General features: G+C 39.3%; 1 protein-coding gene across 1 annotated transcript; it reads right to left on the bottom strand.

The window, feature by feature from the left end:
- Positions 1-25316: 25316 nt before the first annotated feature.
- LOC138079728 (hyaluronidase PH-20-like) lies at positions 25317-71299 on the bottom strand. The gene is made up of 4 exons (XM_068972420.1): positions 71035-71299; positions 32509-33461; positions 31730-31819; positions 25317-25928 (listed from the first exon to the last, which is right to left on the bottom strand). The coding sequence occupies exons 1-4, from the start codon at positions 71297-71299 to the stop codon at positions 25317-25319; spliced, it is 1920 nt and encodes a 639-aa protein (XP_068828521.1).
- Positions 71300-72089: the final 790 nt, after the last annotated feature.

Genomic DNA, 72089 nt, shown 5'->3' with positions numbered 1-72089 from the left:
CCATTCACCATTGCAACGAAAAGAATAAAATACTTAGGAATATATCTACCCAAAGAAACTAAAGACCTATATATAGAAAACTATAAAACACTGATGAAAGAAATCAAAGAGGACACTAATAGATGGAGAAATATACCATGTTCATGGATCGGAAGAATCAATATAGTGAAAATGAGTATACTACCCAAAGCAATTTACAAATTCAATTCAATCCCTATCAAGCTACCAGCCATATTTTTCACAGAACTAGAACAAATAATTTCACGGTTTGTATGGAAATACAAAAAACCTCGAATTGCCAAAGCGATCTTGAGAAAGAAGAAAGGAACTGGAGGAATCAACTTGCCTGACTTCAGGCTCTACTACAAAGCCACAGTCATCAAAACAGTATGGTACTGGCACAAAGACAGACATATAGATCAATGGAACAAAATAGAAAGCCCAGAGATAAATCCACACACATATGGACACCTTATCTTTGACAAAGGAGGCAAGAATATACAATGGAGTAAAGACCATCTCTTTAACAAGTGGTGCTGGGAAAACTGGTCAACCACTTGTAAAAGAATGAAACTAGATCACTTTCTAACACCGCACACAAAAATAAACTCAAAATGGATTAAAGATCCTAATGTAAGACCAGAAACCATAAAACTCCTAGAGGAGAACATAGGCAAAACACTCTCTGACATAAATCACAGCAGGATCCTCTATGATCCACCTCCCAGAATTCTGGAAATAAAAGCAAAAATAAACAAATGGGATCTAATTAAAATTAAAAGCTTCTGTACAACAAAGGAAACTATAAGCAAGGTGAAAAGACAGCCTTCTGAATGGGAGAAAATAATAGCAAATGAAGCAACTGACAAACAACTAATCTCAAAAATATACAAGCAACACCTGCAGCCCAATTCCAGAAAAATAAACGACCCAATCAAAAAATGGGCCAAAGAACTAAATAGACATTTCTCCAAAGAAGACATACAGATGGCTAACAAACACATGAAAAGATGCTCAGCATCACTCATTATCAGAGAAATGCAAATCAAAACCACAATGAGGTACCACTTCACACCAGTCAGAATGGCAGCGATCCAAAAATCTGCAAGCAATAAATGCTGGAGAGGGTGTGGAGAAAAGGGAACCCTCCTACACTGTTGGTGGGAATGCAAACTAGTACAGCCACTATGGAGAACAGTGTGGAGATTCCTTAAAAAATTGCAAGTAGAACTACCTTATGACCCAGCAATCCCACTGCTGGGCATACACACCAAGGAAACCAGAATTGAAAGAGACACATGTACCCCAATGTTCATTGCAGCACTGTTTATAATAGCCAGGACATGGAAACAACCTAGATGTCCATCAGCAGATGAATGGATAAGAAAGCTGTGGTACATATACACAATGGAGTATTACTCAGCCGTTAAAAAGAATTCATTTGAATCAGTTCTGTTGAGATGGATGAAACTGGAGCCAATTATACAGAGTGAAGTAAGCCAGAAAGAAAAACACCAATACAGTATACTAACACATATATATGGAATCTAGAAAGATGGCAATGACGACCCTGTATGCAAGACAGGAAAAAAGACACAGCTGTGTATAATGGACTTTTGGACTCAGAGGGAGAGGGAGAGGGTGGGATGATTTTGGAGAATGGCATTCTATCATGTATACTATCATGTAAGAATTGAATCGCCAGTCCATGTCTGACGCAGGATACAGCATGCTTGGGGTTGGTGCATGGGATGACCCACTGAGATGTTATGGGGAGGGAGGTGGGAGGGGGGTTCATGTTTGGGAATGCATGTAAGAATTAAAGATTTTAAAATTAAAAAAAAAAACATAAAAAAAAAAAAGAAAGAAAATGTGAAGTTTTTCATTTTGTTGTGAATGAGGCCAGGGACAGGTCAAGGTGATGCAAAATTCTAGTAGCTTTTCTTAAGCTTTCTTCCTTTGAATGTCATTTTCTTTAGTCTGCACAAGCTGCACTTTGAAAGTATATATAAAAAATTAAGTGTCTCCTGATCACCTATGCCCTAGGGTCAGAGAAGTCTCAGCAGTTGGCAGACATCCATGGTCAGGTATTGCTGTTGAGTAGAAAGAAAGAATTGGAAGTAGTTTTAAGTTCGATGTGCTGTGATGTTACTTCTTATAACTTTATGGGAGAGCATCGTTGTGTGATGGTGCAGAGCACAGGCTTACAGTCAAAGCCGCTCACATCTTCATTTCAGCTCTGCCACCTATGGGACCTATTTTAAAGCTCAGTTTCCTCACCTGGAAGAAAAAATAATCAAATAGAAGTTGTCATGAACATTAAGAGTACATGCATCTTTTTCAGTTATGCTTTCCTCAGGATATATGCCCAGGAGTGGGACTGCTGGGTCTTACGGTAGTTCTATTTCCAGTTGTTTAAGGAATCTTCATACTGTTCTCCATAGTGGCTGTGCCAGTTTACATTTTCACCAACAGTGCAGGAGGGTTCCCTTTTTTCCACACCCTCTCCAGCATTTATTGTTTGTAGATTTTTTGATGATGGCCATCCTCATTGTGAGGTGATACCTCATTGTAGTTTTGATTTGCATTTCTCTAACAGTGAGTAATGTTGAGTATCTTTTCATGTGTTTATTAGCCATCTGTAGGTCTTCTTTGGAGAAATGTCTGTTTAGGTCTTCTGACTATTTTTTTTTTTTGATTGGGCTATTTATTTTCCTGGTGTTGAGTTATATGAGTGGCTTATATAGTCTGGAGATTAATCCTTTGTCAGTTGTTTCATTTGCATTTTATCCCATTCTGTAGGTTGTCTTTTAATCTGGTTTATTGTTTCCTTTGCTGTGCAAAAGCTTTTAAGCTTAATTAAGCCCCATTTGTTTATTTCTGTTTTTATTTCTGTTACTCTAGTTGGTGGGTCCAAGAGGATCTTGCTGTGATGTATGTCAAAGAGTGTACTACCCATGTTTTCTTCTAAGAGCTTTATAGTTTCTGGCCTTACATTTAAGTCTTTAATCTATTTTGAGTTTATTTTTGTGTATGATATTAGGAAGTGTTCTAGTTTCATCCTTTTATATGTAGCTGTCCAGTTTTCCCACTATTGTAAATAGTGTACAACAGATGAATGGATAAGCAGGTTGTGGTACATATATATTCACTCATAAAATGAACACATTTGAGTCAGTCCTAATGAGGTGGATGAACCTAGAACTTGTTATACATAGTGAAGTAAGTCAGAAAGAGAAAAACAAATATCATATATTAGCACGTCTATATGGAACCTAAAAGGATGGGACTGATGAGTCTATCTGCAGGGCAGCAGTGGAGACGCAGACACAGACAGTAGACTTGTGGACGCAGTGGTGGAAGGAGAGGGTGGGACAAGTTCAGAGAGTAACATGGAAACATATGAGTTACCATATGTGAAATAGATGATCAGTGGAAATTTGCTGCATGGCACAGGGAGCTCAGATCAGGTGCTCTGTGACAACGTAGAGGGGTGGGATGGTCAAACATATTTAGGTCTTTTAAATAAAGAACAACTCTGCATATATTTTAGTTATCCTATTCCTCAAACTGAAAATTTTATGATCAGTTTAGATTTCAAATTTAAACTCACCTCTCAGAGGGAATACTCCGGAAAGTATATCAAGGCTTCAGATAAATGATGATCACTATCGAGTGCCTACCATTTTTATGACAAACACTCTGCTGATTCCTGTATGTTTTCTCTAATCTTCTCAACAACTGGCCCTTCAGGTTGAGGGAATAGACTCAGAATTTAACTATCTAGCCCAAGGTCAACAACTTGGAGATGACTAAACTGGGATTAGTTGGTTCTTTCCCTATATCCTTCAGCCAAAGATTGGGTTTCTCATGAAAAACTACCAGATTTTCTTTAAAAGATATCTTATAAAATGATTATTTGCCAATTTTATTAGGTTTTATGGCTACATGAATGCAAAGAGATTCATTAGATAGATTAGTAGCTCCTAGTGACTGATATCCCTGATGACTCAGATGATAAAGAATCTGCCTGCAATACAGGATACTTCAGTTTGACCCCTGGATCAGGACGATCCCTTGGAGAAGGGAATGGAAACTCTGTCCAGTATTCTTGCCTAGAGAATCCCATGGACATAGCAGTCTGGCAAGCTACAGTCCACAGAGTCACAAAGAGTCAGACACTACCAAGCAACTAATCACGCACACACACACACACACACACACACACACACACACACACACACAGGGTGACTGATGGCTTCCCTGGTGGCTCAACAGTGAAGAATCCACCTGCAATGCAGGAAACTGCTTGCAATTCTGGAGACTCGGGGTTCAGTCCCTGGGTCAGGAAGATCCCCTGGAGGAGGAAATGGCAACCCACTCCAGTACTCTTGCCTGGGGAGTCCCATGGACAGAGGAGCCTGGCAGGCTACAGTCCATGGGGTCCGAAGTGTATGGCATGACTTAGCAACTAAGCCACCACCACCAGCAGTGAATGATGTGGTTTAAAAACACAGCAATGAAAATCAAAGCTGATGCCACATGAGAAGTAATAGACAGAGGAAATAAAATGTTGTTTTTAAACCTGGCCTTTGATTTCCTGTTTCATATTGTAATCTGTTGATATCTGAAAAAGGTATACCTTACTTTTCAGAAATGGCAACATCTCCTAAAAATAGACTTTGAGCAATATGAGAAACAAAACAAGCTTTACTCTTATGAAAAAAAAAATTGTGGCAAGAAAAACAGAATACCCTTAACAAAGTATGAAAAAAATGTGTACTTTAAACTGGGATGCCATTTTTACTTATGGATAACAATACAGAATTTGGTAGTCCCCAGTGCTGGTAAGGAAAATTGGCCCTCCCATTCACTATTGGTGAGACCCTTAATAGGAACAAACTTTCAGAAGAAAATTTGGCAATAACTCTCTAAGTTAAAATATACACATCCGTTGCCTTAGCCCTTCCATTTCATCCTGGCAAGAACATGTATCATCTAAATACAAATACAAATTTGTTCTAAATACAGATCTATCAAATCTGCATTTTTGATACAGGGGGGAAAATTCTCCAGAATGTGGAATGTCCATCAATGAGAACTTTCAAAAACTTTTTCATGTGATATAGTGGAATATAGCATGGTCACTACGAAATGTCCTGATGTGGACAGACACCTAAAATATATAGTCATGTGGGAGATGTAGATATAGACAACTATGGACCATAGCCTTATTTGTGTTAAATATGTTGTTTAATTAATTAAACAAAGAGCCCATTAAAGTAAGGTGGTTCTTAGCAAACATAAGCAAACCGAAAATCTAAGCCTGTAAGTGCCTCAGTGTTACACAATCAAGACACTAAGGACCACCAATCACAAATAGCCATCTAGGTGTTAAGCTCCAACTTTAAAAGAATAAAAAAGCTTTTAAACCAACATAATATAAAAGACTATATGTGTTTCTGGGTTTCCATTTAAATATTGGAGCTTAATATTTAAAACGGATGAACATCAAAGTCCTACTATATAGGAATTCTGCTCAATGGAATTCTGCTCAGTGTTATATGGCAGTCTGGATGGGAGGGAAGCTTGAAGTATGTATGGCTGAGTTTCTTCTCTGCTCACCTGAAACTATCCCAGTATTGTTAATTGGCTATATCCCAATACACAATAAAAAGTTCAAATTTTAAAAAAAATTATTGGAGATTAAAAATGTAAAATAAGACTTTGAATCATCTTGATTGCTCCATCTCAACTCAAATATTAAACAAAGTTTAGACATAAAGAGACAAGTTCTGTAGTAAAACTTTTTCCTCACAGGAAGTATGATGCCTCGAAGAGTTGAGTTTTTAAATTTTTATTGGAATATAGTTGTTTTGCAACTTTGTGTTAGTTTCTGCTGTGCAGCAAAGTGAACCAGCTACATGTATCCTCTCTTTTTTAGATTTCCTTCCCATTTAGATCACCACTGAGTAGAGTGCCTTCTTCTATATAGCAGATTATTATTAGTTATCTATTTTATACATAGTACTGTATACATATCAATCCCAATCTCCCAGTTCTTATTAGTTATCCCAATCTCCCAATTCATCCTCTTCCCCCCTTGGCATTCATAATTTTTTCTCCACATCTGTGTCTCTATTTCTGACTTGCAAACAAGTTCATCTGTACCAGTTTTCTAGATACCAGATTCCACATTTGTAAGTGATATTATACAATATTTGTTTTTCTCTGTCTGACTTCACTCTGTCTCTAGGTCTATCCATGCCTCTGGAAATGGCACTCTTTCTATGACTGAATAATGTTCCACTGTGTATAGGTAACTTTTTTTTAATTAACTTTTAAAAAATATTTTATTTGACTATAAATCTTAGTTTAGGCATACAGGGTCTTAGTTGAGGCCTGTGTGGGATCTTAGTTCCCCTGCATTGCCAGGCGGATTCTTAACCACTGGACGACCCAGGAAGTCCCCATGTGGACCAATATTCTTTATCCTTTCCTCTGTTGATGGACATTCAGGTTGCTTCCATGGCCTGGCTATTGTAAATAGTGCTGCAATGAACATTACAGTGCATGCATCTTTTTGAATTATGGTTTTCTCCAGGTATATGCCCAGGAGTAGGATTTCCGGGTTTTACAGGAGTTCTATTTTTAGTTTTTTTGAGAAACTTCCATATTATTCCCCAGTATGGAGATTGTGCTAATTTACATTTCCATCAACAGTGTAGAAGGGCTCCCTCTTCTCCACATCCTCTTCAGCATTTATTGTTTGTAGATTTTTTGATAATGCCATTCTTACCGATGTAAAGTGGTACTTAATTGTAGTTTTGATTTGCATTTCTCTAACAATTAGTGGACCTGACATTCCAGCTTCCTATGAAATATAGCTCTTTACAGCATTGGACCTTGCTTCTATCACCAGTCACATCCACAACTGTATTGTTTTTGCTTTGGCTCCATCCATGGCATCTGGTCCCATCACTTCATGGGAAATGGATGAGGAACAGTGGAAACAGTGTCAGACTTTATTTTGGGGGGCTCCAAAATCACTGCAGATGGTGACTGCAGCCATGAAATTAAAAGACACTTACTCCTTGGAAGAAAAGTTATGACCAACTGCCAGGAGCCAGCACATGAGATCCCACCCATGACTAGGTCATGAGGAGAAGACCTGACAAGCAAAGCAGATCAGGACTCCAGGGATTTTGAAAAGCTGCCCTGGCACTCACCTTAAAGATGATATCTAGCTTTCTGATGCTTGCTATACTAGACTGCTCCCTAATTTCTGTGACACAGGCAGAAGGCCTTCCCCAATCTCTTTCCAAACAAAATCAACTTAAAACTTTAATCAATATATCCCCTGGACAATGGCATCCTATAAGATTATCTGGGATGAAAAGAGTATTTCAATCTAAATCCCTTTTGCTAGCATTTTAGTTCGCTTGACAAATGTGTTTATGCCCTGGGTACTAATACACATGACTGTTCACAACAATTTAATCATAAACAGCGTAAAGAACCTGAGCACACAAAAGGCCCTAATAGGCACAGAGCCCTTCAGGGGGTGAGGAAGCCCTATTAGAAAACATAAAAAATATTATTCTATAAAGTTGTTACTGGATCAATGTTTGCTTGCTGTGTTTTTGCTCTTAATGTGTTAAGGTTGTACAATAAAAACTATTGTTAACATAGTTCAGGTCAGTTCAGTCGCTCAGTCGTGTCCGACTCTTTGCAACCCCATGAATCGCAGCACGTCAGGCCTCCCTGTCCATCACCATCTCCCGGAGTTCACTCAGACTCACATCCATTGAGTCCGTGATGCCATCCAGCCATCTCATCCTCAGTAGTCCCCTTCTCCTCCTGCCCCCAATCCCTCCCAGCATCAGAGTCTTTTCCAATGAGTCACCTCTTCTCATGAGGTGGTCAAAGTACTGGAGCTTCAGCTTTAGCATCATTCCTTCCAAAGAAAGCCAAGGGTTAATCTCCTTCAGAATGGACTGGTTGGATCTCCTTGCAGTCAAAGGGACTCTCAAGAGTCTTCTCCAACACCACAGTTCAAAAGCATCAATTCTTCAGCGCTCAGCCTTCTTCACAGTCCAACTCTCACATCCATACATGACCACTGGAAAAACCATACCCTTGACTAGATGGACCTTAGTCGGCAAAGTAATGTCTCTGCTTTTGAATATACTATCCAGGTTGGCTGTAACTTTTCTTCCAAGGAGTAAGCGTCTTTTAAGTTCATGGCTGCAGTCACCATCTACAGTGATTCTGGAGCCCCAAAAAATAAAGTCTGACACTGTTTGCACTGTTTCCCCATCTATTTCCCATGAAGTGATGGGACCAGATGCCATGATCTTCGTTTTCTGAACGTTGAGCTTTAAGCCAACTTTTCCACTCTCCTGTTTCACTTTCATCAAGAGGCTTTTTAGTTCCTCTTCACTTTCTGCCATAAGGGTGGTGTCATCTGGATATCTGAGGTTATTGATATTTCTCCTGGCAATCTTGATTCCAGCTTGTGTTTCTTCCAGTCCAGCATTTCTCATGATGTACTCTGCATGGAAGTTAAATAAACAGGGTGACAATATACAGCCTTGACGTACTTCTTTTCCTATTTGGAACCAGTCTGTTGTTCCATGTCCAGTTCTAACTGTTGCTTCCTTACCTGCATACAGATTTCTCAGGAGGCAGGTCAGGTGGTCTGGTATTCCCATCTCTTGAAGAATTGTCCACAGTTTCTTGTGATCCACACAGTCAAAGGATTTGGCATAGTCAATAAAGCAGAAATAGATGTTTCTCTGGAACTCTCTTGCTTTTTCCATGATCCAGCAGATGTTGGCAATTTGATCTCTGGTTCCTCTGCCTTTTCCAAAACCAGTTTGAACATCAGGAAGTTCATGGTTCATGTATTGCTTAAGCCTGGCTTGGAGAATTTTGAGCATCACTTTACTAGCATGTGAGATGAGTACAGTTGTGCGGTAATTTGAGCATTCTTTGGCATTGCCTTTCTTTGGGATTGGAATGAAAACTGACCTTTTCCAGTCCTGTGGCCACTGCTGAGTTTTCCAAATTTGCTGGCATATTGAGTGCAGCACTTTCACAGCATCATCTTTCAGGATTTAAAGCAGCTCAACTGGAATTCCATCACCTCCACTAGCTTTGTTCGTAGTGATGCTTTCTAAGGCCCACTTGACTTCACATTCCAAGATGTCTGGCTCTAGATTAGTCATCACATCATGATCATCTGGCTCATGAAGATCTTTTTTGTACAGTTCTTCTGTGTATTCTTGCCACCTCTTCTTAATATCTTCTTCTTCTGCTAGGTCAAGACCATTTCTGTCCTTTATCGAGCCCATCTTTGCATGAAATGTTCCCTTGGTATCTCTAATTTTCTTGAAGAGATCTCTAGTCTTTCCCATTCTGTTGTTTTCCTCTATTTCTTTGCATTGATTGCTGAAGAAGGCTTTCTTATCTCTCTTCTTGCTATTCTTTGGAACTCTGCATTCAGATGCTTATATCTTTTCTTTTCTACTTTGCTTTTTGCCTCTCTTCTTTTCACAGCTCTTTCTAAGGCCTTCCCGGACAGCGATTTCTTTTTTTGCATTTCATTCCCATGGGGATGGTCTTGATCCCTGTCTCCTGTACAATGTCACGAACCTCATTCCGTAGTTCATCAGGCACTGTCTCTATCAGATCTAGACCTTTAAATCTATTTTTCACTTCCACTGTATAATCATAAGGGATTTGATTTAGGTCATACCTGAATGGTCTAGTGGTTTCCCCTACTTTCTTCAATTTAAGTCTGAATTTGGTAATAAGGAATTCATGATCTGAGCCACAGTCAGCTCTTGGTCTTGTTTTTATTGACTGTATAGAGCTTCTCCATCTTTGGCTGCAAAGAATATAATCAATCTGATTTTGGTGTTGACCACCCGGTGATGTCCATGTGTAGAGTCTTCTCTTGTGTTGTTGGAAGATGGTGTTTGCTATGACCAGTACATTTTCTTGGCAAAACTCTAATAGTCTTTGCCCTGCTTCATTCCGCATTCCAAGGCCAAATTTGCCTGTTACTCCAGGTGTTTCTTGACTTCCTACTTTTGCATTCCAGTCCCCTATAATGAAAAGGACATCTTTTTTGGGTGTTAGTTCTAAAAGGTCTTGTAGATCTTCATAAAACCATTCAACTTCAGTTTCTTCAGTGTTACTGGTTGGGGCATAGACTTGGATAACTGTGATATTGAATGTTTTGCCATGGAGATGAACAGAGATCATTCTGTCTTTTTGAGATTGTATCCAGTACTGCATTTCGGACTCTTTTGTTGACCATGATGGCTACTCCATTTCTTCGAAGGGATTCCTGCCCACAGTAGTAGATACAATGGCCATCTGAGTTATATTCACCCACTCCAGTCCAATTTAGTTCGCTGATTCCTAGAAGGTCGATGTCACTCTTGCCATCTCTCGTTTGACCACTTCCAATTTGCTTTGATTCATGGACCTGACATTCCAGGTTCCTATGCAATATTGCTCTTTATAGCATCAGACCTTGCTTCTAACACCAGGTGCATCCACAGCTGGGTATTGTTTTTGCTTTGCCTCCATCCCTTCATTCTTTCTGGAGTTATTTCTTCACTGATCTCCAGTAGCATATTGGGCTCCTAATGATCTGGGGAGTTCCTCTTTCAGTATCCTGTCATTTTGCCTTTTCATACTGTTCATGGGGTTCTCAAGGCAAGAATATTGAAGTGGTTTGCCATTCCCTTCTCCAGTGGACCACATTCTGTCAGACCTCTCCACCATGACCCGCCCGTCTTGGGTTGCCCCGCAGGCATGGCTTAGTTTCATTGAGTTAGACAAGGCTGTGGTCCTAGTATGATTAGATTGACTAGTTTTCTGTGAGTATGGTTTCAGTGTTAATATAGTTAGGGATTTGAAAAATAAGAGTTTAGCCCTAGTGTGAAAACAATAAGACAATTGTATAAATTTAGTTGGTGACTTCTGCAAAAGAGCTGACCATTATGTTACATTTCTACTATGTTGCAACCAGCTGTGCCTTTACCCTATGAGACTGCAACTTTTCTGTTAAGCTCAAGGCAAAGAATAGATTACGGAAAACAGGTTTTACATTCATCTAGCCTGCAGGAAAAAGTCATAAAATGTCGATAGGCCCCAAGGCCAGAAGACAATGCACAAAAATCTACTATGGAAAAGACTTTCATAAACAAAAAAGAATGCAGATAACATCCTGGGTGTCATGAAGGACAAACTGATGTAATGTTAAACTAACTTTTGCTTAGTCATTCTTAATGTGCAAATTCAGGGTATAAAAACTCCCTGAGAAAATAAAGTAGCAGACCCTGCTTCATATCCGAGCTTGGTCTCTCTGTCTCTCTGTCTCTCTGTCTCTCTGTCTCTCTCTCTCTTTCGCCAATGCCGTCTATTATTAGGATATCCCTGGATCCTGCTGAGGCTGGACCCCAGCAATCAACCTAGATAGCATATTGAAAAGCAGAGACATTACTTTGCCAACAAAGGTCCATCTAGTCAAGGCTATGGTTTTTCCAGTGGTCATGTATGGATGTGAGAGTTGGACTGGGAAGAAAGCTGAGCACCGAAGAATTGATGCTTTTGAACTGTGGTGTTGAAGACTCTTGAGAGTCCCTTGGACTGCAAGGAGATCCAACCAGTCCTTTATGAAGGAGATCAGCCCTGGGATTTCTTTGGAAGGAATGATGCTAAAGCTGAAACTCCAGTACTTTGGCCACCTCATGGCTGAAGAGTTGACTCATTGGAAAAGACTCTGATGCTGGGAGGGATTGGGGGCAGGAGGAGAAGGGGACGACAGAGGATGAGATGGCTGGATGGCATCACTGACTCGATGGACGTGAGTCTGAGTGAACTCTGGAAGTTGGTGATGGACAGGGAGGCCTGGCATGCTGCGATCCATGCGGTCGCAGAGTCGGACACGACTGAGCGACCGAACTGAACTAAACTGAACTGAATAATTAGTGATGTTGAGCATCTTTCCATGTGTTTGTCGTCCATCTCTGTCTCTTTGGAGTACTTTTAAGATCTTAATGACTTTGTACCACAACCTCCAAGTGTACAACCCCTTGTGAATTTGGTGCATCCCAAACAGTACCACCACTTTGTGCCTTCATCACTTTTGCCTCTTAAAAGAAGTCTGCGGCAAGGGAAGAAGGAGACATTTATTCAGGTGAGCCCAAGTAGGGCATTCAAGTACAACTACTCTTGCCTTTTACAGGGAATTGAAGGCTGATTGTGTCTGCATCAGATGTTCCTTTTAATCCAGTGCAAATTACAGTCCTCAGTAGAATCAGAGAAAGCATTCTAGTTCTTTTTCCTTATCTCTTCTCTCCTTTTATTTTCTTCTCTCCCACCTCCTTCCTTCCCTCACCCTTTGACTGCAAGCAGAGGAGAAAAGATAAGAATCCAGTTCTCAATTTTATTGATGGGTTTTATCAATAGATTTTCACTTTCCAAAGTTTAAACACACTATATGAGATTTCAGTGTCATCAAGATGTCAGTATCTTGTGCAGGATGCTGTGTTGACACAATCCCAGGAGCTTTGCTTGTGAAACAGATCATGTGAGTCTTAGTCCTCTAAGCTGGGGACACTGGTGGGCAAACTGCTGAGTCCTGAAATATCAGTCCTGGACCCAGGGTTGAGATTGCATTGCTTGTCAAATTCAAAGGAAACTGCCCTTCACCAAGTATAGTAATTCAAAGTCTTTCCAAAAATGACTTCTCCATGAGAGATGATCCTTTCAGAGTTAATCTACAAAGAACACTTTTAAATGGGCATATTGTTCATTTACTCTGATAGGTAGACTTATGAACTTACACAGAAGAACAAACACTACAAAGAGAAAAAGTATTTCTGCTTCCCCATTTGTTCTGTGAGTCTTCATTTATAAAGGTGACTGAGTGGGTATGCAGAGGACCATGTGAGGAATACCAGCCATTGAACAAAACACAGATGCAGGAGTAGGAGAGAACTCATTCCAGAGTAAACAGATACTGGCTCATTTGAATAACTTTAGCAGGCTTTGGGCTGCATGGAGGAAAACATTCTATTTGATCCTCTTACTGTCCTTGTGTGCTTGTGTGTGCACGTGTGCATGCGCGTGAGCATGCTTAGTGGCTCAGTCGTGTCCGAGTCTTTGTGATCCTATGGGCTGTAGCCCACCAGGCTCCTCTGTCCATGGGGATTCTCCAGAGAAGAATGCTGGAGTGGGTTGCTATGTGCTCCTCCAGCTTGGAGTCCTTGGGTCTAAAAATTAAACTGACAAAGGTGGATTAGCAGGAGAAAAGCATACAAATCTATTAATATGTTTTATGGAGCACCAGTGCCTTCATCCAGAGAAGGCAATGGCAACCCTCTCCAGTACTCTTGCCTGGCAAGTCCCATGGATGGAGGAGCCTGGTAGGCTGCAGTCCATGGGGTCACTAGGAGTTGGACATGACTGAGCGACTTCACTTTCATGCATTGGAGAAGGAAATGGCAACCCACTCCAGTGTTCTTGCCTGGAGAATCCCAGGGACAGGGGAGCCTGGTGGGCTGCCATCTATGGGGTAGCACAGAGTCGGACATGACTGAAGCGACTTAGCAGCAGCAGCAGTGCCTTTATCAAAAATATGAAGACCGAAGAAAACAGTTCAACCTGTGTGGTCAAATACTAGGCTGGATGAAGAAGGGCAGTGGGGGACAAATACAAGGAGTTAAAGGAGTATGAGATAATTGTAGGAAACTGGAGGAAACAGCACGGCGAGTTGGTTAGGTCCCTTTTTGACATTCTTTGGTCTTCAGAGAAAAATCTGCTTCTTTCCTCCAGGTCCACAGGGGACACCTTTCACATGAGGGTCTTTTGGCCTATTTCAGGAAAGAAAAGTGGAATGGGGAGGGACTTATTGTGATCTTCCTGTTTCCACTCTTTTCTCAAATTCTTTCAACTTAAAATATTCAGTAACCAATGTGCCATAATTTGGGGTTGTGTGTCCTGAACCCCAACAGGGCTAAAGAGGTGCTCTCCAGTTCTCTGGAATCTGGCTTGGCCCTAGGATGATGAAGGCAGAAGAGTATAGCCTCCTGGTGTGTGCAGGCCCATAGAGGAGGTAGGACTTAGATTGGTTAGTTTCCATATCAAATTGCATGCTTTTTGCTATTTGTGAGACTTGACTAGTCCTGGAAAGTGCAGTCCATTCCCTGCCAGAAAGGTGTTTTAAGATGTTAACATCCACAGATGCAGAAAATAAATGACTGTTACGATTATTATTAAACAGGAAGTTAGGAGTAAGATCATTTTCAATATGTACCCCGCAAAAACAAAGAAGAGTGGTGGGGAGCATTTCCAAAGATGAAAATAATTTTAAACGAAGTGTTCCAAAATAAATACCCTCTGGCAAAGTAAACCAAAAATGCATTCAACACAAGGTAGCTAAACAACTGAATTAAAAACATCAAATTTGCTTTCAGTCTGTAGTAATCATATTCAATAGTCACTACAACCTTTTTTATGCAACTTTTTATTGAGCACCTATTCTGTGCCAGGAATTGTGCTGTGTCATAGGATCCCAGCATGTGGTTGTGCCTTCACTAAGCTTATCTAGGAGTGGGTTAGAAAGAACACAGGCCGGAAATCACTTCAAAAGTGCAGCGTGAAGATACATGGCAAGTAAATGTCCTCACAGTCCTCATCTATCTAATCACACCACAACAGCGTATACCTAACAGTCCTCTTCCTCACAGTGGGTCAAACATCTTCGAAAGATCAATTAATTTGCCAACAGCCAATTTATTAAAATTTGAGAAATTCATTTTTTATTACTACTACATTACCAAATAAAGAAATGGAGAAGCTCTATACAGTCAGCAAAAACAAGACTGGGAACGGACTGTGGCTTGGATCATGAATGCCTTATTGCTAAATTCAGGCTGAAATTGAAGAAAGTGGAGAAAACCATTAGACCATTCAGCTATGACCTAAATCAAATCCCTTATAACTATACAGTGGAAGTGAGAAATATATTTAAGTGACTAGATCTGATAGACAGACTGCCTGATGAACTATGGATGAAGGTTCATGACATTGTACAGGAGACAGGTATCAGGACCATCCACAAGAAAAAGAAATGTAAAAAAGCAAAATGGCTATCTGAGGAGGCCTGACAAATAGCTGTGAAAAGAAGAGAAGTGAAAAGCAAAGGAGAAAATAAAAGATATTCCAACCTGAATGCAGAATTCTAAAGAATAGCAAGGAGAGATAAAAAAAAAAAAAAGTCTTCCTCAGCTATCAATGCAAAGAAATAGAAGAAAACAATAGAATGGGAAAGACTAGAGATCTCTTCAAGATAATTAGAGATACCAAGGGAATATTTCATGCAAAGATGGGCTCAATAAAGGACAGAAATGGTATGGACCTAACAGAAACAGAAGATATTAGGAAGAGGGGGTAAGAACATACAGAGTTCAGTTCAGTTCAGTCGCTCAGTCATGTCCGACTATTTGCGACTCCATGAATCGCAGCATGCCAGGCCTCCCTGTCCATCACCAACTCCTGGAGTTCACTCAGACTCACGTCCATCAAGTCAGTGATGCCATCCAGCCATCTCATCCTCTGTCGTCCCCTTCTGCTTCTGCCCCCAATGCCTCCCAGCATCAGAGTCTTTTCCAATGAGTCACCTCTTCTCATGAGGTGGCCAAAGTACTGGAGTTTCAGCTTCAGCATCATTCCCTCCAAAGAGATCCCAGGGCTGATCTCCTTCAGAATGGACTGGTTGGATCTCCTTGCAGTCCAAGGGACTCTCAGGAGTCTTCTCCAACACTACAGTTCAGAACACACAGAAGAACTGTACAAAAAAGATCTTCATGAGCCAGATGATCACGATTATGTGATCATTCACCTGGAGCCAGACATCCTGGACTGTGGAGTCAAGTGGGCCTTAGAAAACATCACTACAAACAAAGCTAGTGGAGGGGATGGAATTCCAGTTGAGCGATTTCAAATCCTGAAAGATGATGTTGTGAAAGTGCTGCACTCAATATGCCAGCAAATTTGGAAAACTCAGCAGTGGCCACAGGACTGGAAAAGGTCAGTTTTCATTCTAGTCCCAAAGAAAGGCAATGCCAAAGAATGCTCAAACTACCACACAATTGCACTCATCTCACACACTAGTAAAGCAATGCTCAAAATTCTCCAAGCCAGGCTTCAGCAATATGTGAACCGTGAACTTCCAGATGTTCAAGCTGGTTTTGGAAAAGGCAGAAGAACCAGAGATCAAATTGCCAACATCCGCTGGATCATGGAAAAAGCAAGAGAATTCTAAGAAAACATTTATTCTGCTTTATTGATTACGCCAAAGCCTTTGACTATGTGGATAACAATAAACTGTGGAAAATTCTTAGAGATGGGAATACCAGACCATCTGACCCGTCTCTTGAGAAACCTGTATGTCAGCCAGGAAACAACAATTAGAACTGGGCATGGAACAACAGACTGGTTCCAAATAGGAAAAGGAGTACATCAAGGCTGTATATTATCACCTGGCTTGTTTAACTTCTGTGCAGAGTACATCATGAGAAACGCTGGGCTGGAAGAAGCACAAGAAGAAATCAAGATTGCTGGGAGAAATATCAATGACCTCAGATATGCAGATGACACCACCCTTATGGCAGAAAGGGAAGAAGAACTCAAAAGCCTCTTGATGAAAGTGAGAGAGGAGAGTGAAAAAGTTGGCTTAAAGCTCAACATTCAGAAAACAAAGATCATGGTATCTGGTCCCATTACTTCATGGCACATAGATGGAAAAACAGTGGAAACAGTGTCAGACTATTTTGGGGGGGGGGGGCTCCAAAATCACGGCAGATGGCAATTGCAACCATGAACTTAAAAGACACTTACTCCTTGGAAGGAAAATTATCACCAACCTAGACAGCATATTGAAAAGCAGAGACATTACTTTGCCAACAAAGGCCCGTCTAGTCAAGGCTACGGTTATTCCAGTGGTCATGTATGGATGTGAGAGTTGGACTGTGAAGAAGGCTGAGCGCCAAAGAATTGATGGCTTTGACCTGTGGTGTTGGAGAAGACTCTTGAGAGTCCCTTGGACTGCAAGGAGATCCAACCAGTCCATCCTAAAGGAGATCAGTTCTGGGTATTCATTGGAAGGACTGTTGTTGAAGCTGAAACTGCAATACTTTGGCCACCTCATGTGAAGAGTTGACTCATTGGAAACGACCCTACTGCTGGGAAGGATTGAGGGCAGGAGGAGAAGGGGACAACAGAGGATGAGATGGCTGGATGACATCACTGACTCGACGGACATGGGTTTGGGTAGACTCCTGGAGTTGGTGATGGACAGGGAGGCCTGGCGTGCTGCGATTCATGTCACAAAGAGTCAGACATGACAGAGTGACTGAACTGAACTGAACCAAATAAAGGCTAGTATTTTAGAAATAGTTCTTATTTCACCTCTTTCTGCTTTTCCTGTTAGTCATGTTTGTGCTTGCATAATATCTGCATAGATTAAGAATCCAACAATTAATTTTCCTAAATGGACATACTGATGCAAAGTTCGCTGGCATGAGCTTTTTTAAAAAAATTAATTATTATTTTTTAAATTTTTCCTGTGCTGGGTCTTTATTGCTTTGCAAGGGTTTTCTCTAGTTGTGGCACATGGGCTTCTCATTGTTGGGGCTTCTCTTGTTGTGGAGTACAAGCTCTAGGCATGTGGGCTTTGGTAGTTGCAGCACACAGGATCAGAAGTTATGGCTTGCAGGCACTAGAGTGCAGACTCAGTAGTTGTGGCACACAGGCTTAACCGCTTGGTAGCATGTGGGATCTTCCCAGACCAGGGATCAAACCTGTGTCTTCTGTATTGGCAGGCGATTCGTACCCACTGCACCACCAAGGAAGTCTTTAAGGGCATTTTTTAACACCACTTTTCATGATTTCATTATTGCTTAGCAAATACCCTTAAATCGTTTTTAAGCATCTCTTAGAAATGTCTGTTTAATTCTCATCAGTCAGTCAGTTCAGTCACTCAGTCATGTCTGACTCTTTGCGACCCCATGAACTGCAGCACACCAGGCCTCCCTATACATTACCAACTGCTGGAGTCTACCCAAAGCCACATCCATTGAGTTGATGATGCCATCCAATCATCTCATCCTCTGTTGTCCCCTTCTCCTCCTGCCCTCAATCTTTCCCAGCATCAGGATCTTTTCAAATGAGTCAGCTCTTCACATCAGGTGGCCAAAGTATTGGAGTTTCAGCTTCAACATCAGTCCTTCCAATGAACACCCAGGATTGATCTCTTTTAGGATGGACTGGTTGGATCTCCTTGCAGCCCAAGGGACTCTCAAGAGTCTTCTCCAACACCACAGTTCAAAAGCATCAATTCTTTGGCACTCAGCTTTCTTTTAGAGTGCAACTCTCACATCCATACATGACTACTGGAAAAACCATAGCCTTGACTAGATGGACCTTTGTTGACAAAGTATTGTCTCTGCTTTTTAATATTCTGTCTAGGTTGGTCATAATTTTCCTTCCAAGGAGTAAGCGTCTTTTAATTTCATGGCTGCAATCACTATCTGCAGTGATTTTGGGGCCCCCAAAAATAAAATCTCTCACTGTTTCCACTGTTTCCCCATCTATTTGCCATGAAGTAATGGGACCAGATGCCATGATCTTCGTTTTCTGAATGTTGAGCTTTAAGCCAACTTTTTCACTCTCCTCTTTCACTTTCATCAAGAGGCTCTTTAGTTCTTCTTCCCTTTCTGCCATAAGGGTAGTGTCATCTGCATATCTGAGGTTATTGATATTTCTCCTGGAAATCTTGATTCCAGCTTGTGCTTCCTCCAGCCCAGCATTTCTCATGATGTACTCTGCATAGAAATTAAATAAGCAGGGTGACAATATACAGCCTTGACGTACTCCTTTTCCTATTTGGAACCAGTTTGTTGTTCCACGTCCAGTTGACTGTTGCTTCCTGACCTGCATACAGGTTTCTCAAGAGGCAGGTCAGGCGGTCTGGTATTCCCATCTCCTTCAGAATTTTCCACCATTTTTTAATAATATTGAATATATGCAAAGAACTGACTCATTAGCAGAGATTCTGATGCTGGGAAACATTGAAGGCAGAAGGAGAAGGGTCAACAGGGGATGAGATGGTTGAATAGCATCACTAATTCAATGAACATGAGCTTGAGCATGTTCTGGGAGTTGGAGATAGACAAGCAAGCCTGGCATGCTTCAGTCCATGGCATGCCAGAGAGTCAGACACAACTGAGACTGAACTGAACTGAACGCAATAAATCCAGTGGTCTACTATATGTTATTCTCCTTTCAAATTCACTTACAGAAATAAAGGCATATGTTTTCTCTAATAACTCTGGGACTGAGCCTTCTCCTGGTAGAGACAAGTTTTGTATGCTACTGAAAGTTTAACAATGTCATCTACATCTAACAAATCAATTCCCTATCTTTTAGAACTAAATTACTCAGGGCCTTTAGTGACTGCATGTGTATCTGCCGAGTTGCTTCAGTTGTGTCTAAGTCTTTGCAGCCCTGTAAACCATAGCCCACCAGGCTCCTCTGCCCATGATTCTCCAGGCAAGAATACTGTGCTCTTCTCCAGGGGATCTTCCCATCCCAAGGGTTGAATCTACATCTCTTATGTCTCTTGCATTGGCAGATGAATTCTTTACCACTAGCACCACCTGGGAAGCCCCAGTTCCATCTAGTACTCTCTGTTAATTCAGAGTTAAATTGAAGAAAGTAGGGGAAACCACTAGATCATTCAGGGATGATCTAAATCAAATCCCTTACAATTATACAGTGGAAGTGACAAAGAGATTCAAGGGATTATATCTGATAGAGTGCCTGAAGAACTATGGACAGAGGTTCATGACACTGTACTGGAGATAGGAATCAAGACGATCCTCAAGGAAAAAAAAAAAATGCCAAAGGGAAAAATGGTTGACTGATGAGGCCTTACAAATAGCTGAGAAAAGAAGAGAAGCTAAAGCCAAAGGAGAAAAAGAAATACATACCCATTTGAATGCAGAGCTCCAAAGAATAGCAAGGAGGTAAGAGTCTTCTTCAGTGATCAATGAAAAGAAATAGAGAAAATCAACAGAATGGGAAAGACTAGAGATATCTTTAAGAAAATTAGAGATACCAAGGGAACGTTTCATGCAAAGATAGGCTTGATAAAGGACAGAAATGGTATGGACCTAACAGAAACAGAAGATATTAAGAAGAGGTGGCAAGAATACACAGAAGAACTATACAAAAAAGATCTTCATGACCCAGATAACCACGATGGTGTGATCACTCACCTAGAGCCAGACATCCTGGAATGCGAAGACAAGTGGGCCTTAGGAAGCATCACTATGACTAAAGCTAGTGAGGGTGATGGAATTCCAGTTGAGCTATTTCAAATCCTAAAAGATGATGCTGTGAAAGTGCTGCACGCAATATGCCAGCAAATTTGGAAAACTCAGCAGTGGCCATGGAACTGGAGAAGATCAGTTTTCCTTTCAGTCCCAAAGAAAGGCAATGCCAAAAAATGTTCACTACTACCACACAATTGCACTCATCTCACATGCTAGCAAAATAATACTCAAAATTCTCCAAGCGAGGCTTCAACAATACGTGAACTGTGAACTGCCAGATATTCAAGTTGCATATAGAAAAGGCAGAGGAACCAGAGATCAAATTGCCAACATCCACTGGATCGTCTAAAAAGCAAGAGAGTTCCCCCAAAACATCTGTTTCTGCTTTATTGACTATGCCAAAGACTTTGACTGTGTGAATCACAATAAACTGTGGAAAATTCTCAAAGAAATGGGAATACCAGACCATCTGACCTGCCTTTTGAGAAATCTGTATGCAGGTCAGGAAGCAACAGTTAGAACTGAACATGGAACAACAGACTGGTTCCAAATAGGAAAAGGAGTATGTCAAGGCTGTATACTGACACCCTGCTTATTTAATTTATATGCAGAGTACATCATGAGAAATGCTGGGCTGGAGGAAGCACAAGCTGGAATCAAGATTTCCAGGAGAAATATAAATAACCTCAGATATGCAGATGACACTACTCTTATGGCAGAAAGTGAAGAAGAACTAAAGAGCCTCTTGATGAAAGTGAAAGAGGAGAGTGAAAAAGTTGGCTTAAAGCTCAACATTCAGAAAACTAAGATCATGGCATCTGGTCCCATCACTTCATGGCAAATAGATGGGGAAACAGTGGAAACAGTGTCAGACTTTATTTTGGGGGGCTCCAAAATTACTGCAGATGGTGACTGCAGCCATGAAATAAAAGATGCTTGCTCCTTGAAAGAAAATCTATGACCAACCTAAACAGCATTTTAAAAAGTAAAGATATTACTTTGCCAACAAATTTCCATCTAGTCAAAGCTATGGTGTTTCCACTAGTCATGTATGGATGTGAGAGGCAGACTATAAAGAAAGCTGAGCGCAGAAGAATTGATGCTTTTAAACTGTGATGTTGGAGAAGACTCTTGAGAGTCCTTTGGACTGCAAGGAGATCCAACCAGTCAACCCTAAAAGAAATCAGTCCTGGGTGTTCCTTGGAAGGACTGATGCTGAAGCTGAAACTCCAATATTTTGGCCACCTGATGTGAAGAGCTGATTCATTGGAAAAGACACAGATGCTGGGAAAGAGTGAAGGCAGGAGCAGAAAGGGAAGACAGAAGATGAGATGGTTGGATGGCATCACCGACACGATGGACATGCGTTTGAGTAGAACTGGTGATAAACAGGGAAGCCTGGTGTGCTGCAGTCCATGGGGTCACAAAGTGTTGGACATGATAGAGCAACTGAACTGAACTAAACTGTAGTTAGATGAACCTGTGTTCTTATAGCACTTCAATTTTTATACTTTATGTATATCACAGATTCTATGGGCAAGTTCTGTTTACATGCCTAGCATCACCATCAGTGTGCAAGTTCATGAACAGCAAGGATACTGTTTTATTTTCTTTGTATCTCAGACACAAATATGATCCCTGGCAAAAATTCTGGATCAAAATGGAAATAACTTTGCTTCTATGAACCTAACCATATACAAAGTGGTGTATTATACAAAATATTCCTGCCAAGTGTCTTTTTCTATTTAGTAGCCTCTTTTTTCCACGGGGTTCATGGAAAATTTGCCATGATAAAAGTCTATTGTTTTGATACTCCATCCAACAACAGTAATACAGGCATCTTCTGTAACCATTAAAAACATATCTATCCCTTTCCCAAAGACTTTCAGTGTGTCGTTTCTTATTTATTTATTTATTTGGCTGCATTACACCTTAAGTTGTGATGCATGGGCTTCTCTAGGAGTGGCTTGTGAGCTCTAGAGCACTCAAGCTCAGTAGTTGCGATGCACAGGTTTAGTTGGTTGCCCCGAGGCTTGAGAGATCTTAATTCTGGGACCAGTGGTCAAACCACATCCCCTGAATTGGAAGGCTGCTTCTTAGCCACTGGATCGCCAAGGAAGCCCTTATTGTATTATTTCTAAGGCTAAATTTCTTTTTGTGTATTATATGAGCCAATCCTCTCAAGAACCCTAAAAAATATGTATTAGTGCCATTTTATTAGAATAGAAGCTGAGCCAGGTTAAGTTTCTCAGGCTTGTAAGCTAGTAAATGTTGGAAGTTGGGATTTGCCTTTATAACTGTCCAACTCCAAAATCTATTCCTTTTCCAATTCACCTTACTATCTCCATTCTATCACCTAATGGCCATTTATGCATTCTAAGGAAAATAGTTCAACTGTAGCATCCTTTCCAGATCACTATAAAATTGTCTCCTTTTGTGGCTTTGTCAGTAGAAGCATAATTGGAACAAAGACTGAAGGACAGAACTAAGGAAAAGGGCAGCATTCGTTCGAGAGGATTCCTTCTGTCATGACAGCTCCCACACTTAAAATTTCTCCCCATTGTCTTTTATTTGTTCAACAAATATTTAGTGGGCACCTACTAAGTCTCAGAGGCTATCCATTACTTTGTGGATACAGCAGCAAGAAAAACAAACACCTGTCCTTATGATGTTTACTTTATATGAAGGTGATGGGAAGCAAAAAGAGAGAAATTTTTGTGTGATAATTGTGCATGGGGAAAATGGGGCAGGTCAAGCAATTTGGCAGCATCTTCCTTGCAAGGCCCAAACTTTTTGGTGTGGTTTACAGCAGCCTTCACCACGTGGCCGTCTATTGAATACAACTCTGATCATCACAATCAGCGTTCTGTTCTAATAAGGTTTCTTCTATCTCATATCTCCGGATGCACTAATTGCTATTCAGCCTTCAAGGTAATGGACACTTCATATCTCTCATGGTGTCTTTGAAATCCTTCTCTGACACCCTCAGGCTCTTGTTTGTATACAAGAGCATGCTAAACTCTAGCATTTCTCACACATTTTGCTATAAGTTTCCACTTTCAATGTCTGTTTTTTTCAAATATACAACAAGCTCACAGATAGCCAGAAGCATGCTGCTTCACCTTGAACCTGCTTAATATTTAGCCTAACAGAGAAGAAACACTCAACAACAGCTATATGAAGGATGTGAATAGCTGCTTAGATGAAACAAGGCATTTTAGGTACACAAGATTGTCAAATTTGATATCAAGAATTAAAATTAGAATAACTTATATATGAACTTTGAAGACAGTAAACTGTGTACAAAAGTTAACAGGATAATTTGTAAAGTTTATCTTTCTATAAAATACAATTCAAACAACTTATCAAGATGAAATAGCTAAAAAAACACAGTTCTCTGCTGACATAGACAAGTACACTTTGGATATTACTTAAAAAAATATGATGTTGAGCTTTAATATTTTTGGTATTTTATTGAAAATTACCAATAAAGACATTCATTTGCAGTAAATTTACATTATTCAAACTTTTACTTTCTGCAGAAGAAGACAGTATCTCTAAGTATCATAGGCCTTATAATCAGTCTCTGATATAACCAAGAATATAACAGACATCTCTCAGTATGTATTCATCACACTATGTGAAATGTTTGCTATACTTTTGGAAATTATAAGTTAGGAGATGACAGATATTTTATTATAGCAAAAGAAAAGATTTTCAGAGAATGACAAATCATGTAGAAAGTTTGTAATAGTTTTTAATCATTCTGCTTATTGTTTAACTAGTAGAGAAGATGAGAATGATTTGGAGGGCTCCAAAAGTTTACGAGTAAATCATGAATGGGCAGTTCCTAATTAAGAAACAACACCAGACTTGCAATTTAAAATGCTAGGGCTAAAAGAATTTAGCAGATCATTTTGTCCAGTAGTTCTTAATTTTGAGCATTGTTATGATAGGTTCCTTTGAAATTCTCTAGAAAGCAGTCAACTCTTTTCTCATAAATTTGACACCCTATTTATTTAATTTTTAAATAAATGTAAACTAATGCCAGTACTTTGGCCACCTCATGCGAAGAGTTGACTCATTGGAAAGGACTTTGATGCTGGGAGGGATTAGGGGCAGGAGAAGAGGGGGAAAACAGAGGATGGGATGGCTGGATGGCATCACTGACTCGATAGACGTGAGTTTGAGTGAACTCCGGGAGTTGGTGATGGACAGGGAGGCCTGGCGTGCTGCAATTCATGGGGTCGCAAAGAGACGGACACGACTGAGCGACTTAACCGAACTGAACTGAACTGAACTTGGCAATTTTAAAAAATGGGTATCATCTTACAAAGAAAATTCTATGCTATCTTAATTATCAAGAGGCTACTTTGACTTTCAAAAGTAAAATGTAGCATCAATGGATTTAGTAATAACACTGCCCTATCATTTTGAATATAAAAGATGCTGATCACAAATCTTTGTTTATCAATCAGTACTAACTTCAAGTTAAATTTGATCATGAAAATGCAATCTTTGCTCAAAAAATTAAAATACCATCTTGGCCATGAGTTTTGATTCACATTTCAAATGTAAAACTTCAAATATATAGGTATCATCATTTGCCTAAAAAGTCATTGCTGCTACTGCTGCTGCTGCTGCTGCTGCTGCTGCGTCGCTTCAGTCGTGTCTGACTCTGTGCGACCCCATAGACAGCAGCCCACCAGGCTCTGCCATCCCTGGGATTCTCTAGGCAAGAATACTGGGGTGGGTTGCCATTTCCTTCTCCAATGCGTGACAGTGAAAAGTGAAAGGGAAGTCACTCAGTCGTGAAGTTATAAACTATTATAATGTAAAAAAAATCAAAACATAAAACATACAGATAGGAAACCTAATAATCACTGAATTTATATTTTAATAGTTTGTTTCATTTTTAATGTTTTGAATGTATAACTGACGGAATGTATTTTTCCAGTCAACACTCTTATGGCCCCTTTGGATGGTGTTGGAGAGGGCTTCCTCTGAAAGCCTGATTTTGAGGGACACCTGATCTTTCCCAGGAACACGTGCAGACACTTTGGCAGTTGGTGTGGAGGATGAGACAGGGCTAAAAGTGGTAGAAGATATCTCTTTCTGGCTAGAAGAGTGCTCACTGTAGTCTGAGTTTAGAGAAGCTTTTATACAAATATCTTCAGCAAAACATACATTAATAGTACGAATGTTTTTTATATCTCTTTTTTTACAGTGGATGTTGGCATAACAACTGCAATAAAAACTTTCAGAAAATTGTAGCAGGTCTTCAAGTGTGGGTTTTCCATGTATGGTGTATTTTCCACATCTCTGTCTTTGAATAGCAAAATTCATTGGGTTCAGGTGAAGATAGTTGGTTGAATTCCAGTCTTTCCTTGTACACACTCCTTTCTCACGGCAAAATACTTGGCTACACATTTTGGCTGCTAGAGTGACGTTGATTATATAAGGATTCAGTATAGTATTCAAGTAATTGTCTAGGTTCATGCAAGATTGCTGTAAAACCGTAAGAAGATCAGATTGTTAAGACCCAAGTGAGTTCATATGTGAATTAATTCACTATCTTAAGCAATTTTTTTTCATGGAATTCTCAAGGCAAGAATACTGGCATGGGTTGCCATTTCCTCCTCCAGGTGATCTTTCCAACCCAGGAATTGAACCCAGGTCTCCTGCATTACAGGCAAATTCCCTATCATCTGAGCCACCAGGGAAGGCCAAACAATTTCTAAAGAAGCATACACATAAAAACCAGACTCAGTAAGAGTAGGAAATGTTTTTATCTTGCTTTACTTTAATAAGCCAAACAATTCCAACTGTTCTTTGTAACATTTGTAAGTTTCACATGCTATTTCATGTCACTAAATAATTAACCAGTTGAAGTTTAATATACCCAGCCTTGGGCTTCCTCACTAATTCCTACACTAACAGGGGTGGAAGTGTGGGTGGAGGGATTAGAGCATGGGGTTTGGAGTCCTTCTGCCCAGTTTGGAGTCACAGATCCATGAATAGCTAGCTGTGTGAGCTTGGGAATTGCTTAACCTTTCTTAGTTTCCTTTCTGAGTGACCTTGTAAAAGTAATTAAACTGGCTATGACTCAGCTTCATCATTGCAAAATACAGATAATTATAACACTTACCTCATAGAGTTTTTGTGAAGATGAAAGGATGCAATGTATGTAAAATGGCTAAGCACAGAGCCCAGGATATCACTGATTACCTCTCAAAGTATAAACAATATAAAGTACAAATAAATGTGATAAATATCACATTTTTCAGACATGTTTGGGCATTGTGAAGAGTGGTTTCTAAACTGCTAGCTCAAAACAACTAAACAGGTTCAACTGAGTTTTTTGTTGTTTGTAGCTAAGTTGTGTTCCATTGTTTGTGACCACATGAACTGTAGCCCTCCAGGCTCCTCTGACCACGGGATTTTCCAAACAAGAATAATGGAGTGGGTTGCCATTCCCTTCTCCAAGGGATCTTCCTAACCCAGGTATCAAACACGTCTCCCATATCTCCTGCATTACAGGCAGATTCTTTACCAATTAGCCAACAAGGAAGCTCTCAACTGAGTATATATTAAGTGTTATGTATATTGTCGCCCTTCTTATTTAACTTCTATGCAGAGCTCATCATGAGAAATGCTGGACTGGAAGAAACACAAGCTGGAATCAAGATTGCCGGGAGAAATATCAATAACCTCAGATAAGCAGATGACACCACCCTTATGGCAGAAAGTGAAGAGGAGCTAAAAAGCCTCTTGATGAAAGTAAAAGAGGAGAGCGAAAAAGTTGGTTTAAAGCTCAACATTCAGAAAACGAAGATCATGGTATCTGGTCCCATCACTGGGGAAACAGTAGAAACAGTGTCAGACTTTATATTTTTGGGCTCCAAAATCACTGCAGATGGTGACTGCAGCCATGAAATTAAAAGACGCTTATTCTTTGGAAGAAAAGTTATGACCAACCTAGATAGCATATTCAAAAGCAGAGACATTATTTTGCCGACTAAGGTCTGTCTAGTCAAGGCTATGGTTTTTCCAGTAGTCATGTATGGGTGTGAGAGTTGGACTGTGAAGAAGGCTGAGCACTGAAGAATTGATGCTTTTGTACTGTGGTGTTGGAGAAGACTCTTGAGAGTCCCTTGGACTGCAAGGAGATCCAACCAGTCCATTCTGAAGGAGATCAACCTTGGGATTTCTTTGGAAGGAATGATGCTAAAGCTGAAACTCCAGTACTTTGGCCACCTCATGCAAAGAGTTGACTCATTGGAAAGGCCTTTGATGCTGGGAGGCACTGGGGGAAGAAGGAGAAGGGGACGACAGAGGATGAGATGGCTGAATGGCATCACTGACTCGATGGACGTGAGTCTGAGTGAACTCCGGGAGTTGGTGATGGACAGGGAGGCCTGGCGTGCTGCGATTCATGGGGTCGCAAAGAGTTGGACACGACTGAGCAACTGAACTGAACTGAACTGATGTATAATTCAAGTATGGTTGAACCATGACAGGTCTTTTGCCGATATACTTATTTGGTGGAGTATGAGTCACTAAAATGACTCATCTTGAAACTGATATTTTCTAGAACTGGAAACCTGTCCTTTTCAAAACATGGAAGGTAGTTTCTTTCTTTCATGATCAACAGTTCCATTGAGTGAATTGGTTGTGCTCATCCTTCATTAGATCAAAGGAAGTGTTTGTTTGTGGTAGGTTGGCAGACAAGTTGAGGAACCTTGGCAGCTTCCACTTGAATCTATATCTTGTTACCTTCTTGAAATGATGCCATCAATGGTAGGCAGAATAAGAGCCTTCCAAGGGTATTCATTCTCCAGTTCTATGGAACCTGTGGCTGTTTTACTTTACATGGTGAAAGGGGCTTTCCAGATATGATTAAGGTTGTGGATCTTGAGATGGGGAGAGTCTACAGCCAAATCACCCTGAACGTGACTGATCTCGTCTGATCTTGGAAGCTGAGCAGGGTCGGGCCTGGTTAGTACTTAGACAGGAGGAGATGGGAGAATATCCTAAACCATCTGATGGGCTCAATCTAACCACAAGTCCTTAAAAATGTAGAAACTTTTTATATTTGGATTTTTAAAATGAGCCGGGAGAAGGAGGACAAATACAAAGGTAAGGGACACTCAACCTGGCATTTCTGGCTTTAAATGTAGATTGAGAAGACAAAAAACTAAAGAATACAGTGACCTTTAGAAGCTGGAAATAGCCGTAACCATAGCCAGTCAGAAAATAAAGATCTTGATGCTACAAACATGAGGAAATGAATTCTGCCAGCAATCCAAACAAGCAAATGAAGGTCTTTCCATAGAAAGGAATGTAATCCTGCTGATATCTTGATTTTAGTGTATTAAGGTCCATGTTGGACTTCTGAAGTACTGAATTGTAAGATAATAATTTTCTGCTGTTTAAACCACTGTTTGTTGTTATTTTTATGGCAGCAATAGAAAATCTCTTCTTAATTCTCCAATAACTTTACATAGCGTTTAGACTACAATTCACTTGTATACTGCCTGCTGGGGTGAAACCCCTCCTTCCTCTTGTACAACCCCCTTCACCCACTTGGCCTTGTTGTTTCACAGGTGCAGCAGGTACTAGTTGTTTCTCAAGTGTGGCAGGTCCATTTCAAACTGCACTTACTGTCCCCTCTGTCTAGAATTCTCTTTCCCCTCATTTTTAACATAGCTGACTACATCTTGTCATTCAGATTGCAGTTTTAATTAGATAAGATCCTTCTCAGACACCTTTCTTGTCCAGTTTCTCATAACTATTTCAATTTTCTGCATAGAACTTATCACATAAAATATTTTTGCTGTTTTGTATTGCTTCTATTCCTCCAAGCTTCACAAAGGCAGGGACTTTATCAGTATTATTCAACATATATCACCAGTGTCAAGAATATATAAGAATTTATTCCAAGATCAGATGATATTGCAGTTGGGTACAGAGACAAGAACTAGACAAGAAGAGGAGAAAAAGAATTAGAATGTTGGAGAATCATTAGCCTACTCAAGATGTAGTCTTTGGAAAGATCTAAACCTGGCTCTCTAAGAGAAAAAAATCTATTTTATAGCATTTCTCAAGACCCATGGTGTAAATACTCCTACCATGGCCCATTTTAAGCTACCAACCTGACACCAATGAGTGCAGAATTAAGAGTCAGGTACCCCACCATTACACTGTATGGAAGTATGGTGTGAAGTACACATCACTATATAATGCCATTTCCAGTTATACAGGTACAATAGATGTAAATAACCCTAAAAGTATAAATAATAGGAAAATAAATAATTGATGCATTTTTAGTATTTATTACTTTTGTTTTTAACATAATTTTATTCTAAACTTTCATAATTTAATGTTCAATAATGATTGTGTTTAACAAACAGTTCACAAAATTTCTGAATATTTATCAGGTCTCATGAATTGGGACCAGGAGAAGCTGGCCCAGTCACAGCATTGGATCTACTAAGATGGAATGGAAGGAATGGTTTGCCTACATTCAATAGCCATTGTTTTAAGTCAATTCCAAGTCATTGCAAGTAAACCTACAATTACCAGTTTCTCAAGTTGTCAGTGAATCAGAGGAAACACAAGCAATCCATGATTCTATTGATTTCCAATGACATAGGAAAAAGCAAAGTAATGCCAGAATTAACATTCAAAATGATAAACTTGGAAAAGTAGCAGATATGTGCAGCATAAAGCCCATGGGGAACAATTTCAAGGCAGTGTTATTTCAATCCAGTAGAAAATCATCATATTAAATCTGAAGGACTGTCCCTGTGTAAATAATACTGGAGGTGATTTGAGAGTCATAGTAGGAGAGTGTGAATCTAAGATTAAAGTGCAATTAAAAACAAAACAAATGTGACAATTAAATAGTTTGCCATGCCATCCTACTAATTGAAGAATGCCTCATTTATTCCTCATCAAAGTTCTTAATTTTAAAAAGAAGGAGTTCTTAATCTTTAAAAAAAGGAAGTAGTATAGGGAATTTATAAATTGTTCCATCATCGAATTATTAGGACCCTTGAGAAAGAGGTTTATAGATTTGAGAAAACAACTAATAAAAGTTAGGAATATTCTTAGGAGAATTATAATTCTTAAATAATTTTCTGACTTAAAAGATTTTGCAAAAGGGACATATACCTTTATCTGAACTTAGTTTCTATTACTTCCCTTAACTGGTGATCAAACCAGAGACAGTAGAATCTACCAAATGGGTTTGTGGGCTCAGATAACCTTGCAAGAATTTCACAAAGCCAAATATCTTTATAAAGGAAGGGAAAATATGGCTAGTCTATCTGAAGGACAAGATATCAAAAGATATCTTCTGGTCTTTAGAGTATAAAGTTTGTTCTCTGCACATCCTAGGATAAAACCTCTGGGCCAAGAGCTTTATTAGACACCATGGCACCTACATCACTAGTATTCCCACACTGATTAGAGAAGTAAAAGTTTGGCTCCAACTCAGCAGCGCCCATGTAACTGCTCTACTCATGCTTTGAGTCAAGAATATTGAAGAGGTGAAAGATTAAAACCTGACACAGAAAATTGTTTTAGAAAAGATGAAAATAAAGGAAGAGAGAAAAGGATTTGGTTGTGATAGTTAAAAGCTTTTTGAAGAAAATGTATTAGGAGAAAAGTAATACAATTCATTATAGATAGAACAAAATAAACATTTTTCCTAATAAAACATTTTTAACTGAAGATTTCACTTAAAATAGACTCTATTAAATACAATCTGTGGAAAATAAAGAAGGATTCCTTTCCCTCCCCCTTAGGGAAGCTTTGAACAATTCAATAAAATTTTCAGAAACTAAGTAACTCCTAGCTTCCCCCCACTAGTTGCTGGCCCATGAAATAAACTGTCATTTAATGACTAAATAAATGAATAAGTGCTCAATAAACAGTAATTGGATGAACGGAAGCATGAGGGAATGCATATGGGCTAGTTGAGCTCTTCTGAGAAACAGCACAACATGATATAGTAGAAAAAACCAAAACCACATAAGGAAATCAAGACTGTAGTCCTGTTTTTGCTACTTCTTAGTCATGTAGCCTAGGCATTTTCAATTTATCTCATCAAACTTCTGTTTCTTCACTGGAAAACAGCCTTACAATACAACCACACAAATGATAGTTTGATTTAGCCACTATTAATTGAGCACCTACTACTTTGTGCCAAAGATCATGTTTATTTTATCATTCAATCCCACATAAACCCTTAAAAACATTAAAACCAAAAATATTTTCATCTATTTCCTACCATTTCAACTTACCCTAGTTAGGCTTAAGTTGAAGCTTCCCCACATTATAATTCCAGAAGCACCTAGAGCAATGCTTTCACCAATTGTATTCACAAGGTCATCCTGGCAAAGGTGAAGAGTTAACAGGGAGGAATAAAGTGAAGTGTTATATGTTGGATGGTAACACCAAAGCCAAGAATGCTGATCCTACAAAAATTATATAAATATTTCTCCACTATTCATTTCTATCTTTTAAGCCACCACTGTCTTACTATAACAAAAATTCAGATTTTCTGCTATTATTTAATTACTCTGACAAGAGAGCAGGTCTGTAAAATAAAAAATAAAAAGAACTGAATTAATACATTATCTATATTATGAAATCCTCCATGGTTTCTAAGACATTATATGATTACATTAAAATGAAATATAGTCTTTTTTATTTTGCATCCATATAATGAGGCAGAACTACCTAAGTGCATATTCCTAAAGGTTGAAAAGTGAAAGCGAACGTGTTAATGGCTTAGTTGTGTCTGACTCTGAGACCTCATGGACAGAGGAGCCTGGCAGGCTACAGTCCATGGGATACTCCAGGCAAGAATACTTAAGTGCATTGCCATTCCCTTCTCCGGATCAGGGATCAAACTTGGGTATCCTGCATTGCAGGCAGATTCTTTACTGTTTGAGCCACCAGGGAAGCTTAAAGGTTATTAAACCTAAATTTCACTCCTTTCAAAAATGATGTTCAGTTCCACTAATTGCCACTAATTGCCAGACAATATTCCATAGCCTTCTCTCCTTGATTTTCTTACCTGAGAAAGGAATTTCGAAGACATATCGGTAAAAACTGGACGAGTGTATACAAAAACCGGAAGTGGACTTTTAACACTGGCAATTTTAGACATCCGAATGGCTTCCTGAACACGATTACGAACAAAGAGGGCAGCTTGTGGAGAAGATTTTAGCTTGGTATTCAAATAAACAGAGGGGTAAAGGGCAGTGCTTTCCTTCCACAACCAGTGGAGTGCATCATTTCTTCTTTTCTCTTCATCAAAGCAACTTCCATTGTAACTAGGTTGGTTATAACGATGATTGTAACAATCAGGAAAAAGATAATAACCCCATAAGCGTTTTGGCCGAAGTAACTTTCCCAATCTTAAAGTCTCTTGCATGAAATTCTTTGCTGCCTTTTCAAAATCCGCTTTCGCTCTCTTGGAAGCCTCTTTCAAAGGAAGTTGTGTATTTTGCTGCAGAACCAACTCAATAGATTCATTCTTGTAAACATGTTTAGATTTCCAGTTTCTTGCCCAGGTAGGCCTCCAGTTTTCCCAGTCAATGACTGCCAAGCCCACGTTGTTGATTGGCATGTAATAGGTAATGTCATTTTCCGCTTTGTTCAAATGTTTTTTTAAGGAACCCATCTGAGGGATTCCACCATTCTTATGGACACCTGTTCTTTCATTTATGTGAGGATAGTAGCCAAGCCTATCAGCATAAAATAATGTAATAAGTTGTCCTGTAACATTTTTTTGGGGGTTTCCTACTAAAGAGAAGAGGCTCAGATCTGGAGGCATGTCAAATATTTTACCACAACGGTCAGTTGGGGCATTCCAGGCCCACAGGAAAGGAATATTTGGAATGAGAGGGGGTGCTGTAAAGTCCAAAGCCAAACAACATGGAATCAGAAGGAAGGTGAACACTGCCTGGGGTGCTCCATTGGACCAAACAAAGTTCTTAAAAGAGATATACTGGTGCCTTAGCATTCCTACCGCAAAGAGTAAAGATTTGAAAAGCACTTTTTTTCTCCTACACACTTTGGTTTATCTAATATTTGATGTAAGATATAAACACAGAAGAGAAAGTATGGAATGAAGCCACTTTGATGGATAAAAATGTATAATGATGATGTGTATTTAAATATTATTCTTCTTGCTTCTTGTTTTAGCAATGTTTTGCAAGTTGCTTCATCTGTAACTGAAAAAAGAAAAAAAGAAATGTAGAATATATTGTTATACTCATTTCTGCATAAGAGACTGTAAGCTTTACCAAGTTCTCAACTTCAAGTGCAGGGAATTTAATTCGATGTTTGAAAATGGAAGACTCCTGTGTTTGAATCCATAAAATCATTTTCTCTTATGCATGATACAAAACCTATAATAGCTAACAATTTTCTCATCTTTCCAATCATTATTGAATCTACAGAGAAGTGAATGAAGCTATTTTTCCTTGTGCTTTCCTAGTTGTGAAGAATGCTATATCAAGCAATGCCTTAGCAAAAGACTGTTAAGTAAAAATAAATTCCAATTTGAGCCTCTTAAGCTTGTTTGTTATTTCCTGAAAGACCACTTTATAGTGGTCTGCCAAAAAGAGTGAAAACAACCTCAGAGAATTTTTAGGTTTTATATATATATATATTTGCTTTTTAAGGGAGGAGGAGGCAAAAATCACTTCTACCAGAGGTAATAACTCTAAAGTTTGCTTGAAACTATTAAATCAAACAAAACCTCCCACTGAAGGGTAAGTTGAAGTGCTATTTAGAATGATGCTCCATCATATGTCAAAGAAAGTGAAAGTGAAGACCCTCAGTGGTGTCCAACTCTTTGCAACCCCATGGACTGCAGCTTACCACGCTGCTCCATCCATGGGATTTTCCAGGCAAGAGTACTGGAGTGAGTTGCCATTTTCTTCTCCAGGGGATCTTCCCAACAAAGGGATCAAACCCAGGTCTCCCGCGTTGCAGGCAGATGCTTTTCCATCTGAGTCACCAGGAAAGCTCACTCTACTATATGTCAAAGTAATGTCCAATCATGTTTACAGTTGATAAAATATCTTATGAGATTATAGCTTCCACTGAAAGGACTTGTTCTGGTCTTGCTTAATAAAAGCAACATATGAACTTTATTATTTTATAGCCTTTGATAATTGACATTGTAGTGTCATTCTTATTGTCACAATATGAAATGTTAGGGTATATTTTGTGGTAAAATAAAATAGTCAAGGATAAGAAATTAAGCTATGTGTTATTTAACACTTGGTATCTGCAAAAATTACCTATAAGAAGGCATATTTAAATATGCTACATTTGTAGGAGGAAACTAGAATGTCTATTTTAATTAGATTAGTAGTATACTACTATATACAGGTACAATGAGAATTGTACCACTTTTTCCCACAAACATGTGACCTTACCATAGCAAATTATCCACTTATCCCCATTGCTATAAAAGGAATTACTCTAAAGAGGACATCATTGACAGGATAAAATAAAATCCTAGGAATTGTTATAGTCTCATTCTTTGAAGATAATGGATTTTTTCCCCTTAATGTTTAGAACATGTAAAGGAACTAAAGATTTTCAGTTTAAGCCCTTCAAACTTCCTTATTTAGGACCTAGATAATCTTCACCTAAAATAATGGTGGAGGAAAAACTAATTCCTTTCAACTACCAATTACCAACACAAATGCTTGAATGGTAGCTAGTGAAACAAGTACATGGAATAAAGAAAGGATTGGATGTCCCTATATCTCAGTGAAGAACTAAGTTAGGCTTATTGAAATAATTAACATTCAAACCTAATTTCCACATGGTCATTTTATATAAGGAAAACGTGGGACAGAATGAGACTATTAGGATGAATTCTACCCACAGAAATCTTCGAAAAAGAATGGACATTTGTGTCTTCCTTATGAAGAAATAATGAAACAAAGCAGATTGTTAAAAAAAAAAAGACACTTCTATCCTTGAAAATCGTGAATCTAAAATTTAAAAAGTAATAAACTTGTTGACATTTAAAGAAGGCTGGTACTCTACTGGGCTTAACATGCCCCGCCCACAACCCAAATACACTTCCACCTCAAACCTCAGAATGTGACCTTACTAGAAAACAGAGTCTTTGCAGATAAAAATAAAGATATTAAGATGATATCATCTTGGATTTAGAGTTGAACCTAAATCCAGTGATGATACTTAAACAAGAAGAAGAAAGGACACAAAGATAGAGAGATACAGGGAAGAAGGCTGGGTGACTGAAATAATGCAGTTATGGACCAAGGAATGCCAAGGATTTCCAGGAGCCAACAGAAGCTAAGAAAAACCAAGGAAAGGCTATTTTCTGGAGTTTTGAGAGGGAAAATGGCCCTTCTGACACCTTGATTTAGAATTGCTATCCTTCAGAACAGTGAGATAATAAATTTTTATTGCTGTAAGCCACCAAGTCCTTGGCAATTCATTACAGTAGCCCTGGGAATCTCATTCTAATCACCAAACGTGAATAACAGGTTGTAATTTCTACAAGTCTGTTTTCTCAAACTGGTTTCAAGAGAAAGGTCAGTATATTTATATGTATCATGAAGTAACTCATTTACCCAAACTGACCCAAAAACAACAAACCAGTGACAGATCCAGAATCTGCATCTTTCAGACTCATTCTGTGGAATAAAACCTTCTTGAAGTCTTCAGAGTTTAAGGGGAAAAGGAGAATTGCTTCATCCTTTGGGCCACTTGATGTTTGTCAGCATAACCTCCTCAAATGTCACTGTTTCACACAAAGCAAGACAACTGGTATCTGTGTGAGCCAAGGTAATGATCAGAATCCAAAGCACGCAAGGCCAGAAGACTCACTTGAAGTTGAATGCAGGTTTGAGTCCCAGAGATGAGAAGAGTTCTAGAGAAATTTAGTATCTCTGGGCAAATAGACAGATAGTTGAGAGACTAGGGTGTTAATATATAAGTGAGAGAAAAGAAAGAAGGCAGAAAGAAACAGTTTTAGGTCTAAAGTACAAAGGCAAGATCTCAAAATCACAGATCATAGATTTGTAGTCAAAGACTTAAATGAATCCCACCTAAACTGTTAGCAGAATCTTAGGGATTCTCAACATTCATTTCTGAGGCCCAGTTAGAAGAACCTGCATGATTTCAGAGCAATATGAGTAGGAAAGGTACATTTGGGCTGGCTGAGGTTTTAATTGTCCCAAATACCTCTCAATATACTCGGGGCCTTATTACCTAAGGATAATAATAAAATCAGCCAATCATGCATGCAGCATTCACTGAACCCACATAGTATGCCAGGTACTGTGGCAAGCAGTAGTAACAAAGAAGAAGAAGAGGGGTGAGGGGAAGGAGAGGAAGAGGAAAAGAAAAAGAAGGAAGATGAGATGAAGAGAAAGATGATAGCACACACTTGTTGACAGGTATTAGGAATGCAGAAACTGATGGCCAGATGTGAAGAGCACAATAGTGCTTTAGGATATGTCTAAAGCACCATGAAAGTCAAATGCCAAAGATCTTTGGGTAGGTGAGCTATGACTCCACGTAGAGAAAAATGCTCAAGTTGGACAAACCCAAGTAGGAGTGGGAGCTGGGAAGGGAAGCAGGGATTAGACACAGAGGAATAGTGTTCGGAGCAATATATTCAATAATCCAGTAGGGAGAAATTTGAGGACCTGAGAAAGAAAGATAACGTTGGCAATGAGGAGGCTCAGATATCATACCAAGGATTTCTCATTGTAGCCCTTAAACAAGTGACAGAATAAGTGAGAACGCAAGATGTGTGGAACTATGGCCAAGGTCAAAGGTCATATCCTGTTCTAAATAAACATCTGCTATTTGGCTTGAGTTGTTTGGAATGGTGCCAAATCCTTCAAGTTTTAATATGAAAAATGTTTAATGTGGACATAATTTTACATAAGGACAAATGTCTGCATGTATAAATGTTGGTAGTGTTCAGACATTGTGGAGAGGGGGTAAAATATCAGCTAACAGAGCTTTGGGTTGTCTATCAGGGATCTTTGCTCCAAATTAGTGTTTTGTTAGGGTAGTGACATGATCAGATTTGTTTCATAACAATTATTATAACCATGTTATAACCAAATAGAGAGCGGCCAGACAAAAGGAGTAGAAACCAGTTAGAGATTAGAAGAGTAATAGGAGGATTTCCCTGGTGGTCCGCACTTCCAGTGCCGGAGGTGAGGGTTCAGTGCATAGTCAGCGAGCTAAAATCCCTCATGCTTCACGGCCAAAACATTAAACAGAAGCAACATGATCACAAATTCAATACACACTTTAAAAATGGCCCACATCAAAAAAATCTTTTAAATTTTACATGAAAAAAGAAGAGTGATAATGATGGGGAAAGAACAAGACTTAACAGCCATTGGTCACCAATTGCATTTGGAAGATTAAGGAAGCTGGTAACTTGAGAATCCTTGGTTTCTGGCTCAAACAGTTCGAAGGGGTCAGATTGAGTCAAAAAGACAGTCACTCAGTCTCTGTATCCCCATAATTCTCCAAATAGTAACAAAAAATAGTAACAAACTTGATAAAGATAATGGTAGTGAAATTTCCTATAAAAAGTAAAATACCTTAGATATCTGAAATATTTTTAAGCTGTTTTTTAGATGTCATTTTATGCCCTGTTCAGGTCTGCTACAAAATAATTTGGGTTGGGGAAGGGTGACTAGGTGGGAAGGAGAAGATTTGAGTTCAGGTGGAAAAGATTGGCCATGGATTAATAATTGTAGAAACTGGTGATGAAGATATGAAGGTCAATTTTTTCTATTTCTGTGCATGTTTGAATTGAAGGAGATGAGGATGTGCCATCTTCAAATATGCCCCTTCAGCGTATTGATGATTTTGAGCTGAAGACACTTGAGAAACAGCAAGTATAGGAAAGACTTTCTGATCTCCCTATTTCTACCTAAAAGCAGGACACAAAATTTTCCATAAGAAAGATGCCCTCTATGGTACCAGAAAGGTAACATTCTTATCACTGGCAATGGGGAAACGATGCCAAGATAAAATCTTTTATCATCTATGAGTTTCCTTTTATGTCTTCTTTCCTTAGGACCTCCTCAGTCTCCATTACCTCACAGTCCCCAGATCAACCAAGCATGATAAAGGCACTGTTACATACCCAGCAAACAGCCTCTAGCCTCATGATACTGAAAGGAATTATATATATATATATATATATATGTATATATATATATATATATATATATATACACATACACAAATTATATTCATAAAAACTTTGGGAACCATTCTTTAACATGAAAAATAAAAAGCATAATTCCAAGTGAAGCAGCAATTCCCAGATGTATAGCCCACATAGCACTTATACACTAATCATATCAGAAAGGCATCTGCCCTTTCTGAACTGTTTAGTTTATCACTTCAACCCAAAGGCTGACTTCTACCTCCAGTAACAAGTAACAATGAATCCAAACTGAATTCTGAGTAAACTTCTGAAATAAGAGACCAGTGTAATATCCTCAAAGCAGAAAAATCCCCAAATCAGTTTCTTCTTTGAAAGCAGAATTTTATGTTTTCAGGAAAGAAAGGTGCTTTCAAGCAAGACATTTTTCCTAGAAAATTTCACATTAAGCTATTATGTTTTAAAATGTAACTTGGACAGAAATAGGTAAGGTGATAAACTTGGTTCAATAAGAGAAGTTAGTAGCATTTTGGGTGGCATTCCATCAACTCCTTTTCCTTCCCCATTTCTATAATTATTATGACTATCATCATCAGTATTTCTTATTATTGGTTCCTTCCACTTTGTCTCAACTTTGTCAGTTTCTCCCCCAGATAAATTTTACACAGGTTGGAGATCCTCAAGACTAAAAAATATTGCTAATCCTTAATCTGTGTATCACCAACAAAGCACAAGTAAATGCAGAAAAATTTTCCTCCTAAAGTCAAAGACATAGCTTTAAAAACACAGCACATTATACAACTTTAATTTTTTTTTTTTTTCACAGAAAGCCATACATCGTGTTCCCTATCAGGCTACACAGCAAAAACTTGAAAAGACTACTTACTTTTGAAGTGAAATTTAAGTTTTCTTCTAAAAAGTCTTTAGGTCAGAAACAGTTCCAGATAATCTAATAGTTCTGCACTATTTAACCTGCTGGATGAGAAAAGACAACTCTTTGCCCAGTCAGTTTAAGAAAGACTTAATTTTTTGAGATGTTATTGTGTGATGGGGGAAAGGGGAATTTTGTATGTGTGTGTGTGTGTGTGTGTGTGTGTTTGTGTGTGTGTGTGTATTTCAATATGTGTGTTTGAATTCCAGAAAATTCAAGTGCCTTCCTAATAGAAAGAATTAGCCAGGATGATAAGTTAATATAAGAATGCTATAAATGTTTCATTGGCATTTGAAGTGAGTTTAAAAACCCAATGATAGAACAAACTCTTATGGCAGTTGTTTTGATGGTTAAAAATTTGTGATATAATGACAGATTTCTGCAGTGTAATATAGATGAAGAATCAACTTTAAGACACTGGTTTCAAGGAAATATAGCATTCAGTGTAAAATTAGTCTTTTACTACAAAATTTAAAAAATGAATTAGACTGAATATTTTCAAAATGATGAAGAAAGCCATATTTGATATTTGTTAACCATAAGAAAATAATTTTCTGAGTTCTGCTTCAGTCCGTAAGGTGGGACTGGAGAAGGAAGAAGAGAAAAAGAAGAGTCCAATAAATAACACAGTTCCTCAAGAGCAGTCCCCAAAATCTAATTTTATTTAATTGCTGTAGTGGAACAAAGAGATATAATTTATACATGCTCATTTTATGCAATAAAACTTGTCCTGTTGAGCCATGGCATAATCAGATAGTAATATAGTTAAGAAGCTAGGGGGGAGGCCCTAAGATGGCAAAGGAATTGGATGGGGAGACGACTTTCTCCCCTACAAATTCATCGGAAGAACATTTGAATGCTGAGTATACTCCACAAAACAACTCCTGAATGTCGGCAGAGGACAACAGTTCAGTTCAGTTCAGTTCAGTTCATTTGCTCAGTCGTGTCAGACTCTTTGCAACCCCGTGAATTGCAGCATGCCAGGCCTCCCTGTCCATCACCAACTCCCAGAGTTTACTCAAACTCATGTCCATTGAGTCTGTGATGCCATCCAGCCATCTCATCCTCTGTCGTTCCCTTCTCCTCCTGCCCCCAATCCCTCCCAGCATCAGTCTTTTCCAATGAGTCAACTCTTTGCATGAGGTGGCCAAAGTACTGGAGTTTCAGCTTCAGCATCAGTCCTTCCAAAGAAATCCCAGGACTGATGTCCTTTAGAATGGACTGGTTGGATCTCCTTGCAGTCAAAGGGACTCTCAAGAGTCTTCTCCAACACCACAGTTCAAAAGCATCAATTCTTCAGCACTCAGCTTTCTTCACAGTCCAAATCTCACATCCATACATGACCACAGGAAAAACCATAGCCTTGACTAGAGGGACATTTGTTGGCAAAGTAATGTCTCTGCTTTTGAATATGCTATCTGGGTTGGTCATAACTTTTCTTCCAAGGAGTAAGCGTCTTTTAATTTCATGGCTGCAGTCACCATCTGCAGTGATTTGGGAGCCCAGAAAAATAAAGTCTGCCACTGTTTCCACTGTTTCCCTATCTATTTGCCATGAAGTGATGGGATCGGATGCCATGATCTTCGTTTTCTGAATGTTGAGCTTTAAGCCAACTTTTTCACTCTCCTCTTTCACTTTCATCAAGAGGCTTTTGAGTTCCTCTTCACTTTGTGCCATAAGGGTGGTGTCATCTGCATATCTGAGGTCATTGATATTTCTCCCTGCAATCTTGATGCCAGCTTGTGCTTCTTCCAGTCCAGTGTTTCTCATGATGTACTCTGCATATAAGTTAAATAAGCAGGGTGACAATATACAGCCTTGATGTACTCCTTTTCCTATTTGGAGCCAGTCTGTTGTTCCATGTCCAGTTCTAACTGTTGCTTCCTGACCTGCATATAGGTTTCTCAAGAGGCAGGTCAAAGGACATCAGGCACCCGGAAAAGCAGCCCATTGTCTTTGAAAAGAGATAGGAAAAAATATAAAAGATAAAAAGAGAGACAAAAGAGGTAGGGACAGAGATCCGTCACGGGAAGGGAGTCTTTAAAAAGAGAGAAGTTTCCAAACACCAGGAAACACTCTCACTGGCAACTCTGTGGCCAGCCTTGGAACCTCAGAGGGCAACATAACTGGGAGGAAAAATAAATAAATAATTAAAACCCACAGATTACGTGCCCAATGGTAACTCCCAGTGGAGAAGCAACACAGAAGCCCTCATCCACCACTAGCAAGTGGGGGCTGGGCAGGGAGGCGCGGGTTGCATTGCTTAGAGTAATGACCCAGCCTGAATGCCCCAAGGGCAATCTGAGGGAACTAACTTGAGATAGCAAACCAGACTGTGGGATAGCCACCCCATGAAAAGCCCTAACCTAAGATACCGCCAGGCCCGCTCACAGAACAAAGGACTGACTAGGGCTAGCTGGCTATGGACAGGCCCATCCCCCACTGGAGACAAGCAGGCGAGGGCACCAGAGCCAGAAGGCGGCGGTCTCGGCCCCAGCGAGGCATCATCTACCAAATGCAAGCAGGCTTCATTGCTAACCAAGACTTCTTGGGGTTCTGGATGGTTGACATCCGCCTGAGAAGGTGTGCCGGTTGTACACCCAGAAAACCGAGTGGCAGGGACAGGGGAGGTGATAAGTCGCAGTGACCACGCTCACCAAACACCTGGCCACCTGAGCTACTCCAACCTGGGAAGGGCACAAAACGCAGGCCCAACCGAGTCTGAGCCTTTGCGGAGTACCCGAGTATCTGAACCTGAGCGACTTAGACCTGGGAAGTGCATGCAACCCAGGGCCAGCCTCAGACAGTTCCCAGCAGAGCAACCTAGAGCCTAAGCAGTGTAGACAGGGAAAGCACACACACTGTGAGCAGGGGCAAACCCAGTGTGGCCGAGACTCTGCGAGCACTCCCCATACACGCTAGTGTTACTTGTTTGCAGTGTTCCTCCCTCCCCATAGCGCAACTGAACAAGTGAGCCTAAAAAAGTGTCCACCACCGCCCCCTTGTATCAGGGCAGAAATTAGACACCAAAGAGACCAGCAAACAGAAGAAGCTAAAACAGAGGGAACCGCCTTGGAAGTGACAGGTGCAACAGATTAAAACCCTGTAGTCAGCACCAACTACAGAGGAAGGGGCCTATAGATCTTGAGAAGTGTAAGCTGGATCAAGGAACTATCTGAAAATGAACTGACCCCACACTGTCCACTACAACACCAGAGAAAGTCCTAGATATATTTTTAATACTATCATTGTTTAAATTAAAAACATTTTTTTTTAATTTTTAAGTCCTCTATTACTCCTTTAATTTTCATTTTTATAATTTTCTTTAATATTGTATTTTTGAGAATCCAACCTCTACTCTAGATTTTTAATCTTTGCTTTTTGGTATGAAGGTCCGTCTAGTCAAGGCTATGGTTTTTCCTGTGGTCATGAATGGGTGTGAGAGTTGGACTGTGAAGAAAGCTGAGCGCTGAAGAATTGATACTTTTGAACTGTTGTGTTGGAGAAGTCTCTTGAGAATCCTTTGGACTGCATGGAGATCCAACTAGTCCATTCTGAAGGAGATCAGCCCTGGGTGTTCTTTGGAGAGAACGATGCTAAAGCTGAAACTCCAGTACTTTGGGCACCTCATGCAGAGTTGACTCATTGGAAAAGACTCGGATGCTGGGAGGGATTGGGGGCAAGAGGAAAAGGGGACGACAGAGGCTGTAATGGCTGGATGGCATCACCGACTTGGTGGACGTGAGTTTGAGTGATCTCCTGGAGTTGGTGATGGACAGGGAGGTCTGGCGTGCTGTGATTCATGGGGTCGCAAAGAGTTGGAGAAGACTGAGTGACTGAACCGAACTGAAGAACCCAATCTTCAGTATCCATTTTTACTTGAGGGCAAGATTACTGGCTTGACTGCTCTCTCCCACTTTGGACTCTCCTTTTTCTTCACCAGGTCGCCTCTATCTCCTCCCTCCCCCTTCTCTTCTGTACTCAACTCTGTGAATCTCTTTGTGTGTTCCAGACTGTGGAGAACACCTAGGGAACTGATTACTGGCTGGATCTGTCTCTCCCGTTTGATTCCCGCCTTAATTCTCCTGGACACCTCTGTCTCCATCCTCCCTCTTCTCTTATCTGTATAACTCCGTGAACATCTCTGAGTGGTCCAGACTGTGGAGAGCACACAAGGAAGTGATTACTGCCTAGCTTGCTCTCTCCTCTTTTGATTCCCCCTCTTCTTCTCCTGGTCGCTTCTATCTCCCTCTTCCCTCTTCTCTTCTCCATGTAACTGTGAACCTCTCTGGGTGTCCCCCATTGTGGAAAAACTTTTCATCTTTAACCTAGATGTTTTATCATCAGTGCTGTATAGATGGAGAAGCCTTTAGGCTACTGTAAGAATAAGACTGAAAACCAGAGGCAGAAGGCTTAAGTCCAAATCTTGAGAACACCAGAGAACTCCTGACGCCAGGGAACGTTAATTAATAGGAGCTCATTAAACACCTTCATACCTACATTGAAACTAAGCACCACCCAAGGGCCAATAGGTTCCAGAGCAAGACATACCATGCAAATTTCCACCGACACAGGAACATAGCCCTGAGCTTCAATATACAGGCTGACCAAAGTCACTCCAAAGCCATTGACATCTCATAACTCATTACTGGACACTTCATTGCACTCCAGAGAGAAGAAATCCAGCTCCACCCACCAGAACACTGACACAAGCTTCCCTAATCAGGAAACCTTGACAGGCCACCCGTCCAACCCACCCATAGCAAGGAAACTCCACAATAAAGAGAACTCCACAAGCTGCCAGAATATGGAAAGGCCACTCCAAAATGAAGAGGCAGAGAAATACCCAGCAGGTAAAGGAATAGGATAAATGCCCACCAAACCAAACAAAAGAGGAAGAGATAGGGAATCTACCTGAAAAAGAATTCCGAATAATGATAGTGAAAATGATCCAAAATCTTGAAAACAAAATGGAGTTACAGATAAAGAGCCTGGAGACAAGGATTGAGAAGAGGAAAGAAAGATTTAACAAGGATCTAGAAGAAATAAAAAAAGAGTCAATATATAATTAATAATGCAATAAATGAGATAAAAAACACTCTGGAAGGAACCAACAATAGAATACTGGAGGCAGAAGATAGGATAAGTGAGGTAGAAGATAGAATGGTAGAAATAAATGAAACAGAGAGGAAAAAAGAAAAACGAATTAAAAGAAATGAGGACAATCTCAGAGACCTCTGGAACAATGTTAAATGCCCCAGCATTCGAATCATAGGAGTCCCAGAAGAAGAACACAAAAAGAAAGACCATGAGAAAATACTTGAGGAGATAATAGTTGAAAACTTCCCTAAAATGGGGAAGGAAATAATCACCCAAGTCCAAAAAACCCAGAGAGTCCCAAACAGGATCAACCCAAGGTGAAACACCCCCAGGACACATATTAATCAATTTAACAAAGATCAAACACAAAGAACAAATATTAAAAGCAGCAAGGGAAAAACAACAAATAACACACAAGGGGATTCCCATAAAGATAACAGGTGATCTTGCAATAGAAACTCTTCAGGCCAGGAGGTAATGGCAGGACATACTTAAAGTGATGAAAGAAAATAACCTATAGCCCAGATTACTGTACCCAGCAAGGATCTCATTCAAACATGAAGGAGAAATCAAAAGCTTTACAGACAAGCAAAAGCTGAGAGAATTCAGAACCATCAAACCAGCTCTCCAACAAATGCTAAAGGATCTTCTCTAGACAGAAAACACAGAAAGGGTGTATAAACTCAAACCCAAAACAATAGAGTAAATGGCAACAGGATCATACTTATCAATAATTACCTTAAATATAAAAGGGTTGAAGGCCCCAACCAAAAGACAAAGACTGGATGAATGGATACAAAACAAGACCTCTATATATGTTGTCTACAAGAGACCCACCTTGAAACAAGGGACACATACAGACTTAAAGTGAAGGGCTGGAAAAAGATATTCCATGCAAATAGAGACCAAAAGAAAGCAAGAGTAGCAATACTCATATCAGATAAAATAGACTTTAAAACAAAGGCTGTGAAAAGAGACAAAGAAGGACACTACATAATGATCAAAGGATCAATCCAAGAAGAAGATATAACAATTATAAGTATATATGCACCCAACATAGGAGCACCACAATATGTAAGACAAATGCTAACAAGTATGAAAGGGGAAATTAACAATAACACAATAGTGGGAGACTTTAATACCCCACTCACACCTATGGATAGATCAACTAAACAGAAAATTAACAAGGAAATACAAACTTTAAATGATACAATAGACCAGTTAGACCTAACTGATAGCTATAGGACATTTCACCCCCAAACAATGAATTTCACCTTTTTCTCAAGTGCACATGGAACCTTCTCCAGGATAGATCACAACCTGGGCCATAAATCTAGCCTTGGTAAATCCAAAAAAAAAAAAAGAAAGAAATAATTCCAAGCATCTTTTCTGACCACAATGCAGTAAGATTAGATCTCGATTATAGGAGAAAAACTATGAAAAATTCCAATATATGGAGGCTGAAAAACGTGCTGCTGAATAACCAACAAATCATAGAAGAAATCTAAAAAGAAATCAAAATATGCATAAAAATGAATGAAAGTGAAAACGCAACAACCCCAAACCTATGGAACACTGTAAAAGCAGTGCTAAGGGGAAGCCATACAGGCAATTCATAGCAATGAAGGCATACCTCAAGAAATAAGAAAAAAGTCAAATAAATAACCTAACTCTACAACTAAAGCAACTAGAAAAGGAAGAAATGAAGAACCCCAGGGTTAGTAGAAGGAAAGAAATCTTAAAAATTAGGGCAGAAATAAATGCAAAAGAAACAAAAGAGACCATGGCAAAAATCAACAAAGCCAAAAGCTGGTTCTTTGAGAGGATAAATAAAATTGACACACCATTAGCCAGACACATCAAGAAACAAAGGGAGAAAAATCAAAACAATAAAATTAGAAATGAAAATGGAGAGATCACAACAGACAACACAGAAATACAAAGGATCATAAGAGACTACTATCAGCAATTATATGCCAATAAAATGGACAACGTGGAAGAAATGGACAAATTCTTAGAAAAGTGCAACTTTCCAAAACTGAACCAGGAAGAAATAGAAAATCTTAACAGACCCATCACAAGCATGGAAATTGAAACTGTAATCAGAAATCTTCCAGTAAACAAAAGCCCAGGTCCAGATGGCTTCACAGCTGAATTCTACCAAAAATTTCGAGAAGAGCTAACACCTATCCTACTCAAACTCTTCCAGAAAATTGCAGAGGAAGGTAAACTTCCAAACTCATTCTATGAGGCCACCATCACCCTAATACTCAAACTTGACAAAGATGCCACACAAAAGAAAAAGAAAAGAAAACTACAGGCCAATATCATTGATGAACATAGATGCAAAAATCCTTAACAAAATTCTAGCAATCAGAATTCAACAACACATTAGAAAGATCATACATCGTGACCAAGTGGACTTTATCCCAGGGATGCAAGGATTCTTCAGTATCCACAAATCAATCAATGTAATACACCACATTAACAAATTGAAAAATAAAAGCCATATGATTATCTCAATAGATGCAGAGAAAGCCTTTGACAAAATTCAACATCCATTTATGATTAAAAAAAAAAAAACTTCCAGAAAGCAGGAATAGATGGAACATACCTCGACATAATAAAGGCTATATATGACAAACCCACAGCAAACATTATCCTCAGTGGTGAAAAATTGAAAGCATTTCCCCTAAAGTCAGGAACAAGACAAGGGTGACCATTCTCACTACTACTACTATTCAACAGAGTTTTGGAAGTTTTGGCCACAGCAATCAGAGCAGAAAAAGAAATAAAAGGAATCCAAATTGGAAAAGAAGAAGTAAAACTCTCACCATTTGCAGATGGCATGATCCTCTACACAGAAAACCCTAAAGACTCCACCAGAAAATTACTAGAGCTAATCAGTGAATTACAGTTTCAGGATATAAAAGCGACACACAGAAATCCCTTGCATTCCTATACACTAATAATGAGAAAATAGAAAGAGAAATTAAGGAAACAATTCCATTCACCATTGCAACGAAAAGAATAAAATACTTAGGAATATATCTACCTAAAGAAACAAAAAACCTATATATAGAAAACTATAAAACACTGGTGAAAGAAATCAAAGAGGACACTAATAGATGGAGAAATATACCCTGTTCATGGATCGGAAGAATCAATATAGCAAAAATGAGTATAATAACCAAAGCAATCTATAGATTCAATGCAATCCCTATCAAACTACCAACGGTATTTTTCACAGAGCTAGAACAAATGATTTCACAATTTGTATGGAAATAGAAAAAACCTCAAATAGCCAAAGCAATCTTGAGAAAGAAGAATGAAACTGGAAGAATCAATCTGCCTGACGTCAGGCTCTACTACAAAGCCACAGTTGTCAAGAGAGTATGGTACTGGCACAAAGACAGAAATATAGATCAATGGAACAAAATAGAAAGCCCAGAGATAAATCCATGCACCTATGGACACCTTATTTTTGACAAAGGAGGCAAGAATATACAATGGAGAAAAAACAATCTCTTTAACAAGTGGGTGCTGGGAAAACTGGTCAACCACTTGTAAAAGAATGAAACTAGATCACTTTCTAACACCATACACAAAAATAAACTCAAAATGGATTAAAGATCTAAACGTAAGACCAGAAACTATAAAACTCCTGGAGGAGAGCATAGGCAAAACACTCTCTGACATAAATCACAGCAGGATCCTCTATGACCCACCTCCCAGAATATTGGAAATAAAAGCAAAAATAAACAAATGGGATCTAATTAAAATTAAAAGCTTCTGCACAACAAAGGAAACTATAAGCAAGGTGAAAAGACAGCCTTCGGAATGGGAGAAAATAATAGCAAATAAAGCAACTGACAAAGAATTAATCTCAAAAATATACAAGCAACTCCTGCAGCTCAATTCCAGAAAAATAAACGACCCAATCAAAAAATGGGCCAAAGACCTAAACAGACATTTCTCCAAAGAAGACACGCAGATGGAAATGGAGAAGAGTATTAAACCATATTTAAGAATATAAAAAAAAGAAGACATGCAGATGGCTAACAAACACATGAAAAGATGCTTGACATCACTCATTATCAGAGAAATGCAAATCAAAACCATAATGAGGTACCATTTCACACCAGTCAGAATGTCTGCTATTCCAAAGTCTACAAGCAATAAATGCTGGAGAGAGTGTGGAGAAAAGGGAACCCTCTTACACTGTTGGTGGGAATGCAAACTAGTACAGCCACTTTGGAGAACAGTGTGGAGATTCCTTTAAAAACTGGAAATAGAACTGCCATACGACACAGCAATCCCACTTCTGGGCATACATACCGAGGAAACCAGAATTGAAAGAGACACGTGTACCCCAATGTTCATCGCAGCACTGTTTATAATAGCCAGGACATGGAAGCAACCTAGATGTCCATCAGCAGATGAATGGATAAGAAAGCTGTGGTACATATACACAATGGAGTATTACTCAGCCATTAAAAAGAATACATTTGAATCAGTTCTAATGAGGTGGATGACGTTGGAGCCTACTATACAGAGCAAAGTAAGCCAGAAAGAAAACCACCAATACAGTATATTAACACATATGTATGGACTTTAGAAAAATGGTAATGATAACCCTGTATGCGAGACAGCAAAAGAGTCACAGATGTATAGAACAGTCTTTTGGACTCTGTGGGAGAGGGCGAGGGTGGGATGCTTTGGGAGAATGGCATTGAAACATGTATATTATCATATGTGAAATGAATCGCCAGTCCAGGTTCAATGCATGATACAGGATGCTCAAGGCTGGTGCACTGGGATGACTCAGAGGGATGGGATGGGGAGGGAGGTGGGAGGGGATCAGGATGGGGAACATATGTACACCCGTGGTGGATTCATGTCAATGTATGGCAAAACCACTACAATATTGTAAAGTAATTAGCCTCCAATTAAAAAAATAAATTTATATTTTAAAAAAGAAGCTAAAAACCATAGTATAATTAAACACGAATTCTAAATATTGAAATCTAAAACAAGTTATATTGATATATTGTAAAAGGTATAAATATTCACCTATTGAAAATGCATGACAGGGTCAATATCGACAGTGTTTTCTTGAAAACAAGAAAGCAATTCATCTTATTCTTGGACAACAGTTCCTTTGAAAAGTATGTGAATGTGCCTATTAAGGATTTTCTGTGTCCAGAATATCTTTGTACACCCTAGGGGTATTATAAAAGGTGTACATAATATACCTGTAACTGTAGGATTAGGTTATTGTCAACTTTCTAAGCCACTTAGTTGATACTCAATAGATACACACAGGAGTTAGTTATCAAAAGGAATGAACTCAACATACTTTGAATCCTAGTAAACTCAAAACCATGGCTTATGGTGACACCTTAAAATGAAGATTTTCAAACAAGAACAAAATATATCATCGAGAAGCCTCAGAACTGTCCAACAAAAACCAGAACAAGACAGTAATTGAAGCAGTAAAAACAAATTTTTGAAGACAAACTACTGCAATAGGGGAAAAGAGACCTCAGTATACAACTGGGTTCCATTTTTGAATAGACCAAGGACTCTGAGAATTTATAACGGAGGAACAGGGGGCTGAGGGTGGTCAGTGGTTACAAAATTACTAAAGGAAACATCAGGGGTGAGGGGAGAGTCTGGCTAAAGTCATCTGACAGGATTCTTGCTGAATGCAGGCCAGGTGGTCAGAGGTCATGTGGGGGATGGTGGCAGATGTGGAAGCTGCTACACTTCCAGGGGATCAGAGAAGGATGGGGGATTCATGGTAAACTGCCTTCCAAGGGTTTTTGCTTTAATTGGACTCTATGAGGAAGGCCACTGAAACCCAGGGTTTGAGGCCATGGCAAAAAGATACCTCAGTGAGCCTGACACATAGGGTCCAGTGGAGAATCTTTGTCAGCCCCGTTTGCAGCTGCAGAGTAAGTTAACCAGTTAATGAAATAAATGACTTTGATGTACCTGGAATTTCAGTAAACTCAAAATCATGGCTTGTGGTGACACTTTAAAACAAAAATGTTCAAACATAAAAAAAAAAAAAGTGTAGTATCCATAAGCCAGAATTCAAACATTACTCAGAAGACAAGTAATGTCTTCTATAGCCAAGTATAACATCCTGACACACCCAGATATGACCGAAATGAAGTAATTTACCCGTGGAATAAAGCCATGAAGAGTCTCTAAATCCTAGAGGCTAATTAGAAGTACAGTAGCTTCCCCAGGGGTGCTCCTGTCAGACCCCAGGCTGAGCGCCATGATGCCTGACTTGCAGTCATCCCACCAACATTCCACCAGGTAAATCTGGGACCAGGACTGGTTCTTCTGTGGTTCCAGTGCCTCAGCTGCCTGGTACTGCTGGACAAAGGGGGCTTAGCAGGTTGGAGTTCAGGGCACACAGCCTGCTCCCAAAGATGCCAAAGCTGCATATTGATTATTTCTAATTAAAGTTACTTGGAAACCAGTGCATATATGAATCCTTTGATCCTTCTTTGTCTCCATAAATATAGAAGATAAATCTCCCTTGTGAAGAGTACCCTCCCAGTAACTGGATGCTAATAGAAACATCCTTATAACCAGAGATAATTCATTTCAGGGCTGACAAGCCCATATACACAAACCCTGTTCCTTCTTTAATACTTTACTACCCAAGCCTAAACTTTGCTTAATTTCCTTATTTATTAAGGCCTCAAACCTAAGCCTCTTTGTCTTGTCAAATGCTCACAAATGTATTGTTTCTTTACATAAAAAGATGCAAAATCTGCCTACTTCATATCACTCTCTGAGCATCATTTTATGATCTCTCATGCACATGAAATTTTCTCCTGCTAATGTGTCTTGTATAAATTTTATTACCAGTACAGGCACAAGAACTCAAGAGGGGTAGCAAGGAATAGTCCTACCTCCTGGACAGTATCAGTCAAGTTCAAGTTTAAGAAAAATAATACCTCCATCATTACCAGTGCTTTGCACAATGAAATTCACAACAGTAAAATAGCTATAACATGAGATATGAGTTTGCATTTGATCTCCTATTAGCCATGAGTTGTTTCTCTTCCCTTGAACAGTCAGATGATATTCAGTTTTTATTTCTCTGAATCGTCAAAGTCCTGGTTACTTTATCTTCTACACATGAGCTTATATCAAAGGTCCAAACGGTCACTGTAGTCTAACACAAACAGAAAACACCTGTGTATTCATAAATTTCCTTTGTCCAAAGACAACAAGGACCCAATAGCACTAAATGTACATGAGCACATTTACTAAAGGTGAAGATAAATACCATTAAAGAACAGATGGGTTCAGCTTCAAAAGACAATGCGACAAACAGATGTTTTCTTCTTATCTGTTTAAGATATCTGGAGCCTGTAGAGATAATTCTACACGGAGCACTCAGGGTGCAGACTAATTTTTTTCTTAGGATAGAGCACTGGTTCAAAAATGTGGTCAAGAGTTTTAAGCAACTTAACGTGTATCATCCTAGAAAGCCATGTTCTGCAGTCTGCCTTAAGAACGTATATTTGGGGAACTTTGTTGATCCAATGGCTAAGACTTCATACTCCCAATGCAGGGGGCCCAGGTTCAATCCCCAGTCAGGGAGCTAGATCTCAAATGCAGCAATTACAACAGCACTGCCATATAAATGAATATTTTTTTTTAATGTATATTTTGTGAAACCAAAACTATGGCTAAAGTCTCAAGCAATCAGTCTTCCCAGCAGGAATGTGCGGCAATCCAGTCTAGGCCAGCTTTTCAGCTAGGATGTAAACAAAAATAAAAGTCAAATTTTTCATTACCCATGAAAGTTTCTATTCCTTTGAAGAAGAAGTTTGGGGAGTTATAGGTTCTCATGGACAGAATTAATTACATGTGGGAATTCTATATATCTTCTTCCAGTGGGATCCTGTTGTGCACCTCTCATGTTAATCTCTTTTTCTTAGATTTTAAAAATCTCTATGCTGAGCCTAAAAATATATGTCTCCATGTCTGTTCCTACTGGGCAGCCTTTCCAAATACCAATAGATATGATTATTAGGACTTCCCTGGTGGCTCAGCAGTCAAGAATCTCCCTGCAATTCAGGAGCTACAGGAGATGCAGATTCGATCCCTGGGTCAGGAAGATCTCCTGGAGAAAGCCATAGCAACACCCTCCAGTATTCTTGCCTGGAGAATCCTATGAACAGAGGAGCCTGACGGGCTACAGTTCATGGGGTAGCAAAAAGTCAGACATGACTGAAGAGACTTAGCACACATGACTATTGAAGTGTTAATCTCTGATTGCAACTAAGGTTATTTTAAATCTATCAACACAGTCAGAAAAATTGTACTTTTTTCTTAGCAACAGTCACAGTTTGTGTTCAAATTTGAAATGTCTGCCTCCCTCAGTTAGTTCAATCATTTCAGTCGTGCCTGACTCTTTGTGACCCCATAGACTGCAGCACTCCAGGCTTCCCTGTCCATCATCGACTCCCAGAGCTTGCTCAAACTCATGTGCATTAAATCAGTGATGCCACTCAACCACCTCATCTTCTATTGTCCCTTTCTCCTCCTGCTTTCAATCTTTCCCAGCATCAGGGTCTTTTCCAAGGGTCAATTCTTCGAACTGGCCAAAGTATTGAAATTTCAGCTTCAGCATCAGTCCTTCCAATGAATATTCAGGACTGCATCCTTTACTCAGTTCAGTTCAGTTGCTCAGTCTTGTCAAACTCTTTGCGACCCCATGAACCTCAGCACGCCAGGCCTCCCTGTCCATCACCCACTCCAGGAGTACACCCAAACCCATGTCCATCAAGTCGGTGATGCCATCCAGCCATCTCATCCTCTGTCGTCCCCTTCTCCTCCTGCTCCCAATCCCTCTCAGCATCAAAATCTTTTCCACTGAGTCAACTCTTCACATGAGGTCGCCAAAGTACTGGAGTTTCAGCTTTAGCATCATTCCTTCCAAAGAAATCCCAGGGTTGATCTCCTTCAGAATGGACTGGTTGGATCTCCTTGCAGTCCAAGGGACTCTCAAGAGTCTTCTCCAACACCACAGTTCAAAAGCATCAATTCTTCGGCGCTCTGCCTTCTTCACAGTCCAACTCTCACATCCATACATGACCACTGGAAAAACCATACCCTTGACTAGACGGACCTTAGTCAGCAAAGTAATGTCTCTGCTTTTGAATATGCTATCTAGGTTGGTCATAACTTTTCGTCCAAGGAGTAAGCGTCTTTTAATTTCATGGCTGCAGTCACCATCTGGAGTGAGTTTGGAGCCCCCCAAAATAAAGTCTGACACTGTTTCCACTGTTTCCCCATCTATTTCCCATGTAGTGATGGGACCAGATGCCATGATCTTCGTTTTCTGAATGTTGAGCTTTAAGCCAACTTTTTCACTCTCCTCTTTCACTTTCATAAGAGGCTTTTTAGCTCCTCTTCACTTTCTGCCATAAGGGTGGTGTCATCTGCATATCTGAGGTTATTGATATTTCTCCCTGCAATCTTGATTCCAGCTTGTGTTTCTTCCAGTCCAGCGTTTCTCATGATGTACTCTGCATAGAAGTTAAATAAGCAGGGTGTCAGTATACAGCCTTGATGTACTCCTTTTCCTATTTGGAACCAGTCTGTTGTTCCATGTCCAGTTCTAACTGTTGCTTCCTGACCTGCATACAGATTTCTCAAGAGGCAAGTCAGGTGGCCTGGTATTCCCATCTCTTTCAGAATTTTCCAGTCTTTTGTGATCCACACAGTCAAAGGCTTTGGCATAGTCAATAAAGCAGAAGTAGATGTTTTTCTGGAACTCTCTTGCTTTTTCCACAATCCAGCAGATGTTGGCAATTTGATCTCTGGTTCCTCTGCCTTTTCTGAAACCAGCTTGAACATCGGAAAGTTCACGGTTCATGTATTGCTGAAGCCTAGCTTGGAGAGTTTTGAGCATTACTTTACTAGCATGTGAGATGAGTGCAATTGTGCGGTAGTTTGAGCATTCTTTGGCATTGCCTTTCTTTGGGATTGGAATGAAGACTGACTTTTTCCAGTCCTGTGGCCACTGCTGAGTTTTCTAAATGTGCTGGCATATTGAGTGCAGCACTTTCACAGCATCATCTTTCAGGATTTGAAGTAGCTCAACCGGAATTCCATCACCTCCACTAGCTTTGTTCATAGTGATGAACAAAGTGATGCTTTCTAAGGCCCACTTGACTTCACATTCCAAGATGTCTGGTTCTGGATGAGTGATCACACCACTGAGGTTACAATTGGCAGAGATTATTTTCTTTTTCTTTTGGCCACATCTCAGAGCTTGCAGGAACTAGTTCCCCTACCAGGGATCAAACCCCAGGGCTAAGCAATGAAAAGGCCAAGTTGTAACCACTGGACTGCCAGGAAATTCCCTAGCATGGACTTTAACTAATCTTATTCCCTTAGAATTCTCTTGAATTGCCACCATTCTACCTAATGATGTGATATAATCCACACAGCAGCAGTGGAAACATTTACTGGTGTTTTCCTTTACAAGGAAACATTTTTTCTCTCTACTTACATTCACTTTTAATTTTTTTCTTTCTGTCTTAACTGAGTCTTCCATTCACCAATGGGACCTGAAGGCTGGTGAGTTTGGGGATTAAAGAATCTACATTTAGAAAAGGGTTGAGCATTTATTTCCAGGCTCAGATGGTAAAGATTCTGCCTGCAATGCAGGGGACCCAGGTTTGATCCCTGGGTTGGGAAGATCCCCTGGAGAAGGATATGGCAACCCACTCCAGTATTCTTGCCTAAAAAACCCCATGGACGGGGGAATCTGGTGGGCTACAGTCCGTGGAGTCCCAAAAGTGTTAGACACACCTAACACTTTCACACTTTCACTTAGCTATATTATCCAGTGATTGGATAGCTCAAATGATTCAACCTTTAGGTATTACTAAACTCCTTAAATAAAAATATATTGGTAACACCTAGATTAGCCTAACTCCCAGGGATGCTGCAATGACAATACCTTTGAAGTATTCTTCACTAGAAGCTCTGTATATCTGAAGTGTAGTGTTATTTCCCCTCTCTTACCTATATTATTAAATCTTGCTTATTGTAGTTAACTGCATTTGGCCCCAAACTATAAGAAAGATAGCTGTAACAAATATGGAGAGAATTGTTTTTGACTTACAGGAGCCCACAAAAGCCAATATATGTAGTTAGATTAAGGATATCTCTAGAAAAAGTTAGGAATTATGAATTTCTAGTCCAAGAATTAGGGGCTTTCCAGGTGGCTCAAACAGTAAAGAATCTGCCTGTAATGCAGGGGACCTGGGTTCGACCCCTGGGTTGGGAAGATCCCTTGGAGGAAAGCATGGCAACCCCCTCCAGTATTATTGCCTGGAGAATCCCCATGGACAAGGAGCCTAGAGGGCAAAAGTCCATGGGGTTGCAAAGAGTGAACAAACAGGTATAGCAGTAAGCACAGTCCAAGAGCAATAAAGAAATGTTTATCATGGCTACTGGCATAGCTAGACAGTACAGAGAATTGGGGGGGGGGTGGTAATAACAGTAATCTAAGCCTCATTTAAAGAATATAGTCAGTAAAAAGGTTATTGTTACCATCTTTCTAAATTCCATATATATGCGTTAGTATACTGTATTGGTGTTTTTCTTTCTGGCTTACTTCACTCTGTATAATCAGCTCCAGGATTGGGAACACATGTACACCCATGGCGGATTCATGTTGATGTATGGCAAAACAAATACAATATTGTAAAGTAAAAATTAAAAAGAATATAGTCAGTGAAAAGGGAAGAGTTATACCTAGAAAAATTCACTTCAAATGTAGGAATTCAGTACAAGCTGCATTAACAATTTCCTTTTTCTCTCCATCTATAGATTCTGAGACTGCATTGCCTGATGACTGTAAGACTGGGTCTTTGCCTCAACAAAGATCACAGGGCACCAGTTGAAGGAAATAGGAGAGCTCAGTCTGTGCTTCCACAAGACAGCACAGCTAATCTCTGCACTGAGATTGTCACTGGTCAAAATCTACACACAGAAACTAATATTTCAGAGCAGAAACTAAATCACCTAAGTATTCTGTGCATTTTAGGCACAAATGCAGGGTAACTGTGAACATGATTATCTAAGAAAGTGATGTTGAGTAGGCTTATCTGCAGCATTTTCCCCCAAATTGTAGGTCACAAATTATTAGTGGACCACAGGATTGATTTAATTGGTTGGAATAAGCTTTTTAAAGAAAACAAGTGAAATAGACAATAATACAGTGAAATAGAAAAAGATAGATTAAAATGGGACAGAATAGGAAATACAGAAGGTACTATACTCCCATATAGTAAGCATGAGTATGAATTTACAAACCTGTTCTATATATATTATACATGCATGCAATGGGTCACAGTGTAAAATGTATTTTTTTACTGTGGAATGGGTCAAACCACTTTGATTCTTCAAAGTTTTCAGCCTGACACACCTGGATATGCATCCTCGGTGCAGCTGTTTTCTAATTATGTGGTCTTGGGTAAGTTATTAATTCTCTTTAATCTCTTCAGCAACCACAGCAAAATTCTGAGCTATCTCAGGGCTCTTTCATGTCTGTAAATGACTGAACTACTGGACTAGGCAACTTTGTTTTCTACATGAGGACAAGCAGGACTGGAATCTGGCTTCTCAACTTGGGAGCAATATGGCCTTGCCCAAACTGCTCTGTTATTTTTCTTTTTTCTTTTCAATTAAAAAATATGACTATTAATGGCAACACTCTCACATGTCTGCTGTGAAATTTTAATGAGATAAAATACAGATTGCTTAGCACAAAGCCTGTGAAGAGGTTCCAAACATGCCACCCTAAATGTGCCCCTTTCCCATATTATTGTGACTATTTTGAGATGAAGGTGATTGAGCAACAGCAAATGCAATCTTTCTGACCTCTCCCCTGAGCAACAGCAAATGCAGACAATTTTACTGACCTCCCCCTTGAGCAACAGCGAATGCAGACAATATTCTGACCTCTCCCTTGATGTCTGAAGATTTCCCTTGTGAAAGGTGTACTCTGTACCAGGAAGAGGGAAACATCAACAGAGACGGGTAGCTGATGCTAAAATGAATGTGCACAAACAAACTTATGAAAGTGACCCTTATCCCCCAGTAGTTTCCCTCAGATATTTCCTAGCCACAATTTACTCTCCCTCAAATCTTAACCCTCTTTCCTTTTGTCTTGTCACTTCTTCACAATTTATCATTCTCTGTTAAAAAGATCTGTAAACTCTTGATCCTCACTGTTCCTTTGGGTCACCCTTTTTCCTATAAAAACTTACATGTGTGGGTAAAAATATCCAATAAAGTTTGTGTGTTTTTCTCCTGTTAATCTGTCTTTGGCCAGTTCAATTCACAGGCCTCAGCTATAGAACTTAAGAGGATAAAAGAAAGTTCTTTTTCTGCCATTACACCAGACACATTGTAAATACCAAATAAATGTAATGTTCTTATTGTTAATAAATTAACAAGAAATTAGGAATAAAAATTAATAAATTATCCCCTTTATTATCCTACACCCTCCTCTGTATGAAAGCTAAGCACAAAGAAAGGATAGAAACCCAAGACCATGTAATGATTCATAGACCTGCTGGCATTAAAGCTTCCTAGGAAATACCAAAATAAGACTTTTTTAAAAATCTAAATATATGAGCCATTAAGAAATTGTTCTGTTGGAAATGAAATACTTGGTAGCCATACTGCAGTGAAGCCAGATATGACGGTGGCGCTGTGCCTGAGGGACAGCCTTTATCACTGCAACATTCCCCCTGAGTTTGCCCAGTGTTAAAGAACCCACCGGCCAAGTAAGAGATCTGAGCTCAATCCCCGGGTCAGGAAGATCCCATGGAGGAGGAAATGGCAACCCACTCCAGTATTCTTGCCTGGAGAATTAAAGGGATAGAGGAGCCTGGTGGGCTACAGTCCCTGAGGTCGCAAGGAGTTGTACATGACTTAGTGACTAAACAACAACATCCTCCCTGAAGAGGAGCCTACCTACATGAGATCGCCATGGGTCACGACTCTATTTGCAGATCAGACTGACTCAAGCCCTAGTATGTGTTGTATGTTGCATTACCTTGGCTGCCTCTATGTGTCCTGTGGAAAAGTCCACTTAGAAAACAACATATTCTAGCTCAGACTTAAAACTGTCTTCTCTCAGCCTGACTGAAACATTTTTCTGAACTGTCAAATGTGATTTCTTTTTAGTCTTTTCCATTGGATTAATGAAATAAGCAAGTGGCATATAAGTGACATTTAAAACAAATATTAGCAAAACAAATTATTAATATAGAACCCAGATAGTTTTACAATGTTAAGTCATTATATCTTAGTTTGGCTAAACAGGCTGGTTCTGTTTCTCTTTCACTAGAGAGGAGAAAGAGCAGTTATCAAAAATCAAAGAAGCAGTATTTAAGAAGAGTATTTCTTGGCATCTAACTTACTTTGTCTATTGGCAGGTTTATTACATCTACACAATAAGAGTCATCATTAGTAACCATTATTATTGCTGAAATTAAACAATATACCTAGCACATCACATATATGTATCAAAATAGGCAACTAATGCTATCAAAAAGAAAAATTAACTAAAACATTGACATTCTGGTGCTGTTATAAAGGTATATGAACAATCCTTGTCATCTCTGCCCCTCTCTGCTTCTCTGTAAAAACCTGACCTCATTTACCCTTGTAGATGAGCACAGCAGGAGCTGCTGTCTGTCTCCACCAAGAACAGAGGTGAACAGGAGTGCCCTCTAATTTTCACCTGAGACCAGAGAAACAGGAACTCAGAGCAAGTGCGATAGGAGACTAAGAATCTGGTCAGTTTATGACAGGATGGGAGTGTCCTTGAAATTCACCAACGAGGAGAAAGCACAGAAGAGCAGGACCTCTGAGAGGCTAAAGAAATCAGCTATGGAAATACCCAAGAACATACATGAAGAAAATTGTAGGCTGTTCCACTTCAGAATTTTTGAAGAGTCTGAACCTAGTATAAGATCAGGGGATAAACCAAGTATGAGTTTGAGGGATGAGGACAAAATCTTTATAAGACTAATTTTTTTTTTTTTTTTGCTTAAAAAAAAAGTAAGCCAGATTAGACAGATCACAAGACAATGTCAAAGAGTTAAAATTTTAAAGACACATGCTCACTTGTCAACATAATTATGAGGTAATGAATCTCCCAAGGTGGTATTTAATTAATATTTTAGCTACTTAATGCATATTTATGGTCTGGACAAAAAAATCTTTTATTCAGTTGCGTATGGCTTATCTACTTTTAATTTTTAACACACAATTCTTATAATTGAGAAAATCCAAGATAATAAGTAATGTTTATGGAAGGCCTAAACTGCCTTAACTAGTGCGATATTTATTATATTTTAAATGCTAACATGAGTACAGCAAGACTTTCATTAAAATGTCATTAAGAGACAGTGTTTACAGGAAAACAATTTCAACCAAATCCTTAAAATCAGACAATCAACAACTGATCTGAAATCACCTAAGAGTTTTCTGTGAAAATAAATTATGGGATTTATATCACTCAGTAACACCCTGGAGTAAGAATAATTCTCATTTTCCAAATGAAGAAATAAGCATTAGAAAAAAATTAAAAGATGACCACCATCCCAAAGCTAGAAAACTCAGTTCTAGCTAATTCTGATGCTCAAGTTGTGCACAAGCCTCTCTATTATATGAGCCACTATCATAGAGATGAAACTATGAAACAAACACAGGACATATTCTTGAGAGTAGGCCCAAATATTTTAATTATCTAGTACTGTAGGTAGATGATGGACATCTTTCTGTTTGTATAATTAAACAGCATATGGCTATTAGAATTAGCCTCACTTGAAAGAAAGGAATTAAAATTCAGTCTAAATATCTTCAAAGGTATGCATTTAGTTAGACTCCAGTGCAGTTCTCTTGCCCCTAAACTATCGCTTAGTTTTGGTTTAGATAACATTTGCAGAATGGTTACTTCTTCTATTAATTTTTTTCACTCAACTCTTTTTGTGCATGTGCTTTAGCTTCAAATGATTAGAAGTGTTAGCACAGCAGTTGTGTCTTATGTTTGAACTTAGTTTACTTAGACTTCACCAGGAAAATAGAAGTATTGTATTATTTACTAACTTTCCACATACTGCAACCTAAAAGTTAGAATACATCATTTAAACTAAGAGACCAACACTTTACCTAAAGCAGAAGTAAGCTGAATTATTTGTGGAGGCCTTTCACCTCCTGGTTAATGTATGTGATCTTCTAACTTCGCCAACAGTGATTAAGTTAGTTATTGAAACTTGTTGTATAACTTTCTCAGAAAACTGTCATGTAGAATGGGCAAGTTCAAGCCTAAATACCTTTGGAGTTTAAAGCATGATACAGAAACTGAACAAAGTGAACTAGTTTGAGCCTAACTTCAGCCCCAGTCCTGAGACAAGTTGATGAGTGCTAATATTTTAGCTTTTCTTTTTCTTCCCCACCTCTCTTCCTTCCTTCTCTCTCAGACATGCTACATGTGTCAACACATTTAATACTAATATCAACCCTATGAAGGAGGCACAAGTATTGTCCCTATTTTACAGATGCCATTCCACTTCTTTATACCTCAGGCTGAGCAAATTTCCATTGAATCCCTGGGATTCAGATTTCAGAACTGTTTCTATTTCATTGACAACTGTTTCTATTTTCCTGGAGTGCCTTAATGCAGCAGGTCAGAAGAAAATCAGCCAGTTTCAAGGAGGCCCAGTGGGTTCTTCAGTTTAAGAGATCTATTTCATCAACAGTCTGACTAGAATTTTTAAAGCTTTAGAATAAAATTTTTAAATCCGAGGAAGAAAACTCCAGTGCCCAGGGAAGTATGACTGGAAGCAAAGTCCCAAAGCAGAGGTTTGGCTGCACCCCAGCTGGGTCCGGAGCTCTCTTGTCTCCTGGAGCGTCGGTCTGCAGTCACGTGTAGCCCTGGCAGCAGCTGGACAGAGGGTCATACACGGAGGGACACACCACACGTTAAACCCTTCCATAGTCCCACGAGTGGCAAAATTGAGGAGTTTCTATCATTTTCTTCACATATTTTTACCAAAATGACTGATACTTTAAATGTCTCCCACTTCACCCAGAAACACTGCCATGTATTCTACTCTCAGCTTTGCTGGTCTCTCTAGACTTTTGCTCTAACCCTCAGAGGTTAACGCGTCTGCCTCCAATGCGGGAGACCTGGGTTCGATCCCTGGGTCGGGAAGATCCCCTGGAGAAGGAAATGGCAATCCACTCCAGTATTCTTGCCTGGAGAATCCCATGGACGGAGAAGCCTGGTAGGCTACAGTCCAAGGGGTCGCAAAGAGTCGGACACGACTGAGCGACTTCACTACTTCTTTCTGCTTAAACAGTCCTGATACCTTCAGTTTTCCTCGGTGCCTTGCCTTTATTTCCCTGTTGAGAGCATTCTGATGGGCACCGTAGTCCTCCATCTGCTTAGGTTTAGATTCTGGTTTCTCCTCTGAACTGTCTTGAGATGTCTCTTGTCTTATTTGGGTTCTATAATCTCTACAACCCAAGTGAGGCTCCCCAACTTCCCTCCGATGTCTACATCTACTTGTTTGCAATTAGTTAAAACATACTGCATGATTCTGACCTTACCTGGCTCACACCCTCAGTTTCAATTATTTACTTCTCCCTTGCTCCAGTTCCTTAGCTAATTTGCTTCTGTTTCGATTTTCGTGAAGTAATAGTTTAACAGGCTCCCTCAGGGTCTTCATTTATTGCCTAAGGAAGAACTTCAGACTTTAAAGAGGGCTATCAAGGAGTGACTAAGGCATCTCAAACCACACCGTAAGTGTTGCCTACTTGATTTATTGATTGAACTATTTCAAATGGTGCATGTCAAGAGCAGAAGTGGAGTATACCAATGTAGACTAGACTTTTTTTTTTTTTTTTCATGCAGCATCTTAGTTTCCTGAGTAGGGATCATACCACCCTGTTCCCCTGCACTGGGAGCATGAAGTTTTTTTGTTTTTTTGTTTTTTTTTTAGGGAATAGCTGATAACAAGCAGTGTTGTAATCATTTCAGGTGAATAGGTGCATAGCAAAGCGACTCAGCCATACATATACATGTATCCATTGCAAGGGTGGAATCTTAACTACCTGCCTGCTAGGGAAGTCCTCAGATTCTATTTTTATGTGGTTTACATTCTAGTGAAGGAATCAGATAATAAGCAAAAACCAACCAAACAAATAATTTCAAAGTGATAAATGCTGAATTAGTCTGTCTGAGCTGCTATAAGAAAATACCACAGACTGGGTAGCTCATGAACAACACAAATTTTTCCTCACAGTTCTGCAGGCTGCAAGGCCTCAGATCAAGGTGCCAGCATGCTTAGGTGAGGGTCTTTTTCCAGGTTGCAGACTTCTCACTGTGTCTTCACATGGTGGAAGGAGGCTTGCAAGCTCTTCAGGCCTCCTGGATTAAGGCACCCATTCTTCATGATCTAAACATCTCCTGAAGGCCCAACATCTTAATATCATCCCAACAGGCATCAGGAGTTCAGCATATGAAGACTGAGGGAGTTCAAACATTCAGCCTGTAGCAAATGCTACTATAAGATTTAAAGAGAAAAATGAGAAAAAGCAGAGTTAAAAAGGCAATTCTTGTTCATTTTACAGTATACAATATATAAAGTTAATTCCTAAAGAGATTGTACCAATTAATACTTCCTCCAAAAATTGGTGCTTATTCCCCAGACCCAAACTAACACTGTATTATTATATTTTTCAAGTCTTTGCCAATCCAAGTAATATAAAAATAATATCTCATTATTTAATAATTATTTTATTTTGAGAAATTGGGTCATGCATCATTTTTTGTCATAATTTTTGGTCCATGTCCTTTTCCCGTGTTAGGTTTGAGTTGTTTTGAATTGATTTGATTCAGAACTCTTTATATATCACTAGAATTATTATTTTGTCATGTATTCCAAATATATTTTTCCAGTTCATGTTCTGAGTTGTTCATGGTATTGTTTCCATGTAAAGCAAGCTGCTTTTCTTTATGTTTGTTTCTAAATATTTGGAGAATAAATGAGACTTAGTTTAAGTTCCCCAGTAGCAGACCCTAAGAGGAGGTTTCATGTGCAAGTGATTTATTAGGAAAGCTTTTTCAGATAAAAACTCTCAGAGAAAGAAAGCCACAGAAGAAAGGGGACAAAACCAAGAAAGGATGTAGTTTCATGTAACGTCCTACAGAAGGCAGCATTAGCCTGATCACACTGCAGATCCAATTAAGGGCTTCAGGAAGCAAAATCATACTGAATATCTGGGAGCAAGGAGGAAGAAAAGCCACCGAATCTGGGGGAGGGGATGCACACAGACTATAATAGGAACTTTGGGGGACCTGCCAAGTGTCTGTTAAATTGTGTGGGTCAAAAGTCAATGAAAGGAAAGAATCGAGAAGTTCAAATACGGCGTTTGATTTCAATGTTTAAATTTATTATTATTTACTTGTGATCAGTTATTAAACAAGGTAACAGAAGGAATCCACCCAGTCAGGACAATTAAGTCCACCCTCACCTAGTCACCAGTGATTACTCCTTTTCTTCATCTCTCCCTAGATTTCCACAATCAGGCCTAACAGTGACAAAGCTATTGGGAAACTCAGTTTTCAATAAGTTGAAACCAACTAAGTAATTTCAGATGCAGATCTCGAGTGTATATGAAAAGATATAATGGACTGTGGGGGATGCTTGGTCTTTCAGGAACACAGAATTGAGTCCTGCGCTGTTACTCATAAAGAACATCCTTGCTTTATTTTTAGAGTAACTAGAAATAACCCCTGATGTTGATCTTCATTAATATCACAAATTATTTTCTTCTTGGAGGATGTTTAGTCTCCACTAAGGGAATGTCTTTCTTAATTCTCTTATGGAGCAAAATATAATATTGTGAGGTAAATATCATGCTGATAGCATCTGAAAAACTCTTATGACTCTTTTAATGACAGACACTTGTCTAGCACAAAGCACTACACAGTTTAGGACTGCCCTTTCCCAACTGTCACTTCCAGGTATGCACCTTGTGTGGATTTTCTATCTCCCTTAATGATTTTAACATACATCTTTGACTAAAATAACTGAATTACTGCCCTTTGTTCTAACACATATTTTTCAAGTGTCTCCTGAGTGACTGCTCTGAGCTCGACCTAGGAATACAATGATGAATTCACTCTGACTTAGGGAGTTTCAGTGAGTAGAGGGAGAAAAAGGAAATGAAAAGAAAGTGTCTATCATGTAGGACATAGTAATTCAGAGACTGCTTATTATTCCCCACTCTCTTGTTCCCTTTTAGTAGTGATAGATTTTAATCTAATCTAATGGATGCCAGAAATACAGATCACATTTAACAGCCTTCCTTAAAGCTAACTGGGGGTCGGGTGACCGAATTCTGTTCAAAGATATAAGCTGATGCATCATGTGATAGTTTCTGGGAAATTTTCTAAAAAGAGTATGAGTTGTTTTCTTAACATTCTTCACAGGTGGTCAGTGAAGAAGTTTCTTTAGTATCATTTTGACCTCATGGATTTAAATATATTGGATGTGTTTCAATCTATTGCAGTTATTTCTTTAGTGATTCTCAAATATTCTCCTCTTTGGCAGTGGCTCTTTGAGTTGTCTAGTGAGTACTTTTGATACAATCCTAGTGACCCCCAGCAGAACCCTTGCTTTATAGAATAACAAAATATTTCAGACACATTTTGTACTTTCCCTGTCTTAGGCCTGGAATCAGACAGTTTCCTAAGAGATCCTAGTTTCTTTTATGGGTAAATGATATTTAGATGTTTGAGTTTGAGAGCTAAGGGTGTATTGCTTATAGTTAATTTAACAGTTTTTTCTCAAATAAATAAAAGAACACTGACTATGTGATATCAGAATCAGTCTACTTGCAGGTTATATTTGTCTATAAATTAGTAAGAAGAAATTTGGTGCAATAAGAAATAGAAAGTAAAAAAGATAAAACAATCCTATTAAAAATCACATCAAAAAGATGTGAATTGATTTGGAATAAAGTTACCAAAGAGATGAAAGATATGTATTCTGAAAACTATGAAACATGGAGGAAATTGAGGAGGACACCAAGAAGTGGCAAAATATCCCATGCTCTTGGGTTGAAAGAATTATCGTTGTATAAATGGCCATATTACCCAAAAGCAATATACAGATTTAAAGTGATTTCTGTCAAAATACCTATGATATTTTTCACATATAATCCTAAAATTCACATGGAAGCACAACTGACCTTGAATTGCCAAAGCAATCTTGGGAGAAAAGAACAAAGCTGCAGTTATCAGGCTCGCAGACTTCAAGCTATGCTACAAAGCTTCAGTAACAAAATGAGCCAGGAGGTAGATGGCCTTCCCCAGTGTAAAGTGATTGGAGATTCATTCCCTGAAAAAGGCTTCATAAAAGTTATTCACAACACCGCAGGGTGTGACTCAACAATTCTGTCTCTGAGTCCATCCGTGTGTCTATCCACACATACTGTACCCTTTTTTCCTCCTAATAAATAAACACTTTACTTGCTTCATTACTTTCTGTCTGTGTGGAAATTCTTTTCTGCAAAGCCAAAATGCCAGGACCATTGTCATTGACCACTGGCCTAGTGGCTGGAATCTGGTAGTCTCACCATCATGACTCAGCCTCAATCTCTGCCTGGGAACCCAAGCCCAGCCTCAAGCTGTTGCAGCCCAAGGCCATCTGAGATCAGAAACAGCATGGTACTGGTACAAATATAGAATAGAGAACCTAGAAACACACACACACACACACATACACACACACATACTAATGGTTAATTAATCTATGACAAAGGAGGAAAGAATATAGAATGGAAAATAGTCTCTTTAATAAATGGTGCTGGAAAAATGGGACAGCTACATGTAAAACAATGAGGTTAGAACATTTCCTCACACCATATACAAAAATAAACTCAAAATGGATTAAAGACCTAAATGTAAGACCTAAAACCATAAAATTAGAAGAGAAAATAGGCAGAACATACTTTGACATAAAAGATTGTAGCAATACTATTTTGGATCTGTCTCCTAAGTCAAAAAATAAATAAATATATAAGCAAAATTAAACAAATTGGAGCCCAATAAAAAAAAAGAAAGAAAGAAAACCGTTGACAAAATGTAAATATAACATATAGAATAGGAGAAAATATTTGCAAATGATATGATTGATAAGGGATTAATATCCAGCATATGTAAATAGACCTAATGAAAACATAACTAGTTTAAGTTCAAAAGAAAAATTTCTAAGCCTGGGTATTTCTTTATGATATTGTCACTTCATTACTCTGAGTCATACAGACTTTTATCTACCTCAAAATAGAGATAGGATTGCCTATTGCAGTTTTTATGAGGATCAATATTGATAGTGCTAGATGATAATAGCTAACATTTGGTTGGGAACTTCTATGTGCCAGATTTCATGCTAAGTGTTTTATCTGCTTGATACGATTAAACTGTATACAAGGAAAAAAGATACCAAAATGACCTCCCTTTTATGAAAGAGAACACTGAAGATTAGTGAACCTGAGCACCTTGCTGTTTCCATAAAGGAAAGTTAGGACAGTCCCAAGAAACTGCGGTCATTAAGCATCTTTAGAGGTGGATTTCTTGTCCAGGAACAGTGAGCCAAATTAAACAGAAAGTCTGCAGCTGGAATATCTGGGGACTGACTGAACATAACCAGTAGTCACAGCCCAAATTAATAAAAATATATAAAATTCATGGTCAAAAGTTGAATGAAAATGTTCGAATTCCATTGCAAGAAGAGAAAACTAGGCAACTCAGAATCCAGACAGGGCTCTTTTGCAAACTAGCTCTTTGACTTTGCCAAGTGATTTATTCTCCTCAGGCCTCAATTCTTCACAGAGGAGTTGAACTATGTGATTTCAGAGGCTAAAGAACTCTGATAAGAAAAGAACTATAATGTTGGAGAGTGACTTTGCAATAACTCACTATAAATGTGCAGAGTTTAAAAAAAAAGAAAACCTGTAACAAATGTATAACTTCCACTGTTCAGGTTTCTGAATCAGTCATTCATTCATTCAAATACTTATTGGGCACCTACTGTGTACCAGGCACTGTACCAAGTAGTGTCCTGGCAGTGAACAAAGCGAAGTCTTCATTTTCCTAGTTTAGAAGACAGAAATAAGCAAATATACAATCTATACTATGTCTTCAGTGATAAATGCTACAGACCAGAGAATAAACAAGGGAAGCTGATGGTGAAGGGAAGTATCCCACCTCAGTGCCCTCTAGATTCTTCTGTGAACAGATCAGGCCCACTCCCAAATGTTCACCTCTCACCCATTTGCTGAAATACCCTCCCCCAAACATCCCCACAGTCAACTCTCTATCATTCAAACAGGGTCTGCTAAAGCTGCCCAATACATGAAAATCCCACTCTCCCTCATTCCACTTTTTCTGTTTTTTCCCCATAAATCTAACATCTGAAACAAATTGCTAGGTTAGGTGTTGACTGTCTCCTCCTCCAGAAAGACTATGAGTTCTAAGAAGGCAAGGCTTTTTGTTTTGTTCAAGGATATATTTCAAAGCCTAGAATAGCGCCTAATAAGAAGTAAGGTTTAATAAATCAGTGAGTCAGTTCAGTCACTCAGTCGTGTCCAACTCTTTGGGAGCCCATGAATCGCAGCACGCCAGGCCTCCCTGTCCATCACCAACTCCCGGAGTTCACTCAGACTCACATCCATCGAGTCGGTGATGCCATCCAGCCATCTCATCCTCTGTCGTCCCCTTCTCCTCCTGCCCCCAATCCCTCCCAGCATCAGAGTCTTTCCCAATGAGTCAACTCTTCTCATGAGGTGGCCAAAGTACTGGAGTTTCAGCTTTAGCATCATTCCTTCCAAAGAAATCCCAGGGCTGATCTCCTTCAGAATGGACTGGTTGGATCTCCTTGCGGTCCAAGGGACTCTCAAGAGTCTTCTCCAACACTACAGTTCAAATGCATCAATTCTTCAGCACTCGGCCTTCTTCACAGTCCAACTCTCATATCCATACATGACCACTGGAATTCATGTACAAATTGATTAATATGTGAATAAATGAATGAAGATGACATGGAAAGACTTCTCTGAAGTGGTGAATAGTAAAACTTGATATTTAAAACTCAAAAGTTAAGGAAAGTTGTTAATTAAATTTTGCCACATGCAGTTGATGAACAATTATGTGGCTTTAAAGTACTTAAATTCTAACTTATATTAAATAGCAAAAAAATATTTACAATATATGGTTAAGCGAAAAACATGAGATGCAAGAATACACATATATTATTCTTATATATTATTTAGAACCATGTTTTTGAAATGTCTTTATAAGAAAAGCTAGCAAGAAATATATCATGAGTTACCAGTATATATTATAGTGATTTTTGGTTATTTTTTGGTTATTTCCATTATATTCACAAATTTTCTGTAATGTGTTTTCTAAAAATAAATAATGAAAATATTTCAAAGTTAATCTGCATAATGCTACCTGTCTCCTATGGTATTATAATTTTCATTTGATTTGTATTGTACATTTAGAAATTAGACCTTCACAATGTCGGTAACCCCTGACAAGCAGGGACCCAGAGTTGAAAAGTAAAATCTATATTACAAATATTTCACAAAAAGATAAAGGAGGTGGGAAAGGAGATTGAATCAACTCTCATGCCTTCTATAATAGCATCATACCTGTCTTGAGTTTACCTTTCATGTAGATCGTCTCTAGGAGAAGGAAATTCTATCAATTGAAATGGTGCCTTTCAAGAGAATGGAGAAGGCAATGGCACCCCACTCCAGTACTCTTGCCTGGAAAATCCCATGGATGGAGGAGCCTGGTGGGATGCAGTCCACGGGGTTGCTAAGAGTCGGACACGACTGAGCGACTTCACTTTCATTTTTCACTTTCATGCATTGGAGAAGGAAATGGCAACCCACTCCAGTGTTCTTGCCTGGAGAATCTGAGGGACAGGGGAGCCTCGTGGGCTACTGTCTATGGGGTCACACAGAGTCGGACATGACTGAAGCAACTTAGCAGCAGCAGCAGCAAGGGAATACATGTATAAGTGATTATACACAGAACATAACATCAGGAAGAGGAAATTGCCCAAGACCTCATTTCATTCTAAGTGTCTCCATTATTTTGGTGATCCAGAGAAGATAACTGAAGATTTAGCAACATGTATTAATAAAGTACGCATGGGATGTGTTATCTCACTTATTCCTCAGAATAATTAAGAATCATATTACCAAATTTCAGATTATAAAAGGGGGAAATATGAATAGCTTTCCCAGAGTCAAATAACCAGATTGATAATGAAACAATGATTTAAATTAGATTTAAACTGATTATAAACCCACTGCTATAAACTCACATATGGGGACCAAAATACCCAGTATTTCTTGATAGGACCCCTTCCTAGTTGCATTTCTGGGTCCCTTAAATGCCATGCATTAAAATATTTTTTATTAATGATTTTTACTTGCAAAAGACACCAACCCTACTTTTATTAACATGTCTCCAGTTTCTACATCTAGAGCAATATCAGCCTAGGCAAGCATAAATACTATCCTGAAGTCTTTCACTTTATTTACATGACCAGAGTCTTTGAGGGAGGGAATCGTGGTGGGTGAGAGAGGTGCCATATTGGAATAGATGTCTTTGCAGGGAGTTGGTTACATCTCCCCTTGCCTCAGTTCCTGAGCCCTTGTGAGAAGTCACAACAGGAACTGCTTATTGAGCAGTTCTGCACTCATTGAGCCCAGGCAAGGAGAAGAAGCCTGAAGAAGTTTGAGCATAATGCTGGAACAGGAATTCTGCATTTAATTCTCTTCAGCGGACCAGGTGACCAGGTCCCTAAGGTGACGCCATTTGTTAAATCAGATAATTGCTTAGTAATATGTCCTTAAGTAAATTGCTACCTGGAAGGGCAGTCATTGAAATTAATAATTTAACATTTAGATATATACTTTTATTTATCAATGTTTATATGAAGACTAAAATATATTATTTCTAGGTTAAAAACAACTTAAACCTTCTACCAAGGAAGAAAGGTACATTGATTTAACTACTGGATCTGGTTTCTTAGCCAAATTAGAGCCAAAGAATGCAATGTTTCCTGTTTATATCAAGTGACATACATGTCTACTTATAGTGCCTCTCAATGGATTTCATGTAAGAAAAAAATTGTCACAAGTTTCATCTCTTCTCTAAGTGACTAGTCTAGAGGCCACACAATTCCCTTTAAGCTCAATTATCTCACCACTGACTGCTCTTAGATAACCTGTAAAAACCAGCAGACACAGTGTGAGTAGCGAGCCCGAAAAAGAGGAAGGCCCCGAGCAGCCGTCAGCCGTCTGCATTTCTCTGCAGTCAGCCCGCTGGTATCCCTGATAACAATGACAGGAGAATCTCTCCACCAGCACTGCCAGGTCTGTGTCAGATGCTCTGCCTTTCACGGTAAATGCTCCATCCTCTGAAGCCTCTATGTGGTAACTCGCAGGGTTCAGGTGAAGGTAATCAGGCATTTTCCATACCTTCCTTAAGCATCTCCCGTTATTCCTGCAGACATGAAGGCTTCATACCTCAGCGGCTCTGGTCATATTGCTATGTAGCTCCCTAAATCAAAACTCGCAAATTGCTTCACCTTTAATATAGTTGCCCTAGAAATGTAGGAACAAATAGGATTTAGTGTTTTTCTAGTACTGGTAGGGTTAGGACATCTAGACCCACAAGGCAGCTCTTTGGATTTGACTGACAATGGATTGGTTCCAGCCAGTGAACTCAGGCTCAGGTGCTGTAACACAGGGGATCCAGACCCAAAAAGATAAAGGTGATCATGACAGGAGATGGAAAATAAATTGCCTTAGCCTAACTGAGCTTGGAAATGGGCCCCAGCATCAGCATACATGAGCTTGTGCTGTGCTCAGTGGCTCAGTCCTATCTGACTCTGCAACACCATAGATTGCAGCCTGCCAGGCTCCTCTATCCATGGGATTCTCCAGGCAAGAAAACTGGAGTGGGTTGCCGTTTCTTCCTCAAGGGGATCTTCCCAACCCTGGGGATCAAATTCATGACTCCTTTGTCTCCTACATTGCAGGCAGAGTCTTTACCTCTGAGCCATTAGGGAAGCCCCATAAGTGACCTTGTCTTCTTCTAATTTATATTTTTTTCTTCTTCCTTCTAAAACCCAAGTTAATGGGTGTGAAAAAAAGAGGAACAAACCGAAATTTAGAAATCATGCCAGAATTGTTGTCCTCTGGCCACCTTTCAGCTGTGTGTACTTTTCAGGATTGTATTAGAACCCGAATTACTCTG

This window comes from Capricornis sumatraensis, chromosome 5 (genome assembly GCF_032405125.1).
Source record: "Capricornis sumatraensis isolate serow.1 chromosome 5, serow.2, whole genome shotgun sequence".
Taxonomy (NCBI): Eukaryota; Metazoa; Chordata; class Mammalia; order Artiodactyla; family Bovidae; genus Capricornis; species Capricornis sumatraensis.
This window is presented reverse-complemented; position numbering and strand designations above follow the sequence as displayed.

Coding starts and splice junctions, on each gene's coding strand:
- LOC138079728 (XM_068972420.1), bottom strand. CDS start 71,299: ATGCCTGATTACCTTCACCTGAACCCTGCGAGTTACCACATAGAGGCT. Junction 33,462..71,034: donor TTATCTAAGAGCAGTCAGTG/GTGAGATAATTG, acceptor TCTTTGCGGTAG/GAATGCTAAGGCACCAGTAT. Junction 31,820..32,508: donor CTTCGAAATTCCTTTCTCAG/GTAAGAAAATCA, acceptor CACCTTTGCCAG/GATGACCTTGTGAATACAAT.